Source organism: Peromyscus leucopus, chromosome 23 (genome assembly GCF_004664715.2).
Source record: "Peromyscus leucopus breed LL Stock chromosome 23, UCI_PerLeu_2.1, whole genome shotgun sequence".
NCBI classification, from domain to species: Eukaryota; Metazoa; Chordata; class Mammalia; order Rodentia; family Cricetidae; genus Peromyscus; species Peromyscus leucopus.
Genome location: NC_051082.1, coordinates 36,795,644 through 36,858,365, shown reverse-complemented (window position 1 = coordinate 36,858,365; position 62,722 = coordinate 36,795,644). Strand labels below are relative to the sequence as shown.

At 51.5% G+C, this 62,722-nt stretch overlaps 6 protein-coding genes across 11 annotated transcripts; 2 read left to right on the top strand and 4 right to left on the bottom strand.

Annotated features, from left to right (window-relative positions):
• Positions 1-5,361: 5,361 nt before the first annotated feature.
• Positions 5,362-22,035, top strand: Timm44 (translocase of inner mitochondrial membrane 44). Its single transcript, XM_028860709.2, has 13 exons — positions 5,362-5,467; positions 7,051-7,146; positions 11,048-11,218; positions 12,494-12,574; positions 12,985-13,134; positions 13,222-13,361; positions 13,631-13,716; positions 14,309-14,401; positions 14,491-14,615; positions 15,863-15,913; positions 18,953-19,042; positions 21,108-21,218; positions 21,515-22,035. Exons 1-13 carry the CDS (start codon positions 5,423-5,425, stop codon positions 21,632-21,634), a joined length of 1,359 nt encoding a protein of 452 aa, XP_028716542.1. The 5' UTR covers positions 5,362-5,422; the 3' UTR covers positions 21,635-22,035.
• Positions 22,036-22,573: 538 nt separating this feature from the next.
• Ctxn1 (cortexin 1) lies at positions 22,574-24,103 on the top strand. The gene is made up of 2 exons (XM_028860711.2): positions 22,574-22,756; positions 23,159-24,103. Exon 2 carries the CDS (start codon positions 23,179-23,181, stop codon positions 23,425-23,427), a length of 249 nt encoding a protein of 82 aa, XP_028716544.1. The 5' UTR covers positions 22,574-22,756; positions 23,159-23,178; the 3' UTR covers positions 23,428-24,103.
• Positions 24,104-25,546: 1,443 nt separating this feature from the next.
• Snapc2 (small nuclear RNA activating complex polypeptide 2) lies at positions 25,547-28,782 on the bottom strand. The gene is given in 6 exon segments (XM_028860717.2): positions 25,547-26,272; positions 26,371-26,512; positions 26,514-26,732; positions 27,129-27,197; positions 27,349-27,459; positions 28,513-28,782. Coding segments are annotated over 6 exon segments (1,047 nt in total). The 5' UTR covers positions 28,696-28,782; the 3' UTR covers positions 25,547-25,949.
• A 388-nt stretch (positions 28,783-29,170) lies between these two features.
• Positions 29,171-33,404, bottom strand: Tgfbr3l (transforming growth factor beta receptor 3 like). 4 transcript variants are annotated; one of them, XM_028860714.2, is made up of 7 exons: positions 33,054-33,404; positions 32,035-32,171; positions 31,642-31,956; positions 31,025-31,139; positions 30,781-30,939; positions 30,503-30,574; positions 29,796-29,927 (listed from the first exon to the last, which is right to left on the bottom strand). In XM_028860714.2, the coding sequence occupies exons 1-6, from the start codon at positions 33,274-33,276 to the stop codon at positions 30,510-30,512; spliced, it is 1,014 nt and encodes a 337-aa protein (XP_028716547.1). In that variant the 5' UTR covers positions 33,277-33,404; the 3' UTR covers positions 29,796-29,927; positions 30,503-30,509. The 4 variants fall into 4 exon arrangements, with proteins under 4 accessions (XP_037054320.1, XP_028716547.1, XP_037054322.1 ...); XM_037198427.1 differs by having other exon boundaries at positions 29,836-30,003; XM_037198425.1 differs by having other exon boundaries at positions 29,171-29,927; positions 30,503-30,939.
• A 62-nt stretch (positions 33,405-33,466) lies between these two features.
• Positions 33,467-42,697, bottom strand: Map2k7 (mitogen-activated protein kinase kinase 7). The gene is given in 13 exon segments (XM_028860713.1): positions 33,467-35,703; positions 35,810-35,855; positions 36,367-36,509; positions 36,595-36,675; positions 36,764-36,943; positions 37,039-37,146; positions 37,329-37,448; positions 37,542-37,655; positions 37,771-37,837; positions 37,944-38,085; positions 40,825-40,872; positions 42,572-42,661; positions 42,664-42,697. Coding segments are annotated over 13 exon segments (1,308 nt in total). The 3' UTR covers positions 33,467-35,568.
• A 1,910-nt stretch (positions 42,698-44,607) lies between these two features.
• Positions 44,608-56,408, bottom strand: Lrrc8e (leucine rich repeat containing 8 VRAC subunit E). 3 transcript variants are annotated; one of them, XM_037198423.1, is made up of 3 exons: positions 56,326-56,402; positions 50,739-50,881; positions 44,608-47,969 (listed from the first exon to the last, which is right to left on the bottom strand). In XM_037198423.1, exons 2-3 carry the CDS (start codon positions 50,874-50,876, stop codon positions 45,720-45,722), a joined length of 2,388 nt encoding a protein of 795 aa, XP_037054318.1. In that variant the 5' UTR covers positions 50,877-50,881; positions 56,326-56,402; the 3' UTR covers positions 44,608-45,719. The 3 variants fall into 3 exon arrangements, with proteins under 3 accessions (XP_037054318.1, XP_028716549.1, XP_037054319.1); XM_028860716.2 differs by having other exon boundaries at positions 50,739-50,877; positions 56,326-56,401; XM_037198424.1 differs by lacking the exon at positions 50,739-50,881 and having other exon boundaries at positions 56,326-56,408.
• Positions 56,409-62,722: the final 6,314 nt, after the last annotated feature.

The following is a 62,722-nucleotide window of genomic DNA, read 5'->3' as shown; positions in this document are numbered from 1 at the left end:
CCTGGTCTACAAAGTAAGTTCCAAGCCATCCAGGGCTAACTGCTACATCATAAGACTTTGTTTCTAAAACAAAAATGATGAGGAAAAAGGTATGCCACCCACCTACTCCTCTCTGTTTCCTCAGCTGTATCATCATCCTCTAAAGGGTCCGTATTTACCTTCCATCTTCCCAAGCTTTGCTGTTCTGATTAAAGGTTCAATCAGTGGCTCCTCAAATAAATCCCAAAGCACCTGACTTGTAGTATTTGCTCTTTCCTGTAGTGTAAATATGTCCACCTTGGCTGGTGTCACTATTAACAGGTCATCATCATCAAAGCTGGCATTGGTAAGAGATAAACAGTACACAATATAGTACTTTGAGCATGCAGATACAATACATGCAGCCTTGGCTATGTAGCAAGTTCAAGGCCAGTCTGAGCTGCATGAGACCTTGCATTAGAGAGAAGGGGATGAATAGAGGGGGTGTGGGTAGAAGAAGACAATACAATAGACTGATGTAAGTGCATCTTGCATTGTTAGGCATCCTTATCAATGGAATGTATCTGGGGAGAGGTGTTTAAGAAGCTTTTGCTGGGCTGGAGAGATGGCTCAGCAGTTAAGGGCACTGGCTGCTCTTCCAGAGGTCCTGAGTTCAATTCCCAGCAACCACATGGTAGCTCACAACCATCTCTAATGGGATCTAATGCCCTCTTCTGGCATGTGGGCATATAGGCACAGAGCACTCATGCATTTAAAAAAAAAAAAAAAAAAAAAAAAAGAGGAGCTTTTGCTGCTGTTCCAGAAGACCTCAATTCAGTTCCCAATTCCCACATCGGGGCTCACAACTACCTGTAATCCCAGTTTCCCAGGATCCAATGCTCTCTCTGACTTCTGTGGACACCTGCATTCATGTTGGAGAGAGTCACATTAAAAACAAAAGTATACTTGAACAAACATAGATGCTGTGAACCAGTGTCATTGTACTTGGCCTCTGAATGCAAAGCCAAGAAGCTTGTGTGTCAGGGCTGGAGAGATGGCTCAGCAGTTAAGAACACTGGCTGCTCTTCCAGAGGACACTGGTTCAGTTCCCAGCAACCACTTGGTAGCTCACAACCATCTGTAATGAGATCTGGTGCCCTCTTTTGGCAGGTGGGCATATATACACCAAAAAATTATCCATTTCTTTGGGCTGGAGAGATGGCTTCCTGGTCCAGAGAATCTTGGTTCAATTCCCAGCACCCACACGGGAGCTAACAACTGCCTGTAACTCCAGTTCCAGAGGATCTGGACTCCTCAGGCTCATGAACATGCTGCAGGCAAAACACCCATCTATATAATAATACAATATTCAAAAAAAGAAGCTTGTGTGGCAGGTTGCACCCAGGTAATAATAACTTGAATGATGATGCAAGAAGATTGACTTGAGCTTGAGGCCTGTCTGGAGTTAATTCATAGTAAGGTCCTATCTCATAAACAAAATCAATGCAATCAAGAAAAGAGGAAAACATGATATATGAAGTTCTATGTGCCTTGGTGGGAATGGGGAATGGAATCTCATTTGTGGTCTGTTGTGGTATTTTGTAACCCAAGACTATGTAAGCAACCTTAACGTCAAAATAATAGTAACATGTAGTAAGAGAATGAAGTGATGCTTTGAGGCTCTTTGTTAATTTTGAGTTAATGTAATCTATTTGATCCTGTAACTTTTTATTAAATATCAGCTGTGTTTAAAAGCTGCCTTCAGAATACTGGAACATTTGCCTCTTGACTCAAGAGTCAGCGCAAGCTGGATCCAGCCCACTTACGTGAAATGAAATCTCAACACACTGACATCTGGCATCTGTTTCACTACCCAATCCAAACCCTGCTGGCCCATCTCCCCAGGCACTTCTTTTTGTTTTTGAGACAGGGTTTCTCTGTATAGTCCTGACTGTCCTGGAACTCAGTCTGTAGACCAGGCTGGCCTCAAACTCACAGACCACCACCCTAGCCTTGAACTATCTGAAAAGAAATACCTTTAACTCCAGATCCTCCTGTTCCAGCCTTTTAAGTGCTGAGATAGTAGATGTACACCACCATGCCCATCCCTCTTCTTCCAATTTGAATTCCCCATTCACACAATCTTCGTGGTTGCCTTTGTCCAACTCAACAGTTTCAACCATAACTGAGATGCTGCATTTTTGAGCAGGGAATGGAGGTGCATGTCTGTAGTCTGTGCACTGGGGTGGATGAGTCAGGAGAATGGTGAGTTTGAAGTCAGATGGACTACATAGATCCAGGTTTCTCAGCCACTTCCCAATGTCCAAAAAGAAAAAGCTGTTTTTCTAGCCCAGACTTCAGCAAACTTGTATCCCTGTGCTTTTCTAGTCTGACACTAGAATAAAGCTATATGCTAACTGGTGTTTTGCCAACTTGACACAAGCCAGTGTCATCTGGGAAGAGGGAATCTCAGTTGAGAAAATGCCTCTGTCAAACTTGCCTACAGAGAAGTCAGTAAGTCATTTCTTGGTGACTGATGTGGGAGAGCCCAATACACTGTGGGTGGTGCCACACTTGGGTGGGTGGCTTTAGGTTGTACAAGGAAGAAAGCTGAACAAGCCTTGAGGAGTGAACCAGTGAGCAATGTTCTGTCATAGTCTTTCATTCAATTCCTACCTCCAGGTTCCTGCCTTGAGTTGCTGTTTTGGCTTCCTCATCATGTAGTGTGACCTAAGAACTGTAAACCCAAGTTGCTTTTGGCCAGCATTTTATCATAACAATAGAAAGCAAACTAAGACAAAGTATTTCACACATAACACCAGAGGAGAAGCCTTTCCCCTTACTTTCTCCTGGAAGTGGGATTCCTCAGAGACAAGTCTGTCACAAAGGCAGGGAATGCGTGTCTCTAGTGTCAACCTGCCCCTTTTGTTTGCTTTTCTTTTCTTTTCTTTTTTTTTTCTTAAAAAGATTTATTTATTTACTATGTATACAGTGATGTGTCTGCATGGCCAGAAGAGGGCACCAGATCTCATCACAGATGGTTGTGAGCCACCATGTGGTTGCTGGGAATTGAACTCAGAACCTTGGGAAGAACAGTCAGTGCTCTTAACCTCTGAGCCATCTCTCCAGCCCTTGTTTGCTTTTCAATAAAAGTAAATTCACTAATTTAATAGAGCTGGCAAGATGGCTTGGTGGGAAAAGATGCTGCCCATCAAGCCTGACGATATGAGTTAGATCCTGGGATGCACATGTTGGAAGAGACCCAACTCTCAGAAGCTGCCCTCTAACCTACACCACACACACACACACACACACACACACACACACACACACACACACATACATGCACGCACGTGCACGCGGAGACAGAGACAGAGAATGGATAGATAGATAAATGTAAGAAAAATGAGAAAAATATCAGGAGCTGGAGAGATAGCTTGGCTGCTCTTCCAGAGAACCCAAGGTGAATTCCAGCACCCACATTGAGGTTCACAATGGTCTGTAACTTCAACTGCAGGAGATCATTGTCCTTTTCTTGCCTCTACAGGCATTGTATGCATATGGTGCATATACATACAAGCAGGCAAAACACCTATACACATTAAATAAAAGCCTTTTTGTTTGTTTTGTCTTAAGAATTCAATCTTTGCTAATTCACATTTAGGATTACTACACAGCTGGGTGTGGTGGTGCAAGCCAGTAATTCCAGCATTTGCCAGACTAAAGTATAAGGACTGTAAGTTTGAGAATTATGTGCCTGGGCTACATAAGAGCCTATCTGTGGGGAGGGGAAGGTATAGGTGCTTCTGTGAGGCAGGTTAACCAATGAAACTGAATTATCATATCCTACAAAGCACTGCATTTGTCTGTATGTATTATGGCACTAAGAATGGAACCCAAGGCCTCACCTCTCCAGCCAGTCCCTGTGTGATCCAGGAAAGCACTCTACTGCTGTGCTGTGTCCTCAACATGTTTTTTTGTTTGTTTGTTTGTTTGTTTTGTTTTCAGATATGTCTCTTAGCTTCTTTAAGAAGAATAATCAGATACATAAGACTGCTGCTGTCCCAAATGTTTAAAGCTTAGCATCTTAGGGACCGACCACCTTCTGGGGATATCATCTCATAGTAAGATAGCCACTGGTCCTGTCCCCAGTTTTCTGCAGTGAAGGCTGCCTTCTTCAAAGGATGAAGTCCCATAAGACCATGCTTTATTGCAGCCACATAGCTCATGTCTACAACCACAGCTAGCACGGCCACTTTACAGAATCTTTGCTTGATGGCAGTATTCTCAAAATCCAAAATAGCATGGCAGTATCAAAATAGCAAAAACCAGAGCTACTTTAGAGCAAGATGTGCCCATTTACATTGAACTGATGGAAGACTAGACCCCAGTCAGCCAGGTCTCAATTTTTCTTTCCTTTTCTGTGCCAGAACTAACAAGTGTCTTTCTACATCATTTATAAAGAAGAGGTTTGAAGTTCTTTCTCTTAGAGCAACTTGCTTGCTGACATGTCTGGGCACTGTCAGTGGTTAGTCATTGTCAAGTACAGCCAGAATTGTAGTTCACCCACCTACAAGCCTGCCTCTAACATTGTTGCTGTCTCAGAGTTGGAGATGTCACTCATTTGGTTGGCTGCTTGCCTAGTATGCACGAATCACACCTTTAATCAGTAACACTTGGGAGGTGGAGGCAGGAGGATGGGAAGTTCAAGGTCATTTTCAACTACTTATTGAGTTGGAGGCCAGCTTACCTGAGTCTCTCAAAACACAAAAAATAAGACTAGCCATTGAACTGGTTCTTGGGCAATCCGTGCTCAGACGGATCCTCCCCTGAAGGTTTTGCCCTTTCTTAGCTTTTTTTTTTTTTGTTTGTTTGTTTTGTTTTGTTTTTTAATGAATGTCTTTGTGTATGAGTCTTTTGCTTACTGTGCTACAAAAAACAACCAACCAACCCATCATTGAGATGTCTCTTGGACTATCCCAACTCTGTACGGAATCTTTGCCGTTTTGTAGAATCCTTAATTTTATGTATTTAGGTAGGTGTTTTGCCGGCATATGTCTACCTGCCACATGTCTGCCTGGTGCCCTTGGAGCCCCAGGAACTGGGGTTACAGGTGGTTGTGAGCCACCAAGTGGGTGCTGAGAATTGAACCCAAACCCTCTGCCCTTTCGTAGTCGTACCCGACCACAGATGGTCTCACAAAAGTGCCTTCCTCCCTGAGTCTCTACCAGAGGATTACCTATCCTAACTCGGCCCCCTCGCAGGCTGGATCACAGAGTTCGTGGGCAGGAGCACGTCCCTTTTCAGGCCCCACCTCATCTCAGAAGACCAATCAACAGCTTCTTCCTTCTATATCCCCACCCCTCTCCACGCCCGATTTTCCCAGGCTGGTGCTTCTTTAGGCCGTCGCAGCTGATGACGCTATCGAGGCGCGACGCAGGAAGGTCACACGGGCTCTTCCAACATGGCGGCGGCAGCTCTGCGGGGCGGCTGGTGCCGCTGTCCGCGGGTGAGCAGACGCGTGGGGCTATAGGGCAGAATTAGGGGTTTAGACACTCAGCTTTCGAGACCTCCTTCTCTTCAGTCCCTGATCTCTCGTGGCTTCCCCTGTGGGTTCCACGGCTGGGTTGGGCTTGGGTCATTGGGTCAGCCGATGCTTGGGCAGGGAGCAGGGAACGAGGCCTGAGGGCGGGAACCGATTCCCCACCCCTTCCCCGGCAACAAGCGGCAATGCGCTGACCTGCCCGGGAACTTGTCACCTCTCACTCTTCGGTGGAGCTGATCCCACGTGCACGAGGAGTCCCTGGTGGTTGGGGAGGTGGTTCCCCGTGAAGAAAACATAGCCAGATGAAAGTTGTTTTCTTTAAAGTGATGGTCACAGTTCGCGTTTGAATGTCCAATTCTCTGCGGAGAGTGTTTCCAAACGCTCAGCGTGGAAGTGCGGGAGATAATTCATGCCCTGGATAAGACTCTTGGCTTAGGTCAATGGCCTTTCATACACACTCACAATTTAGTTTTTTTATACTGTTGTTGCTTGACTCTGTTTCATTATGGTAAGGAATCTGAAACTCAGAAACGTTAAGCAACCTGCTCATAGCCCCATAGCTAGTCTAAAGCCCAGATCAGTATGATTCTATCGCTGACTGTTAAGAGGAAGGAAAATGTAAAACAAGTTATTTACACTCCCAAGAGCTCTACCTTCAGTAACTATAGGCATACTGGCACTTGTACACGTTTGGACCTTGAGAGCTTATTTGGAGGATCTACCTGGAGAGCACAGCAATGCGTATATGCTTGAGCAAGGAAAGGTCATCTGCTTTGACTAAGTGTGCAGCTTCAGGAAGAACACACATGGAGCTGTAAGTGAGGAAGGGAGAGAAAAAAAAAAGAGACTAGCTAGCTACATCATATGAATGAACCCTGACAGATAGTGGGGGTGACAAATGATGGAGCCTGATCTCCTTCACTTCTGCACCTGTATAAGTTTGAGGTGTCACTAGTGATTACACAGCTAGGAAGAAATGGAGAAGAGGAATACATAAAATGAAAAGTGGTTCTGGTAGGTCATTTAGTTTCAGTGCAGCCATGCTGGACTCAGCTGCACACAGCTACAAGTTCATCATTTGGTAGAAGAAAGGGACTTTCTCATGATGTTACCTCGTTCTTTGCCCAGGTGGACTCTGCATTTAGAACCTTTGACCAGGACATTATAAGTTTATTCCATGGTTTTCCCTGGACCAAGAATTTATTGGTTTGTCTCTGAAAGTTCATGTCTGTAAGTTTTTGGAGATCAGCAAAAGTGAAGTGAACTTAACTAAAGATTGGGCTGTACGCTACATTTTATACTACTCTCGTTGTTTCCTGCTACCTATCTATCTATGTTCTCCCAAGTTTCAGAGGTGGGAATAGGTCCTGGAGATGCAGTTGCAACATATTCTCTTTCTGCCTAATTCCAATGGTTTCTCAGATTTTACAATGGTTGCATATTAGCTAACAGCAGGCATGAAGTCAAGGTCAGCAAATGACTCACAAATGACCTTCAGAGTCACCCATTTTTTCTGAATGAATTTTTCTCTTTTCTTAACCAATTAGAGGTGCCTAGGCAGCGGAGTACAATTTCTCTCCAGCCACAATCTACCCCATGGTTCAAGCTACCAGATAAGCCGGCCACGAGGAGAGCTGACACTGGTGAGTGACTCAGGATGCCAACAAGCAGACTCAACAGAGGTCTGGAACAAGAAAATCATGCCAACACAGTCACTTCAGGAAGAGTTCTGTGTTCTGGGCCTTCAGAGGTACAAAGAGCAGTAGACCTTGTTTCTAGATGTCCTCAGATATGCTTGGTCAGCCTCCTATTTTATTTTCCCAGCAACAAGGCACTCTTACTTCATAGAGTAATACATCCAGTTAGCTCTGATGGCTAGAAAAAGCATCCTGTATGAACTTACCTTCTCCCTCTCTATGTGTGGGTTCCTCACCAAGCTTGGTTATTTTAAGTATTGGAAAAGAGTCACTCCATCATTCCTTGGGTCTCATTGTGTCCTGGTCACTACTTCTCTTAGTGTGTCATGACTGAGGCAGGTAGCCTCAAATGTGCTTGCTGGCAAGAGCCTCTCCTCAGCTTCTTCCTGATCCTGTCCTGCAGCTCTTCTAGGTGTGGGACAGGTCCCAGTAACTCCTGCCCACTACTGCTCTCTCTTAGGGTCGACAAGAGCCAGGGAGGCAGTCGGCCTTCGACCCTGGGGCAAGCCTAACATGCATCAACCACACATGGCCACTCCTGTTGACATTCTCTTCACTGTTCCTTAAACTTTCGTTTTAAAGATAGGAGTCATGTAGCTCAGGCTATCTTCTGTGTAACTGAGAATCACCTTGAACTCCTTGATCCTCTTGCTTCCCTCTCCTAAGTGCTGCAATTACAGGTCTGCACCACAGTGGCCTTGTTTTGGTATCTTACTTTTGACAGACTTTATCTTTTAGAGCAGTTTTAGCTTTACAGAAAATGAAATGAGCTGGGAACGTGGCTCAGTTGCTAGAATGCTTTCCTAACATGAACAGCCCTGGGTTCTGTCCCCAGCACAGCACACACTAGACATAGAGGTGCACAGTTGTCATCCCAGCACTCTGGAGGTGGAAGGACCGGGAGTTCATGGTCATCCTTAGCTACTTAGCAAGTTAGAGACCAATCTAGGCTACATGAGACCCTATAAATAATAAATAGATTGGACCAGGCTTCATGGTGCATGCTTTTAATCCTAGCACTCAGGAGGCAGAGGCAGTCAGATCTCTGTAAGTTACTCTCCACCCCCACAACAAACAAGCAAAATTAACTAATAAAAATTTAACAAAAAGTACAGAGGCTTCTCTCTAGCCTCTTTCTCCCCTTTCCTGCTTACAGGTCCTTGTTAGTCATGTTTCCCATTGTGGGTGACATTGTTACAATCGATGAACCAGAGTGAATATATTGTTAAAATCTGAAATCTGGTTACATCAGGCTCATTTCTATGTTATGCATTTCTGTGAGGTTATAACAAGTAGATAAGGATTTGTCTCTCATTGTAGAGAGACTACAGAACAGTTTTACTAACTAGGCATGGTGGTGTACATCTGTAATCCCTAGCCCTTGAGAGGTGGAGGCAGGAACATCAGAAGTTCAGCTACATAACAAGTTCAAGACCAGCTCCCAGACCCTATCTCAGAACAGTCCCTCTGCATAAACAGTAAGAACAGGGCCTGGTGAGATGACTCAGTGGATAAAAGTACTTGCTATACACGCCTCAGGACTTGAGTTCGGTCCCTGTAACCCACTCACAAGTTTCTTCTGATTTCCTCCACGCAGAAGCCATGGTCTTTGTCATCAAACAGCGTCACTGCCCCAAGGATGCTCTGGGCTGCACTTGTTCGTTCTTCGATCCCTTAGACCCTCTGATAGCCATTAGCACTGTGCTGTCTCCATAGTTTTGCCCTTTTCAGAATGTCATTCTGGTGACTCACAAGGTTTGTGGCCTCTTCATACAGCTGTGTATCAGTCGGTTAGTTGTATGTAACAATATTACCTCCAACCAGGGGATGCACTTACAGCCCAGGAAATACAGAAGAAACTGTGTTCACTGGCTCGCTTAGACTAATGCTTAGCAGGACTCCCTCCCTGACCAGGGAACGGCACCATCCACTGTGGGCTGAGCCATCCTACCTTAATTATCAATCAAGGCACCCCCCTCCCCCAACAGGCCAATCTGATCCAGACAGCCCCTTAGTTGAGATTCCTTTTTCTGATTACAATGACAAGTAACTGGTAGCGTCTGACACAGTGTCAGTAGTGGCTACACTGTAATTTTAGGGACTAATTAAAGGAAAACAAATTTCTATGTGTTCAGTTTTTTGTTTTGTTTTGTTTTGTTTTCCTGAGACAAGGTCTTACTTACTATGTAACCTTGGGTAGCCTGGAACTGGAACTTGTGATGTAGACCAAGCTGGCCTCAAACTCAGGATCCAAGCCAGCTTTAACCTCAAAATCTTCCTACATCAGCCTCTGTTGTTGTGTTAAATTTATTTATTTATTTTACATTGGAGAATAGTATGTTCCGTGGCATGCATGTAGAGGTCAGAGAACAACTTAGAGGTCTCAGAGATAGAACTTAGGCATCAATCTTTTTTTTTTTTTTTTTTTGGTTTTTCGAGACAGGGTTTCTCTGTGTAGCTTTGTGCCTTTACTGGAACTCACTTGGTAGCCCAGGCCGGCCTCGAACTCACAGAGATCCGCTTGGCTCTACCTCCCGAGTGCTGAGATTAAAGGCGTGCACCACCACCGCCTGGCAAGATTTATTTTTTTATTATGTATATAGAAGAGGGCGCCAGATCTCATTATAGATGGTTGTGAGCCATTACATGGGTGCTGGGAATTGAACTCAGGACCTCTGGAAGAGCAGTCAGTGCTCTTAACCTCTGAGCCATCTCTCCAGCCCGGCATCAGTCTTTGGAGTGCTAGGATTACAGGATGTGCAACTACACCTGGTGGCTCGGAAGCTTTGTTTTTAACTATACAACTGTATAAGCCCATTTTCGTGCAAGTGTGTAACAACTGACTTTTAGCATGTTCCTCCCCACAATACCCTTCCTTTTCTTTTTTCTTTTCTTTTCTTTTTTTTTTTTTAAGGATTTTTTTATTATGTATGCAGTATTCTGCTTGCGTGTATGCCTGCAGGCCAGAAGAGGGCACCAGATCTCATTACAGATGGTTTTGAACCACCATGTAGTTGCTGGGAATTGAACTCAGGACCTCTGAAAGAGCAGCCAGTGCTCTTAACCACTGAGCCATCTCCTCAGCCTAGCCTTCCTTTTCTTGAGCCTCCCACTAGTTCCTTTTGTTCCCCAGCTTTGATTGTACTTCCGTATCATCTGTATACATACAACTTGATGTATCTATAAAATCTCACACCGACAACTGAGCAAGTGCACAAGTATTTGTCTGAGTGTAACTTAAATTCACTTAATATGATTATCTCCAATTTTCCAGAAGACCACATAACTTTATTTATTTATTTATCTATTTATTTATTGTTGGTTTTTTGAGACAGGGTTTCTCTGTGTAACTCTGGGTGTCCTGAAACTTACTTTGTAGACCAGACTGGCCTTGAACTCAGAGATCCGCCTTCCTCTGCCTCCCACTGCTGAGATTAAAGGCATGTGCCACCACACCCAACTATGACTTTATTCTTTATGGCTCAAAACAAAACAAAACAAACCTCCATCCTCTTTGTGCATATTCCTATTGTTGGACACCTAGTTTGGTTCCTTATCTTACATACTGTGGCTAGTGTGGTAATGGACATTGGTATATGAGTGTTTATTTTTGACTTGTTGATAACATCAATAGATATGAACCTGTGGACATGTAGGGCTTACTGTGGTGGCTTATCATGGGTATTTCTGTAACTCAAATTTTGTTTAAATAAAGAAACATCTATTCACTGCTAAATACCGCTGTTACAGAAGGGAGGAAATTGGGGACCCAGTGGTAACAGATGTTACCTTGTGTACCTTTCCAGCTTCTAAACTTTCCCTCTTTTCAATTTTACATTCTTTCTAGACCAAATCCTATTCTTCTGGGAACAGAAAAGGTTTTTTGTCAGGCTTGGTAGATAACATCAAGCAAGAATTAGCCAAAAACAAAGAGATGAAAGAAAGTATAAAAAAGTTCCGAGACGAGGCAAAGAAGTTAGAAGAGTCAGATGCCCTCCAGGAAGCCAGAAGAAAATACGTGAGTACCTCAGTCCTGTCTTTATTCCCTGGACCAGGGCGCCTGGGAAGGTGGTGATGTCACAGCACTGATTCAGAGGTAGTAGGACAGGGACAGTCTGCCTAGGCTTCCTGGCCTTGCAGAGTGGCACAGTGTGGCACTGTGATTAGCCAGTGCAGGAATGGACATAGAGTTTGCCAAGCCTGTGCGTTAGCATGTAAGAGATACTGGATCATCTGTGGCACTGTAGATAGATAGCACAGCGTGGTCATAAGAGTTATCACTTTGGGGAGATATCCAATGCATGCCAGATTGACTTGTGCATCTTGTGACTCATGACAGCTTGGGCTATAATGGTAATAAGAAGTGGGTCACAGTGCTGGTGTGATTTACTGTTTGCGCTGTCTCTTCTTGTGTGTGTGGTACGTGTTCATGTTGTAGGTGTGCACATTTGTACATGTGAAGGCCAGAGGACAGTGGCAGGTGTCTTTCTTGACTGGTAGCTACCTTATCTTTTGACATAGGGTCTTTCACTAAGCCTGTAGCTCATTGATTTGGCTAGGCTAGCTGGCCAACATTGAGCATTAGGGATCCACCTGTCTCTGATGCCTTCACCATCCCTCCTTCTCCAACCCTGGACTAATGAGCACACGCCTGTCTCAGCTTTTTGATTTTTACATATGTTCGGAGATGAAAGGTTTTCATGCTTGTTTAGCAGGCACTATATGCACTGGGCTACCTCTTAGCCTGATGACTCCCTGATGTCTCTTGAACAGCCATCAAGTGCTGGCCAGTGGGCCTGGTCTTAGCATTTTTGTGCCATGCCCATGGCCTGGGTCCCTCTGCATTCTGTTCTGTTGATCCCCACCAGTCCCCAGCAAGGCCTTTTCCTTCTGTGTATTCCCAAGCTATTTATTTGGATGACACTCCTTGTGTGGCTTCAGCCTGGTGGAAGGTGGCCTTGTCCCATCAGTAAAGGATGAGTTATCTGGGAACAGAGCATTCCAGGGACCCAAGATTGAGCCATGGAAGTCAAATGGCATCGCTGAGTAGTGGTTGGCAGGAACATCTCTTGCCAGTCAGAGAAAGACCCAGGGCTTGGGGATTCCGTGCTCTGGAGGTGGCTGCCAAGGGGGTTGAGGCTGCTGTGCAATAAGAGCCCTCAGGATGGGCGGGCATGGGGTTGGAGCCCTTCACAGAGTTTCAGCAGCCAGGAAGATGATCCTGGAGACCTTTGGTTGGATGGCCAAGTTCACTGTTGGATCCAAATAAACAGAGGCAATTCTTTGACCCTAGAAAACCATCGAGTCAGAAACTGTGCGTACGAGTGAAGCGATAAAGAAGAAGCTTGGGGAGTTGACAGGGACAGTGAAGGAGGTAAGGCCCGAGGCTGACCTGACAGCTGGGGTAACGGAGGGGCTTCAAGAGCTTGGGGCCCTGAATGCCACTGGCACTCACAAGATGTAAGTGTTTAAGTTAGCCTGGGACGAGAATAGAAGGTAAAGTGGGGGTTTCTGTTCTTCAGGGCTGAAAATAGAAGGGAGGGACACTGCAACCCAGGTGGGGAGGGGGGTACAGGCCCCTCCTAGAACGTCAGCATTCCGTACTGGCTTAGGCATCCTCTTCTCACTTTGGCTAGTTGTTTCCTTAGAATCCCTTGGCTGGGAAGTCCCATTCCATTCCTACTCCAGGGAGAATCCTGATGTGCAGGGGTGAAGTGCAGTATTACTCTCGAGACTGTGTTATAGTCCTGTGCGACATCCTCCCCTCTGTCTCTGTCTCAGTAGAGTCTTGACGAGGTCAGTAAGAGTGACCTTGGCCGGAAGATCAAGGAGGGGGTAGAAGAGGCTGCCAGGACAGCCAAGCAGTCAGCAGAGTCCGTGTCCAAGGGCGGGGAGAAGCTGGGCAAGACAGCAGCCTTCAAAGCCATCTCGCAGGTGAGTGAGCCTGGCCCAGGCCAGGCATGGGCAGGGACCCCCTAGGCTGGTGGCCCTCAGTGACCATGGGCCTGCTCTCCCCTGCAGGGTGTAGAGTCCGTGAAGAAAGAGATTGATGAGAGCGTGCTAGGACAGACGGGGCCCTACCGCCGGCCTGAGCGGCTCCGGAAAAGGACAGAGTTTGCTGGAGCAAAGTTGAAAGAAAACAAAGTGTTCGAGGCTAATGAGTAGGTCCCAGACAGTGGTCCTGGCCACCTGGGGTCTGTTTCCAGGGTCCTCTGGGATGTGCCTGTCTATCTAAGTCTGTTTCTCTTCTCGGGGTTCCTGACTCCCTCCAGAGAACTGGGGAATGAGGGAGGGGCGGGGCAGGAGGAAGGAATGGTGGAGTGGAAGCCTCTGGGTGTGAAGCCATCCTCTGCTGCCCATCCAGTGGTCTCAGGACCGTGCAGGGCCTGGGGCTCTGCAGTTGACTCTGGCTACCTGCCTTCTCCCCCAGGGAAGCGCTAGGAGTTGTGCTACACAAGGACTCCAAGTGGTACCAGCAGTGGAAGGACTTCAAAGACAACAATGTGGTGTTCAACCGTGAGTGTGGCTGGCCGGCCTGCTGGGGACTGGGCAGCACCGGGGTCGCAGATGCTGGCCAGGCACTACACAGAGCTCCACTTTACAGAAGAAGGGATGGGATCACCTAAGGCTGCACACCTCCTTAGGGCCCCCAGCCCATCTAGCTGTAGATTCTGTCACTAAGACACTAGGTGATCACCCCTCCGAGAATAGTTAGGGTGTCAGGAGCCCTGGGATTGACAGAGGTGGTGGGACTGGTCTTCACTTTTCAGCCAGGCACAAGATTTCTCCAGCAGCTGAGCAGGAGAGCCACTGGCTACATACCTTGGTTCCTTCTCCTGTGAGGACTACTAGAGGCCTGTTTCCATTGTAGTGGAGGCAACAGCCAGCAGGGGTGGCATCCCAGATTTTGCACAGCCCCTTTGGGGCTGTAGCTGAGTGTCTGCATTTTTGCAGGTAGGTGGATAGCTAATCCACATGCTAAGATGAGGAAGGTTGAGGCCCACAGTTGGCTTGCCTAGATCCGACCCATGTCAAGAAGGGGAGTCTTGCAGGGAGTTCCCAGGAGCTGGAGTCAGGGCCTCCTCTAAGTCCTGTGCGTCCTCCGTAGGCTTCTTTGAGATGAAGATGAAGTATGATGAGAGTGACAATGTTCTCATCCGGGCATCCCGGGCCTTAACCGACAAAGTCACCGACGTGCTGGGTGAGTGTGGCTTCAGGTCCTTCCTGTCTGCCGTGGCTGCAGCCAGGGGTGGAAGGTAGGCCCTAACCCGAGGGCTCATCTCCCTGCAGGTGGCCTTTTCTCCAAGACAGAAATGTCAGAGGTGCTCACGGAGATCCTGAGAGTAGACCCAACCTTTGACAAGGACCGCTTTCTTCGACAGTGTGAGAGTGACATCATCCCCAACATCCTAGAGGTGCGAGCCATGCTGCAGCCGAGCTGGGGCCCTGGCCCGCTGGACACTTCTCCCCATTGGGGTGGCACCCTAGGACTGAGTCTCGATTACCTCAGGGGAACCAAATTGCTCAGGCTGTTTTCTGAGCAGATACTTGCTCCTGGGCCGCTTAGCTGACTGCTGCTGCACCCTAGGTTATGTCTCTTACCTTTCCCCACCTACAGAGGCCTGTGCCCCACCTATGGCAGGCCTCTCAAAAGTGGGCACTAGCCCTCAATCTGTACTCTGTCCTGGCTCCAGTGATGGTCACTGTGGGGCAGGATAGCTCCAGAATGGGTTTCTCTCTGTCTTTGTGGTCTGACAGTCATATCTCTTGTCCCTGAAGCTCTGCACTATGCCTTCTGATACAGTTTTCCTGGAGCCATCTGGGGACAGCCCAAGGGCCCTGGCTTTTTGGGCATCAGGGAGAAGCAGACAGCCACAGCATTTGTGTTCAGACCCGTGGTGCCCTGGCCAGACCAGAGCTGAGGTCTGTAGCCACTGTCTCTGGCAGTCCTGACATTCATACTCAGTTGTTCTTGCCTCTTTGGTTTGTAAGCTAGGAGGTCATGTCTTGGCTGTCTTTACCTCTCGGAAGCACCCAGAATGTGGCAGGATCTGGGGCAGCCCTACAGGAAAGAAAGCCCACCAACCCCAGGCCTACTCTTCCCACTCACCTCCATGTGCTTCATCCTGTCCTCTCTGCAGCTTCTCAGCTCCTTCTCACTCGGGCAGCACTGGGAGGAGGTGGGAAGGGAGCGAGCGAGTGAGCGCCAGGGAGCGAACGAGCACCAAGAACAGCAGGTGTTAGTTACCCAGGCAGCCTCTCGGGGATGTGCCCCAGCTGATTGTTGCTTTCTCTCGGGTACCTCCCTCCCGCTTCCCTCTGCAGCCTGCCTCATTCCTAGCTGCCCAGAGCCTGGTCCTCGGGGAGGTAGAGTTGGAAGACCGCTCCTCCACTGTGCAGGCTCCCCTGCTGTCCCTGCATTTCCTTGTCCTGCACCCAGAAGACCAGAGCTGTGAACATTAATGCAGGGACTTGCCCCCTCCACCCGGGACATCCACAGCGGCCTGCCACCTGACCCAGCCTCCCTCTCTTCCCCAGGCCTAAGCGAATGGGCAGGAGTCCAGGGGTCTCCAGGAAAGGCTGCTGCCAAAGACTGTTGTCAAGCATCTGCTGCAAAAGCCCACTCACCTTCTCATGCTTGTTTTCCCTTTTCCCTATTTAGGCCATGATTTCTGGGGAGCTTGACATTCTCAAAGACTGGTGCTACGAAGCTGTGAGTACTGCTTTTATCATTTTAGTCAAATGGCAAAGCAAAAAAAAAAAAAGTCAGAAGGGCTGGGGATGCCTCAGGCCAGACATTTTCCCAGCATGTGTGTTGTCTTGGGTTCCATCCCCAGCCCTGCAAAGATAAATAAATAAGTAGCATGGAAGTCTGCTTGGGGGACTCTGACCTGTGTCCAGTGGGAGAGAGGGCCTCGTGTCTGATACACTTGGTTCCCACAGAGCCCAGCGGCCCATCCAGCTCTCCTCTCTTCTGTGTGTGATGCACAGGTACCCAGAGGTCAGGCACGGAGTCTTCAGCTGGAAGTTAGAAATGTCAGAAATGATCCCTTCTCTGTTTGGTGCCTGATGCAAAGCCTGATCCACAGCTGCCAGTCTCCTTGCTCCCCTTTCTCTACCTGAACCTTCTGACTCCTCATCATAAACTAATTGTAGTGATAGTCTGTTTTTTATGTGGTTGGTACTGAGGCCTCATGAGTGCATGAAGCAAGGTTCTACTATTGAACTATATTTTCAGCTTTGTAAATTGATGGGGGGAGTGTCATGTGGCATATGTATCTGTATTTGGTGTGTGGGTGTGTATGCATGTTTACATGGTGTGTGTGTGTGTGTGTGTGTGTGTGTGTGTGTCTGTGTATGTGTATGTGTATGTGCATGTGCGTGGACGCAGGCACATGCATCTGGAGGCTTAAAGACTGATGAAGGTTGATGATAATCATTCACCACCTTGTGTGGAGCCAGAGTCTTCCCTGAGTGCAGAGCTTGCTGTTTCAGCTGGCCTGGCTAGGCAGCTTGTCCAGGGGTTCCCTGTTTCCACCCATTGGGCTCTGGACTTAGAAAGCCTCCACCCCGTCCATGTGTTATGTGGGTTCTGGGATCCAGACTCCACTCCTCAGGCTTGCACAGAAAGTGCGTTACCAGCGGAGCCGTCCCCCAGCACGCATAAACTAGTTTTGATTAAAGAGAATTGCAAAAATGATTTATGCCATGGATTGATATGAGATTTCCAGTGTGGCCTGTTGTCTCTTTTCTGTCCTTGTTCAAGTGGCTATGACTAGGACCCCATGTAAGATGGCCTGGAATGTGCAGGTTGGGGGCCTCAAGTTCAGAAGGAGGATAGAAGAGGTCACTTGAATGTTCGAAGTTACCCTGGCACTCCTGAGCCCCACACAAAGGTGCCCCTCGTGGTGAATGTGGGAGTTAACTGTGAATACTGAAGTATAATGTGTCCCAGCAGGTCCTCCCTCTAATAAGATAATGTAACACAGACCAAAACAGAAGTATGGTTAGACTTCCCGCCCGAGGACGGACACCATGTCCTGAGGATGCCCCAGCTGCTTCCCGGAGTCAGGGCTCAGAATCCCAGGGTCACTGTCAGAGCAGGCTGTGGGGAGGCCAGCATCTTTCCCAGGAGCACATGCCGTCTGCTCACTCCTGGCAGCCTCCCTGTCCCCATGGAACTCCTGCTTTCGTCTGGTCTGGTCAGGCCACCTCACCTCACCCTGCTGGCTTCTGGCTGTCTCTCCAGGCAGGGTTGTGGGGTTTTTGCTTTGTTTTGTTTCCTCCAGCTTCTTTGTGTGAAGCAATCTAGGGCCCTTTTTTTGGCTCATCCAATTCTGCACCCAGCTCACAAACAGCTTGGGAAAAGCAGAGATTTGTCAGGTTTTCTTTTGAAATACTCCCCTGCACGGTGACTAAGCCATCGGGCATTTGGGAGAGGAGCTGCCGTCAGTCGGAGTCGTCCTCCCTCCTTGTCCCCCTCCTCCTTTGGAACCACAAAGTTGTGGCTGATCCTCTGCCCGAGAATGGCCTGGTGCCCCCAGAACACAGCTGGAATTCTAGTTGCTTCCGATGAGGTGTTTTTAAAATGTTGTCTTAAAGAAGTCCATGGTTCTGCAGGGGCATAGCTCTGTTTTATAGTGCTGGCCTAACATGCCGGAAGCCCTGGGTTTGACACTCCACACTGCATACACTGGGTGGTGGAGACATATGCTTACCATCCCACATCTGAAAAGATGTTCAGAGTCATCTTTCGCTACATGGAATTCAAGGCTATCTTGGGCTATATGAAACTCGTCTCTATAGCAACAGACAGCGGAAACCCACCAGGTGGGGTTGGCACTGTTGTGTGTGTGTGTGTGTGTGTGTGTGTGTGTGTGTGTGTGTGTGATGTACATGTATGCTTGTGCCGTGATGCATTTGTAGAGGTCCTAGAACAATCTCGAGCATTGACCCTCGTCCTCTGTCGTGTGTGGGACAGGGTCTCTTGTTCACCACTGTGTGTACACCAGGCTAGCTGTCCCAAGAGCTTCTAGAGATTTCTCCTGTCCCTACCTCTTGTCTCACTGCAGGAGTGCTGGGATTACAGACGAGTGCTGCTGTGCCCAGCTTTACATGGGTTACGGAGATTTGAACTCACACTTGTGCAGCAAGTGCTTAAGCTACTGAGCCACTTGCCCAGCCCAGCACTGCCGTTTCCCCTGCCCCCTTTAAGTAGATGCCTACAAAGCCTTTTCTATCCTCGCTACCTCCAAGCTCAGTGAAACTGCTCTCTAGCATGTGGCCAAATGTCCCTGAGGCTCTTGGGACAGTGGAGAGTGGCACCTCGGATGTTCTATGAGAGAGGGCACTCAAGCAGAAAGTTCCAGAGCAGCCCACAGATTGGGACCAATCCTAGAAAAGACATCTGATTCCAGGCCAGGATTCTAGGGGAGGTGAATCTGGGAGCAGTAGCGATTGGCCAAGAGTCCGTCCACCTGCTTACCCTGGGAGTGTCCTTTGGATGATGCTGTGGAATTACCTACTACACTGATTAATACTGCTCCCACTTTGGAATATGGCTCTTTCCATAATGAGAAGCAAGTGTTCAGTTCTGGCCAGCGAAGAGAGGCATCTTTCTGGGCTTGGACTTGTTTGTTCTCTTGGCTTCTGCTCCTCCAACTTGTGGGGCCTGTGAACATGGCACGACCTCTGGGTGTGTTCCAGCCTCCATCGGGGACTGACCACATGGGCCCGTTGCCTCTCGTTGCAGACCTACAGCCAGCTGGCCCACCCTATCCAGCAAGCCAAGGCTCTGGGCTTCCAGTTCCACTCCCGAATCCTGGACATCAGCAACGTGGACGTAAGTCACCCAAGGAAAGGGGTGGTCAGCGTGAAGCCCCAGCTGACATAACCAATTAAACGAGGCCAGGCCTGCTGGTTCCCACTACTCAAGGCAGTGAAGCTCTTGAGTTCAAGGTCTGCTTGGGCTACAGAGTGAGTTCCAGGCTAATCTGGATAATAATGACACTATTTCAAAAGAAAAAGTAAAAAGAGGCCTAGGATATAGCTCAGTGGTAAAGTTCTGACCTAGTATATGTAAGACCCTGGGGTTGAATTCCTAGTACAACAACAAACAAAAATGTATGGCCTGCCTCATGAAGCTTTTCATGTTTCTGTGGTTGGAGTACAAGTGCTCCCCAGCTAAATGATGTGTCTTAAATTAGTTGGTGTTTGGTTGGTTTGCAGGGGTGGGATGAGGGGACTGGGGACTGAATCAAGGGCCTTGATTCAGTAGATTCCTATAGTAGGAAGTGCTCTGTCGATGAGCTATACTTGGGCCCTTTCTCTGTGTCTGTCTGTCTGTCTGTCTGTCTGTCTCTGTCTCTGTCTCTCTCTAGACAGGGTAGCACTCTGTAGCACTAGCTGGCCAGGAACTTATTATATAGACCAGGCTGACCTCAAACTCACACTCATTGCTTCTGCCTCCTAAGTGCTTGGATTAAAGGCCTGGGCCACCATGCTAGAGGTTTTGTTTGTTTATTTTCTTTTGTTTTTAACTTCTTGATGGTGCAAAAGTGATTATTGCATAGTAGTGAATTTGGTTGAAACCATACTTCAGATTTTACTCAAAATTCTGTCAGGTCTGAGAAGATGGCTCCATGGGTAAGAGCACTTGCTGTAAAGGCAAGAGATGTTGAATTTAAAAAGCCAGGCTTGGCTATTCATGCTTATAACCCCAGACATTTATGTGGAAACAAGCAGGCTCTGGGAGATTGCTGGCCGGCCAGCCTGGCTAAGATGTTAAGTGTAAGGTTCAGTAAGAGACCCCATCTCAAAAAGAAGGTGGAAAGCAGTAGAGGAAGATCCTGTTGCCCTCCTCTGATCTTTATTTGTGTGCACGTATTAGCACACATACTACTCACATACAAATGACAAATAAAAAGGAAAATTTTGTGCAGTAAGCCAGACATGGTGGCACACACCATAATTCCAGCACTCTGGAAGTTGAAGCGGGAGGATCCCAAAAGTTCAAGGACAATCTGGGTTAAATAATTAAACCGTATTTCAAAAAAAAAAAAAAAAAATCCCATATAACAGCTTTATTATAAAATAGGTTTGTTGGTTGGATGTGATAGTCCTAGCATTTGAAGGCCGAGGCAGTGGAATTCAGGGCCATTTATAACAATTTGTGACCAAGTTCAAGACCAGCCTGGGTTACTCAAGTCATGTCAAAATCAAAATGGGCTTTGTATTAGATAATTTTGCTCATGTGAAGACCAACTTCCTTGCTAGGATGCATATTACATCTAGTATTTTAGTGAGTTTTCGATATTTTCTGTTTGGGGGGGAATTGTAGACAGGACTTCTCTGTGTAGCTCTGGCTGTCCTAGAACTCACTCTGTAGACCAGGCTGGCCTTGAACTCACAGAGATCCTCCTGCCTCTGCCTCTCCAGTGCTGGGATTAAAGGCGTGCCCACCACCAAGCCTAGTCAGTGATATTTTCAAGTGGGTTTGTCAGGACACCCTCACCCTACATCCAGGAGCACCTGTGCTGTTGGGCCCTGGTGAGCGTGGCCAAGGCCTCAGGGCCCTTGAGCCCCACTGCAGTGGCGTTCCTGCCTCTGCAGCATGGCCTAACGGGCAGCTGAGCTTCAGTCACAGACTTCTTCCCTGGTGGGAGCTGCAGGCAAAGCAGTGCCAACTTCTTGCCCTCCCCCACCCCCAGTCTGGGAACAGGGAAGTTCCACAGTGAAGGCCTGGTCTTGTCTATGAGAAGGAACCCAAAGTGGCGGAGGGGTACCGTGCTTTTATCAGGACAAGGTGTCAGCCCTCTTTCCTACAGGGTGCAGCTTCGGGGCTTTTCATCTCCAGGGTAGTAGGAGGGTACGCTGTTCTGAGGCCCGTGCTTCTCTGTTGCCTGCAGCTGGCCATGGGCAAGATGATGGAGCAGGGCCCTGTGCTGATCGTCACCTTTCAGGCTCAGTTGGTGATGGTGATCAAGAACCCCAAAGACGAGGTGGTTGAGGGTGACCCGGTGAGTGGGGATTGAGGGAATGGAGGTTTGGGACAGCTCCTCACACAGAAAGCCCTGTGCATCCCTGCCCAGCTCAGACCCCAGCTTGGAGTCAGGAGGGTTCTGGAATTTAAGAGAAACAGCTAGGAGCTGGGACCTTTGTGAAGTCAGAGGATCTGCCATCTTATCTGAGCAGTGACCAGAGCCAGCAGCCCCAGGCACCCCTCCCTGCCCCCTCCCAGAGTGTCCTTGCCTCCCTCAGAAGCCTCCCCTGTACACCCACCAAGCCTGGCCCTCACTCTGCCGGGTCTCCACAGGACAAGGTGCTACGCATGATGTACGTGTGGGCACTCTGCAGAGACCAGGAAGAGCTCAACCCTTACGCTGCCTGGCGCCTCCTGGACATCTCAGCTTCCAGCACAGAACAGATACTCTGAGGGCGGGCGGGCGGCAGCCGAGTCTAGGCAGCTGAGGAGCTAGAGCATCGTGGGACAGAGTCTCCCTGAGGCAGCTTGGCACAAGACGATGTATGGCCCCTGCCGCAAGTTCTTCAGGGCAGCTGTGAAACCAGCTGGACAACAAACGGGATGGAGGTGCCTCGCAGGGTTGGGATGTTCCCCAGAATGCTACAGGGGGGCTGCTAGTGTCAAGAGGCCCCAGCCCAGGAACCTGTGGGCGGTGGGGTGAGGCCTGGCCTGCTGTTCTAAGTAGTCCGCTGGCATTGCCTGCCAGGCCACTCACTTTAGGTCCTTTTTTTTTTTCTTTTTAATCAATGCTCTTACTTCCTGTACATAAGCCTAAGATCTGGACATAATAAAACACCAAAGCGCAGAAGAGCCATTTGAACAGTCTGAAGTGTCCGTCTCTGCTGGGAAGGCTGGGACCGAGGGCTTGTCATAGAGAGACCTTCAAGGTCAGGGGAGGATTGTAGCCAGCTAGGGTGCCGCCGCCTTCTCAGTCCAGGACCCTGCCCTCTTCTGGGGAGAATAACCACCCTAGCTATCTGGGGTCTCTGTTGAATTGGGGGTTCCCTGAGACTGAGCAGCTTAAACACTAATGGCCGGTGCCTGGGGGCATCAGGATCCTCCTAAAACAGAGATTGGGTTGAGGGGTCAGCCAGGAAGAATAGATACAGACACGGAGGTCAGGGTGAGGCTTCCGTGGTGGGGGTTAGCAACTACCCACGCCTGGTGAGGTCCTGGGTGCTCTGGGAGTTGGAGCTGGGGCTGTCTGTGCAGGCACGAGTGGTGGGTAGGTCCAGTCTCCCGGTAGGCAGGCCGGGGCGGGGTCACAAGCCCAGGCACTGCTCCCAGCACAGCTTCCACCCTCGCGGCCCCGCCCCCGTCGCCATGGGAACAGCCGCGGCGGCCCGGCTGGCGCGCGTCTCTCCTTCCTCCTTCGGTCTCCACCGCTCCAGGGGCGGGTGGGGTGGGCTGAGCCGGGGCTGCCACAGCCTCCGCCACTACCGCCGCCACCCCGGGAAGACCAGAGCCGAGCAGCGCACGAGTCCCGGGAGAGAGAGGGGCTGCGGGGCGGCCGGTCCCGGTCTAGGACCAAGGGTGAGGGGGGCGCGCTGTGGCTGGGGAGGCGGCGACGGGTGGGGGAGGGGGTCTTGGGCCGCGGAGAACAAAGGAAGCGGGATGGGGACCAGTTTAAACCGTGCAGCTCGGGCCCCTGGCCCAGCGCGTTCGCACCTGTTGTGCGCGGGCTGGGCGGATCTGAGTAGCCCTGTCCTGGCTCTCAGGGACCCCACCTGCGAGCACTGCTAGAGTTGGGTACCCTCGTGGCTGTGGCGGCGGAGCACACAGGCTGGGCATGGGCGTAGCCCGGAGACGGCAGCACGGACAGGGACGATGTTGAGGATACTGCAAAGGGGCGACTCCAGAAGGGGTGGATGGAGGTGCAGGGAGGGCGTAGCCTCATCCCGGCGGACCCCGGGGTGGGCACCCCTCTCTCCGCAGGGCGCGCGGCGATGTGAGCTATGAGCACGGCGTGGACACTGTCACCGGAGCCGCTGCCGCCATCGACGGGGCCCCCGGTGGGCGCGGGCCTGGACGTCGAGCAACGCACGGTGTTCGCCTTCGTGCTCTGCCTGCTCGTGGTGTTGGTCCTGTTGATGGTGCGCTGTGTGCGCATACTGCTAGACCCCTATAGCCGCATGCCCGCCTCGTCCTGGACCGACCACAAGGAGGCGCTCGAACGAGGGCAGTTCGACTACGCGTTGGTGTGAGGGGGCACCCGGTCCCGGGCCGGTCCTCCGATCCGAGAGGGCCGGCCCGGTGGAGGAATGCCCAAGCCTGGACTGCACTCAGTATTGTACCCCAGATGCCCTAGCCCGAAGTTGAAGGCGCTCAGAGAAATCCAGTCCTTACCCCCTTAGCCGTCCATCTCCCTTCCTGGCCGGGCCAGAACCCCACCTGGTGCCTTTATCTGCCCTGTCCCCGTCTCCCTGCGCACTCATCCTCACTGCTGTACCTAAACTGTTTCCCTAGTGGGCGAATCATCCCGCACCACCCTCCACCTTCCCCAGCTACCAGGCATGAGTGTTGTTACATCCTTTCCTGGGAGTGCGGACTCCTCTATCCCCTTCTTTCCCCTACTGTGGTCATCGCCAATTTCAAGGCGCTCCTTGAGTTCTGGCCCTGGCAGGCAGGCTCTCTTCAGTTCACTATGGACGCTGCCTACCTACAATGCATGGTACAGCCTGCCCCAGAGACAGACCCCGAAACCCCCTTCCCAGCCCCAGCCCCAGCCCAGCCCAGGTTAGAGTGCCTTTCCTCTGCCCCCAACTCCATGGCCCCACAACCTTCCCTTGCCTTTTCTCTCCTCCCTGCTTCTGAACGATGGAGATGATAATAAAAGATATTATTGAGCGCTTACTGCATGCCAAGCAGAGTGCTGAGTTAGCCAGTCCTGTTCTTAGCCCGTTTGCTTCTGGGGATTTGTGAGAAAGAGCCAAGCCCCTGTTAGGATCCCCATTCTCCAGGCCGGGGGACTGAAGTCCAAGCTGCTAGAACGACTTGTCACAAGCCATTGATCTGAAATTAGAAGCCAGATCTGCTGTTTTAACTGCTGCCTAGTCCTGCAAATACCCAATTTCATGCACATCCTTTCAGTAGCTTGGGGGGGGGCGGCTAACAGTCATCTCCACCCCCCTAGCTCATGGCATAGTTGAGACACCCCCACACATACACTCTTTCCCCCTTGACCCAGGGAGTCACTGGGGACTATGGGGAGCTGGGATGGGGTACCTCCAGCTATCCTGGAGGTGGTTTTCCAAAAACCAGACTGCAGCCCCCAAACTGCTGAGCCCGATCCCTCCTGGCCCCACCATCCAATGTGCCTCAGAACCTGTGGGTTTGGCTTTGTGGGCCTGTGACCGTGCAGTGGGCTGGCTAGGCTCCAGTCTGCCTGGGAGATGTGTTATGAGCCTCAGGGAGCCGTGTGCAATGTGTGTGGGGAGAATCAAGCCTTTCTATAAAAGGAAAGCCAGGCGAAGGCACAGCTCAGGGAACAGAAATTTTACTCACTCTCAGACAACTCGTTAGGCTGGGGGGAGGGTGCTATCATGGCAGGGCACCTAGTTCCCCAAAAAGAGGCCTAGCTCCCCAGGCATGTCCTGTACTTTATACTCACAGGGCAGTTGGAGCTTATGGTGGGAAGCCCAACAGCGAAAGGCAAGTGTGGGGTCTTGGGGGTTCAACTACGACTCCAGCCACTTCCCCCCAGCTCTAACCCACACCATCCTAAAGGCCCTCCAGTTCTGCCTCCCTCCTCCCTTCATTCCTAAGGGTGGTTGAGGCTCCAAGGCCACTTGAAGGGACTTTCCCCGTCTTCCTCACCTCTCTGCTAGTCCCCCAGAGGAATCCACCTCTTACCTCCCTGGAACCAGGGCTTTGCTCCATCTGGCTGCCACACTGCCAGCTTCAGACATCTGTAGATCTATCATCGCTTTGCTCTGAAACTTTGTCCCTACTGTCCCTTTCGACAAAGAGCCACCTCCACACAGTCACCAAGGAGCTCTTTACGCCACACTAAGGTCACTCTAGATGACAGCTTTTTTAAATTATTGTATGTTTGTGTGCATGATGTGGATGTACAGGCTATAGCATGTGCGTTCAGACAACTTTCAGGAATTGTGTTCTTCACCTTTACGTGAGGAATAATGAAGGAATTAATCTCAGACTGCCAGGCTGCATACCAAGCATTTCACCCTTGGAGCGATCTCCCCATCCCAGTCACCAGCGTTGCTAAGACAGCGCCCTCTTCCCTGGCGTCTTGCTCCAGCTCCCAGACCGTGTCCTTTCAGAGCCCCTACTCCCATTTTTATCACGAGGAACAGAGCACAGTTAGCTGCTTCGATTACTTTATTGAAATTTACAGGACACCCCGGAAAAGAGTGGAGAGCACTGTACAGTGGTCAGTTGAGCTAGGAGAATCTACTGCAAGCGCAGATTCAGGAGGGCATATACATGAAACATGATGCTGTTAGGGTACCCACAGCAGAGAACAAGGCACAACTGGACTAGGGAAGCCAGCCCTGTCTGTCTGTCCAGGAATCCTGCCTGCGTGCAGCGTTCTCTATCTCCATTCATGACAACTGCACTTCCCTTTCTGAGGCAGCATCTGAAGACTTAGCCTGTGGCTGGACACCATGTCAGGGACTTCCACAATCATCCTCCTGGCCACCCAGTAAGTGGTGGTGGACTGAAGTTCCAGGCAGAAGTCAGCTTCTCTGGTCTTCTGTATTCCTCACCTCGCAGGGGTGGGCACCTGGCCCAATAGCTCCAGGGGTACCAGGAATGGGTTCAACGGGCAGATCCCAACTTCTTGCCAGACCGGCCTCTGTCCTGTGGGCTCAGAAGCGTGAGGACTGGCTTGGCCAGGCTCCTCTGGCCCCCTGCAGCCAGCCCCTCCTTCTTCATCCCCAGGCCTGGGGCTCCCACTAGGGAGGGAGGCCTGGGGGGCCATCAGGTGAGCATACGTTTTGGTCATATGTTCCACCAGGGCTGTGCAAGGCAGGCGGGACAGTTCCTCTGGAAGTGACATGAGCAGGTCAAGGACCACAGCTGACTCTGACAGGAGGAAAGGGAAGAACGAGAGGACAAGGTTTGACTCTGCACCCCAATTCCCCTCCCCGACTACAACCCCTCTCCTCCCCAGCTCCTCTTACCAGCTGCTGAGAGCTCAGGGCCATGGCCATTTCTAGAGGAGAAGGACAGATACTTGTAGATCTTCTCAAAGTCCACAACGAAGTCTGTCTCTGTGGAGGGGCCGGCCAGGGATTTGGATGGGGCATCAGACACAGTAAGCACAGAGGCCAGAGGTCTCAGGGTTGTGATCAGAAGCCTTAGGGGCAGGCACAGAGGCCCCGGGAGCGGGCTCAGCAGTCACAGGCCCAGAAGCTTCAAGGACAGGATTCTTCTGCTCTCCTTGGGTCCTCAAGAACAGCAGTGGCTTTGCACAGGCCCTTGTGGGCTTTGCTGGCTGGGAGTGCAGGAGGCTGACGGGTTCTGCAGCAGCAATGGTGAGCACCTGACAGAGAAGGAAGGGGGACGGCTTTCATCTTCCATTGCCCCGCTGGGCCTAGAATAAGACCTCCACCTCCACCCACTCACCACATCCTCCTTGCCATTCTGAAGGTGGCCCACACAAGAGATGCCCTTAGACACCATGGCTCGAGTGTCGACGCCTCACTGGAGTCACTGGTTTGGCACAGGAAAGGGCCAGGATCCAGAGCTACATTTTTCTTTACTTTTTGGGTAGGGGCAGGAGAGGCCTGGAACTCACTGGCCAGTCTCTTCTCCTTCAGATTTGGAGGTTATATACAACACCGTTGCCTGACTAAAACCAGGGGCTTTCTACCACTGGGCCATACCCACTCATGTCCTGTAATAAGTACCCTTGACGTGCCAAGGGTCAGCGGTGTACCTGGGAGAAAGCTGCAGTCAGGGCTTCCTCCAGTGGGCCTGTTAGTTTCTCAGCAAGATCCATCCAGACCTGGGTGAAGCCAGGAGGTACATGGTTAGTCTCGGGCACAGACCTCAGCAGTCTCCCAAGCTTTGCCCTTCCTTGGATTCCTCTGACCAGGTTATCCTTCCTCCTTCAGGAGCCGGCCTAGGGCAGCCCTCACCTCACCCTCCCGCCTCACCTCCACAGGGGCTGGGAGCTGTGCTTCTTGACGCCTTGGACCTCCTGGGTGCACCTTCCGAATGGCCTCACGAACCACTCGACCTTTGAGCTGCTGGATAAATCGGCAGATCTGGGAAGGAGGACAAGCCTTCTATGAGCTCAGAAACACAGACAAGACCAAAGTCTACTGTCTTGCTTGTTTCAGGGACCGCTACTGCTCCCTATCCCGGCGCCCAGTGTTGCACATTCCCGAAACTGCTGGGACTCAAGCCAAGGACCCAGTGTGTGACCAGCTCCCTAATGAAAATGTAAATGCCAGGCCTGTTCTTGCTCCTTCCGGGGGCTATAGCTTGCTCTTATAATGAGAACTAACCTATTCACTTCCACTCCACCCCATCTCCTGCATCTCACTTCATACTAACTTTGGTTCTACGTCCATCTTTTTTGTTTGTTTGATTTATATAGCACTGGCAGTTCTCTCTAAAGAGCGCTGGCTGTCCTGGAACTATGTAGACTGGGCTAGCCTTGAACTCTGAGGTCTACCAGTGCTGGGACTCTGAGTGTTGGGATTAAGGGTATATATGCCTCCCCTACCAACTCCACCCCGCCTCACTTCCACTCACCTCCACTCTGCTCAATCAGCCCTTTGATTCCTCCGGCCCACACTCCTCTCCACAGTCTTACCCACAGACTCCATCCCACTGCTCTCGCCCCACTCCCAAGTGTACCCACTCACGTACTACCTCTTTATGCCCCACTATCTGTTTGTTTGTTTTTGTTTCTCAAGACAGGGTTTCTCTGAGTAGCCTTGGCTGTCCTGGAACTAGCTCTGTAGACCAGGCTCGAACTCGGAGATCCGCGTGCCGGGATTAAAGGCGTGCGCCACCACCGCCCAGCAGCTCCTTTATGTCTCACTTACAGGCAGACCCACAATCTCGTAGCGCGCCATCTCGGCCCCGCCCCTAAGCTCCCGGGTCCCCGCTTCACCAAGGCCTTACCCTAAGCTTCACTGTCGCCCCGCCCTAAACAGTCAGGCCCCTTAGGTACACCTTGATCCGCTCCAAAGCTCCACCATAACCCCGCCCTAAGCTCCACCTTGGCCCACGCCACAGCGCTCCACCCACTCGGCCCGCTCTGCTCGGGCTCGGCAAGGCCCCGGCCCCGGCCCCGCCCCGGGCGCCACCTCGGCTTCACTGCGGCCCTGCAGCTCCTTGGCCAGCTCCGCGGCGTCTGGCTCCGGCTGTCCCCGCCGAGCCTGAAGAAGTCTCAGTAGATTCCGCATCTCGCGGGGGCTCCAAGCCGTGGGGCCGGTAGCCTCACCCACGTAGCGGGCCGGGACCGTCCGCCGTCGCTGCGGCGGCTTCATGCCGGAGTCTTACGGTCTCTTCCCTAGCGGGCGGGACTACGGCGGCTCTGAAGGTCTGAAAAAGCTCTGCGCGGACGATTTAGCAGAAGGGGGCGTGGCTCTGGAGGAGTTGCTGAGTCTGAGGCTGGCGGAGGATCCCCGAGTTTTATCTGCGTTTTATGTCATTCATGAGCTGGAGCCAAAACTTTAGACCCTATATTCCTTAGCCAACTCATGAAACCCGTACCGTGTGCTTTCCTTTTCGCAGAGAAGTGGGCAGCTGCCCTATTGTCATTTGTGAGACAGGGCCTCTCTATGCAGCCCTGGTGGCCTGGATCTCGATATGTAGACCAGGCTGCCCTCAAACTCACGGAGATCCTCCCGAATGGTGGATTTAAAGGCATACACCTCTACACCTGGCTCACTTGCTGTTCTTGTAGACGACACGATGCCCTCTTCTGATCTTCCCAAGCACCAGGCATGCTATGGAGCACATACATACATGCAGGCAACACACACACATAAATCTAAACAAACAAACCAACCCTGGCTTGCCAGAAGTGGTGGCTACTAGTCCCAGCATTTGGAGACTGAGACAGAAAGACCATTGAGTTCAAGGTTAGCCTGGGCTACATAGTGAAAGCCTAGCTTGAGAGAAAAACAGGTTTGGATTATGGGGGTAGACAGCCCTGGAGACTTTGGCGAAGGTGGTTTAGTATTGCTGAGCCTCAGTTTCCTCGCTGGTAAACTAAACCTGGAAGTTCTATTATTGCTTCAGTGCGGGGGTGGGGTGGGAGGTGGGGTAGGAGGGATTCAAGAGACCTGAAAGAAGGCGGAGTCTGGGGATGGGTGAGCTGCGGTGTTGGAGTGGAGGAAGAAAGCAGGACTTAATTTAAACTTAAGCTGGCCAGGCTGGGTGTGATTTTCTGTTCCAGGCAAATGGCCCCTGACTCTCCCTGGGTATACGTGTTCATGGGGGTTGGAGTCGCGCCCCTCCAATCTGTCTTTCCTAGCCATGAATCTTCCAAGTTCTGGTTCCCAGGCACAACACGGAGCTCCCTTTCCTGCCCTCTCCGCCACCCTGTGCTTGGGAGCTCATTAACTCCACTAGAAGTTAGCAGGCAGGTAAGAAATTTATTTTGAACCAGGGGAGTACCGACGAGGTGGGGGAGGGGAGATGTGCACGAGTCCTCCCAAAGGGTTCTGAATCCATGGCTGGATGCATCACAGGACCTCACTGGGTTGTGCCATCTCTAGAGAGGAAGTGGCAGAGGATCACCAGGTCACATTTTCCCAGCAGGTATTGGCTTCCTCCATCAATCTATGCACCTGTGTGAGACTAGGAACTGTGTCTAAATCCCTAACATTTACCTGGTGCCTGTTCAAATCTTAAGAACCCCATTTCTTCACTGGTGGTGACCCCATCCCCCAATTCTATTTCCAGCTTCACCTTTGACAAGTCACTTAACCTCATAAAAGTGCCTCATTTTTTGCCGGGCGGTGATGGCGCACGCCTTTAATCCCAGCACTCGGGAGGCAGAGCAGGCGGATCTCTGTGAGTTCGAGGCCAGCCTGGTCTCCAAATCGAGTTCCAGGAAAGGCGCAAAGCTACACAGAGAAACCCTGTCTCGAAAAACCAAAAAAAAAAAAAAAAAAAAAGAACAAAAAAAAAAAAAGTGCCTCATTTTTTAAAATCTCTGGTGGACATTATAAAAGTAGACGCCTGAAGGTTGTTCAAAAAATTAATAAACATACAAGCTACTTGGAGCCCAATGGGTAAACTCAGTGAAGGATCCTTACCACCACCTCCTTCGCACCCTGTACTTACCTGCCTACTAGGGCCTCTGGATCTGGGGGCCGCTGGGGGGCGCTCTAGGAGGCTGGCCGGGGGCTGGAGGTGCTGAAAGAAGAAGCTGGCTGGAATAGGGGTTGCCTGTGCACTGCGCCAGGGTAAGCGCGCCACCTGGTGGACGCTGCTGCAGTGTACTAGCCCAGAGGGCCAGATCCAAGAAAGTTCAGCATGATGGGGCACATGGGGAGGGGGGGGGGTGACGTGGGGGAGGTATGGAAATAGGTGTTGGGTTCTGGCGGGACAGAAGTCGGTACCTGAGTGCGCGCAGACGAGACCGAGCCCAGCGGCCAGCGCAGCACCCAGCACGAATGCGGCCAACACCAACGCCACCACTGGTGCGGGCTCCAGGGCTGCAGCGGCTGGAGAGGGCGGCTCTGGACGCACGGCCCTGCCGGGGAGGCTCTTAGACGGCCCTATGGGGATGTGTGCGAGGGTGAGACCAGGCCCTGGACCTAGGTGTATTTTCCACCCGAGTTCCAGGGCCGCTTGTGAGCTTACTAGGGGGTGGACGAGGTACTGTGACCACGATGGGCTGCGTCAGAGTGTGCAGGTGGGGGCTGTCGGTACCAAGGCTCTCACCGCTGCCCGCGCATGCCTCATCTTGAGGCAGACACTGGGTTGGGAGGGAAGAAACCAGACATCAGGTCCCCCAGAGCTCCTAAAATGGACTTAAACTTGCAGCTTTCCACTAGAGCTAAGAGGTCACAGGACTCCTGGGCCTAACCCCTAAACAGAGAAGTGGTTTCAGCCCAAGAATACCCAATATGCCAGCCTCCAGGTCCCAAGTGAGACACCCAAATCAATTTGGACGTGTCACAGTTTTCTGCATCCAGTCTTCCAGCCCTAAAAGAACTTTAGATTCCCACCCAAGGATCCCAGAGTCTAATGCTCTGCATTTCCTGTCTCCTGGAGCAACCTTGTGCAGGTAGATCCATGAGGGGTAGCTCTGTACCCAGTACCCATCCTAAGAGGAACCCAGACCATAAAGCACTCTGCTTCCCAGGCCCCTAAACCTGGCAGAGTTATTTATTCCCTCGGCTGCCAGAGACGCTTGTGGCTAACTACAGAGAATCTTCCGCGGGTGCTCAGATTACTGCTTCTGCAAGCGCGCGCACCTGCGATGGCGATCGCGGGGTAAGAGGCGTCGGTGTCTGGTGGAGAGCTCGGTGGCGGTGGCTGCGACGGCAGCGGCTTATCTGGCAGTGCAGGAACTGCACTGAGGCGTTGAATACCGGGCGCAGGCGGAAGCTGAAGCGTGTGGGGCGAGCAGCATCCGGGTGTGGAGGTGGTGAGAAGTTGACAGAGGCGTCAGCAGGGCAGCCCCCACGTAGAAGCACCAGAGCAGGCCCCAGGGCCGGGCGTGAGGAAGGCGTTACTGAGCAGCGGTGCAGGGCCAGGTCCCATCTCGGTGAAGGACGGGCCAGGGCTGCCTGAGGAACCAAGGCGCCATCAAGGTCGATCGGTCCCCACTTATTCCCACCCACCCCCGGTGTTTCAGGCGCCCGCACCTGCACAAACACATGGCTGTCGGCCGGAACCTCCAGTGGCCCAGTGCGGCGAGGGAATGAATCCTCTGTGTCTGATAAATCCAGACTGAAAAGGGGTCTGCGCAGCCAGGGGCCAGGCGCCCCAGGGAATGGGGGTGCTGGAACGGAGCACAGAGTAAGGAGGACGCATTCCTTCTAGGGGAAGGCCTCCACCTCCAGCCCTTGCCTCTCTTGGAAAAGGGACACCTTACAGAGGGTCTTTTTACCCTTGCTCAGCTGTGTGCCAAACTCTCTCCAAGTTAATACTATGTACGCCCTAATGACATCACTGCCTGGTAGTCAAAACCTGCACAAAGCCGTGCTCCCTTTTCTGACCTCTTTTGCCGCCTGCAGACTAGGGAAAGGGATTTGGGGATACACCCGGTTGACCAGTGTTGGTGGAGTTTCAGCTGGGCAAGATCAAGACAGGTCTGCCCCATCTAGGTTGCTCTAAGTCTTAGAGCAAGAGTCTTAGTCTTAAAGTCCAAGAGACCCATCACGATCTACTGGCCACTAAGGGGAGGTAGGGTACTGACTGACATCTGTTGTGGTCAGGAGGGCGCCCTCCCTAGAAGGCAGAGCCGTGGTCCAGACAGGCAACTGGAATGGAAATTTCTGTTCAACAGAGATCCAAGGCCCCAAATAAAGGACAGTGCCAACAGGTGATGGTGGATGATCTCTTATTTTGTGCTCAGCCAGGCTTGCACTTATGTGCACTCACTAAAACATCTGTACAGGCAATGGCTCCTGCCAAGTGGCAGTTTAGCTGGGCGTTTTCTCCAGAACGATTTGATCTGCACACCTGGTCCCATTCCCACAGCCCTTGCCCTCACTAGGTTGTTGAGAACTTTGAGGAAACTGGCAGAGGGGCTAGCTTGGGGGAAAGGCAAGGGCATGGCAACCCGGCACCCCCAACACATCCAGGTGCAAAACTAAGTTGAGAAGGAAGAGTAGGGAAGTGGAACATGGTGCCCCCGCCCCCTGTGCCAGCCTCTACATACCAAGTGGTTCATTGAGCACAGTGGCAGTCCCAGGGAGCAGGGCCAGGAGCAGGAGTGTAGTGCCCACCATGGTGGCCTGTCCAGGTTGGAATGCTCCAGGCCAGCAGCAGGCACCTGGTTGGGCTGTACTCAGCCCTGTAGGTGTGGGTAGGCAGCCCTGGCCTTGGCGAGTCTGCCACCCTGGGAAACAGGGAGCGGGGGTGGAGGACGCAGGGGCTGACATCAGAGCCCATGCTCAAGGCCTGCATGGATAAGGGCTTTCTTGATGTGCTGAAATTTCTAGAGGAAGAGGGTCCCTCACAAAGCAGCTTGATACCCTAAGTCACTCCAAACACCTCCCGCCCAGCTCTCCCACCCTCCTCCCAGCCCCTTCCCTCATCTCTATAAACTCTACCAGGCTTAGGACAACACACTCAGAAGAAAAGGAAGGGTTTTATTCTCAAGCGTCTAAGGACTTACAAACAAGGGTAGTTTGTTTTAAAAAGGGAGGGGGCAACACTGGCGGCCTGAGGAGGAGTCCACAGGCCGGAGGGTAGGACCAGGCCACTCCAGGTCCCTACCTGCCCGACACCCACTCTGCCTGGGCCAGAGGGATGGCTGGTGACAGAGGGAAGGACTTGGGATATGTGGGGAAGTGAGAGACTCCCCCAGGCTCCCACTTAACACTGGAGGGGGTTGGACACAGACAGACAGACAGACAGACAGAGACACACACACAGAAAATAAAGTTAAATAAAAATAAAACCATGCGGCCCAGTCTTGGGCCTGTGCTGGCCCGGGGACCAGCCAAGAGACCTAACTACCCATGAAGGCTGCCCATGCTGGTGGCTAGCCTCAGAATGGTAAGGTGGGGGCCAGGCTTGTTATTCCACCCCTACTTCACTCCACCTCCCCAACATGAGGGGTAAGGAGAGAGGGTGCCCTGCCCCAGGCAGAGAAGATGACTTCGACTTCTATTGCGATTGAAACATGCGGCATTGTGTAATATGATGATGAATGACGTCAATAGGATAGTTAAGAGCCACAGTGTCGCCTAAGCCTACAGTTGCATCAGCTACATCCAGCAAGGTTTCTCAGCTTTGGTGCTGGGTTTTGTTTGTGGTTTTAAAGTATTTTTTGTTTTGTTCTGTTATATTGTTCTCTTGACCACTTGATTTGCATGCATCACCAACAAAAAGGAAACATACCCCGCTCTGTCCTGGCCATTGCAGGACAGCGGGACAGACACCTGGCCCAGTCCAGGCCACAAGCTGGGCTGGAGCTAGCCAGCCCTGGGTGAGCTAAGGGACGCACGCTCAGGGGCACAACGGGAGTAAGTCACTTCGCACACCAGTACCCTGACCTCCCTTGCACTCAAGCCTGTCCATCTTGTCCCCGACACACATGCTCAGACCTCCACATCGACTCCCTTAACTCTCAATCCCTGCCTTCTTCGGAAGCCCTCCGTGCCCCTCGGCCTCACTCCCGTCGCCGACTCCCTCCAGTGCCCTCCCTGCTCCCTGCTCCTCTCCACCGCACCCCTCACACACTTTTCCTAAAGGCCATCTGTGTAGCTGAGGCCCCCGGTCCCCCTGTCCCCCCTGAGCTCTTCTACTCAACCCCACGCTGTAACCGGTCCCCAGTCCCATGTGAGGATCCCCTAATTGAGCCTGGTCTCTCTAGGCCAGAGCTGACAAAGAGCAGCAAGCAGTCCAAGCCCCCAATGCCGGAGGGCAATGGAGAGCAGGGGGCCCACCACAAGCAGCTAAACATTACTTTGGTAAAAGTTTCTGAAGGTACCAACACACCCTATGAGGACAAGCCCCCCCCACACCCCACCAAGTACAATAAAATACAATAAACTCCAAAAAGGACCCCCTGAGATCAAAGAGAGACAGACAGACAGACACAGAGACAGCAACCCATTTGGCTGCAGTCACAATGCCCACAAAGCTGTCCTGGGACAAGGACTTGAGGAGGCCTGGGTGGACCTGGGGCTTCCACCGAGGGGTAGGAGTGGCTGGGCCCAGGCTTAGGCTAGGAGAGAGGCAGAGGCTGGGAGGGAGACAGGAAACCAGAGAGGGACAGAGGTAGAGAGGGAGGGAAGAGAGGAGAGATGGAGAAGAGCAAGCATGTGTGAGAGAAGGTGGAGGGACAGACAACTGGAGTTTGGGGGAAAGGGACAGGAGCTTTCTCTCTGCCCTTGGGGCCACCCCAGCACAGAGGTTATGATTGAATAAATAGCGAGTCTGCTCATGGCCTGCTGTCTTCCGTTCACAGTGTCTGTCGGGGTGGGGTGGGGTTCGCATAGCTGGCTGACCCCAGAGTGGGAAAAATAAGGGGCCAGCATGCCCGTCTGTCCACAGCTGGTGGGTAGGGAGTCAGAGGTGGATGGGTACCCCCTACTTTCTGTCCTCAGCCCTTGGCAGCTGTCCAGGTCCCAGGTCCCCTGATGGGCAGCTGGATTGGCCAGGTGGGAAAGGGGGGCCTGTGGCCATGCCCCTGGGCCCCTGTGGGGCTGGCCGCTGCCATGAGGCTACCTGAAGAAGGGCAGGTGGTGCTGGCTCAGGACTCCACTAGTCCTTGGAGACTCGGTCTTTGCCATGACGTCCTTGAACCAGGACGCCACATCCACCTCGAGTGTCTCATAGTGCTTGATGAAGCTGTGTTCCTGTAGGCCCAAGAGTTAGCTTAGGATGCGGAGTCAGCCCTCCTGGTCCTTCAACCGAGGCCGGCAGGACTTCACATGTGGTGGGAATCGGGGGCTGGGTACTCACAAGTAGCTTATTATACTTTGGTCTCTTCCTGTGATCTTTAGTAAGGCTGGACGGAGAGCGGGGAGAGAAGAGAAACGAGAGTCAAGGAGGTGGACCTGGCTGTGCCTGGATGCGCATCTGTGCTCAGGCCCTCCCCAGTGAAAAAGGGGTCTTCCAGATCAGCCAGAAGCAGCTGCTCCCAGCCAGGCTCACATCACCAGGCTGGGGATCCACAAAGTCTCCTGGCCCAGGGTAGCATGGTGAAGACCCAGCTGGGGGGTTGGAACCAGAATGTGAGGTTCACACAAGAGAAAGTTAAGACTCAAGTGTGGCCTTCCTGTATAAGCTCCACGGCAAAGCCCCAGGTCACCACCAGACACCCCCACAGGAACAGCTGTCCCCTTAGGGCAGGTCCAAACCCAGAAAGTGATTCCAAAGGCTCCAGCATTAGCTCCTATCTACAGCCTCTAGCCACGGGCCTACCTGGAGCTGTGCCCACCTCATCCCTTCCTAGCCCTCCCCAGCACATCCCAGAGTAGAGGACCAGGAGAAAGGACAGGCAGAGTGGGGGTGCTCACCAGTCTTTGACGAATGACTGGAAGTCCCCTGAGAAGCCCATGTGGCCAGGCAGGAGTGGGGGCTCTTCCTGCAGGACTTTGGTGAGGACCTCAAAGTCCGTCTTGCAGTTCTTGTAGGGAAACTGTCCCGTCGCCAGCTCCACCTGGGAGGGTGACAGGCATTGCTGGAGCAGCAGGTGAAGGATCCCTGCTCTCCCACCAAGCCTCAGAACAGAAGCCCCAACACACCAATGATATGCCCAGGCTCCACACATCGGCTCGGATGTCGTAGTCAGGCTTGGTGGGGTCTGGAGGGTCAATGCGCTCAGGCTGCAGGGAGGGAGAGGAAGAGGATATACCCTGAGGGCAGGGCCGGCCCACCCAGCCCCCGAGTCGGGTCCGGCAGGGCCCCACTCACAGCCATGTAGGCAGCACAGCCAGCACTCCGGGTTTTGGCCTTAGAGTCGACAAGACGGCCACTGATGCCGAAGTCACAGAGCTTGATCTGCCCCCGCTCGTCCAGCAGGATGTTGGAGGGCTTGACATCACGATGGATGACACCATGCTTCTCCTTCAGATAGTACAGCGCTTTCACGATCTGCAGGACAGGCAGGTTCAAGGACCCGTCACGGGAGGCCAGAATCCAGGGCGCCCACCCGCCGAGCCCACACAAGGCCAGGTTTAGCCGCTCACCGCCACAGTCATCTTGCCCAAGATCCGCTCCGGAATGGGGCCCTGCATCCGTTTCTTCAGCTTCTCTGCACACGTGCCCATGAGCTCCATGGCAATGAAGACGTCTGTCTGCAGAGGGAGGGCAGCACGCAGGGCGTGGGGCAGCCATGCTTTCCTCCCCACCCTAACCACACTCTGGTACCTGGGGACGTGTAGGACCGACCCTATGGGGCAGAAGGCTGCCCTGAGACGTCTGGGCATGTAGGACCCTACAGGGGCAGAAGTCCTGGCCCCTCATGCAGGGTGCTCACATTGGTGATGAAGGTGCCAAAGCACTGAACAATGTAGGGGCAGTCGTGGCTCTTGAGTACCACGTCCAGGTCCATCAGGATGCGCTTGTTCTCCTCCTTGTTCCCCGAGCGCCGCATTTGCTGCAAGGAGGGACAGCCAGGAGGGGAGCTTCAAGTGCTGGGCAGGCTGCAAGGGCACAGGACACATCCTGGAACTGGGGTGTGGAGGCTCACCTTGACAGCAATGATGTGGCCTGTCTTCCGGAAGCGCATCTTCCACACCTGACCACAGGTACCGCTGCCCATCTCTCCCAGGTTCTCCAAGTCATTGATCTCTGCCTGATATCGCTGGGTGGAGAGCAAGGCAGCTGGAGGGTCCCCAGAGCCTCTGCTCCTGTCACCCGCCACCTCTAGCCTGCTGGGTCCTGTCACAGCCCCCAGGGTGCCTGCAGGGAGGTAGTACCTGGCCCCCGATGGTCAGGTACCCTGTCTGCTTCATGATCTCCTGCAGCTTCTGGTCAATCTCGATGCTGAAGGACAAAACAGGAGCTGACCACAAGGGTCCCACTGACATCACCCACCTCCCTAGGACCAGCACAAAGAGGGTCCTGGGCTAGCCCTGCTCCACCAGCTTACCTCTCCATACTGCGGGGTGTGAACAAGGTTGATGGGAGCCCCAGCATGTGGCGGGGCCGGGTGGGGGGTGTAGGGTGCTGTGGGGAGCTCTCCGAGGACGGTGAGCGGCTGCCCCCATCGTTGGCCAGTGGGAGCTGCAGGGCTGGCGGGTTAAAAACCAGGGGCACGAAAGGAGTTAGCATCTAGCTGGTGACAAAAGGTTTGGAGTTCTCATCTCCTCTCTCGGACCCCTTCGGCCATGCTGGCACAGCCCCCCGCTCTGCTGGCTGGGGCCTCCTTCCCACCCCCTGAGGCATCTTCAGGGTACTGTCTCTGCCCCTCCGATCTGAAAGGAGACTGGATGGGTTGGTGGGAGAGGGGTGGCCCCAGAGGCTGAGGGGTTGTCCTCAAGTGCATACTGCAGAGAAATGGTGTGGGTGTGTGTGTGTGTGTGTGTGTGTGTGTGTGTGTGTGTGTAGGGGTCTGCCAGGAACTTCCCCCACCAGTGCTAGGAAGCAGGCCCAGGGCCACGGTGCTCACATGGGAACCACATGAGGACAGAAAGCCCACCAGGACTGGCTGGGAACCTGGTCTGGCCACTACTGCACTGTGGACGAACAAGGGCCAACAGCTATGGGACTCTGGTTTCAGGCTGTCTTGCCCCAGACTCCACTCCTAGGTCAGGGAGGGCCACCTTCTGGCCAGTTGGTTCATCTGTGCATCCCCCAGCCAGGCCTGCAGAGCTGGGACCAAGGGAGCAGGAACAGAACCCCAGGCTGAGCCTGGGCTCTTGGGAAGAGGGGGATGGGGATCTAGGTGGCAAAGCTCTTCCAGGAGCTGGCTGGGCTGGGCAGGGGGGAAGATGCTGGGCCAAGGAGGGGAGTTTGGTACTTCCCAATGGCCTGCATGCGGATGGCTCGGGCATGCTACAGGCAGGCGGCGGCGGGCAGGCAGCAGGCACCCCAGGATGGGCGGGCAGTGTTAAGATGGGGACAGGAGAAAGACAGAAACAGAGCCAAGACTTGGGACCCAGAGGTGTTGCAGAGGCAGCCAGAGAGGATATGGTTTCTTAGAGAGCTAGGGGGTCTCTGGCCTAGTGAAAGGGGCCGTGAGCTCCCTTTGGCTTCTGGAAGAATCTGCCTTCCATGAACCTCTCAACTGTCGGGGCCCTAGTTCCCTGGAAGGATTACTAGCTCAGCTCAGGGCATCAGCTCAGGGCATCAGCAGTGAGCATCCTTCAAACATCACTTCCCAGGTGGCCTGAAGCCTGCCACTTTCTTTCTTTTTTCTTTGGTTTTTCGAGACAGGGTTTTTTCTCTGTGTAACAGCTCTGGCTATCCTGGAACTCCCTCTGCAGACCAGGCAGGCTCTGCCTCTCCAATGCTGTATTAAAAGCCTGCTACTTTCTAACACACTTCTCTATACCCTTAACTTTACTACTTCTTTTTCCCACATTCCACCTAATGGCTTTTGGTGACTTGGGCCTAGTGATTAATTGGCAGAGACCAATGGGCTTTAACTGCTGATATCCAGGTCCTTTTCTGGCCCTGGTGGTTGGGACCCCAGCTGCATCCAGACTCTCTAGGAACTGTCCACAGCTCACCTCCACGGGTACCTGTGATCCTTCTTTATCTGGTACCTCAGCTCTCTGGGGTGAGGACCATACCTCTACCCTCTCCACACCCTACCAGCCCCTTTACCCACACAGACCGAGAGCCCTCTTGGGTTGCCTCAGACCCATGGAAAAGGCCGCTGGTCCCACTCTCTGAGGCATGGATTTGATGGGGACTAGAGTGGAAAGGGGAGAGAAACATACCCAGGCCCAAGAACAGAGGCTAGAGGGGTTTTAGAGCCACATGGCAGGCCTGGAGAGTACAGTGAGGGTAAGACAGCGAGGGAGGAAGAAGTGAGGATGAATGAGAAAGTAAGACAGATCATGGGGACTCGTGCCCACTATTCGGGCGACCAGCCCAACAAGCATATGCTCATGTGCATGTACACATGTACACACATGTACACCAAAATCATGGAATATACATAAGCACGTGCACACGCACACACATGCACACACACACACACACACACACACACACACACACACACACACACACTGGGAATAGGGCCAGCCCTCCATCCTTCTACACACACATCCATGTATACACACAAGCTGGGAACACACTACCACCAACAGTCAGCTTTCTTCATCTCTGCCAACACGGGTGCTCTTTCTCTTACACACAAGACACTGCACACCTAGGAACTAGCACAGCTGAACTGCCTAGCATAGGGGCCTTATGTGTGCATGCTGGTGGGGGGGAGGGGCGTCTTGCTTCCCTCAACTTTTTGGGACACTTTGTTCAAGTCCAGTATCCTCCATAGGCTTTCCTTGAGCGACCCTGTGCGGAGTCCCTTGGCTTACTAGACTATTCTACAGGATGGGGAACGTGCTTAGTTTCGACCGATGGACCCCTTATTGCCACCTCAGCCCCACAAGACAGGAGCCTGGTCTGTTTTATTTACTGCTACATTCCTGGTCCGAAGAGCAGACACAGTACACAGTGATGCCACTCACTCACTCCACAGCTGAGACAGACTGAACAGGAACGGCGCGCCTGCCTCTACCCGCCCTGTGTGCCCACCCAGCAGACCCCCACTTGTCAGGGGCCATTCATCCTCTGGGGGTCCCAAACTAAGCCAAAGAGGACATGAGAAGGCTAGAGGACACAGAGAAAGTGCAGTCAGGCTCACCCTGCCATAGTGACGGGCGAGAACGTGAGAATGAAGAGACAGAACACACACACACACACAGAGCATGGGGTAGGGATGGATGGCATTCTGCAGCAGGGGCAGCGGTTAGGTCAATGTGCAGATACGCAAGCAGCAATGATAAAAAGGCTGGTACCTGCTCGCTGGGACGGGGCAGGAGCAGGGCTTAGAGTGATCACAATAACTGGATGGGGAAAGGAAGAAAAAAAAAACACCACGATAAATCACAACAGAAATAACTGATTTGTCCAACAGAAAAGAAATCAAATCATAATGAAGAGGAGGGAGGCGCAAGGCACCAAACTGCAGAAATGGGTAGGAACTGACAGAGATGGGAGGGTGGGAGGAAGGCATGGAGCTGACAGACAGACACCTGCGCGGGGCTCCTTGGGGCCTGCCAGCCACCAGCCTTACCAGGTCTCACTCTGCTCTAGGGACAGACACCTCTTAGGGCACCTAGGGCCCCATGCCCAACCCTGACTCATCCACACTGGGGCTGGGAAAGATGGCTCTGCACAGTCCGGCAGGGGCCTCCAAGGCTTGGCCGAGCATCTGGTCCCAGACAGAACCCAATGAAAAGAATCCCCACCTCTGGGTATCTCCAGGCCCTGGAAGAAACTCCCCAGGAAGGAAAACTGGCAGACTCAGACCAGAAGAGGGAAGGATGGAGGGAACCCTGAAGAGGGGTTCAGGGGTGGGGGGGGGATCAGGCTGTGAAGGTTAGGCCAGGTGACCAGGGAGTGGACAGAATTCTCAGCTACGGAAGACTACCTTTCCCCTCTTACCAGGGTGACCCACAGACAACTATAGTAATATACTCCAAAGATTATATCACACAGAGTATGAAGAAGGCATTCTGCTAGATAAAGAGGGAGACAGAAGGGTTGGCAAGGCACTGATCACAGGGTTGGTGAGGGAGAAAAGTCAAATTTCTTCCGGCAGAGAGGACTTGGGGACGGGGTATGTGGGCTACAACAAGGACGCTAATTGTGGTCATAATGGTGACAAGTCAGGTCTGTGTATAGGAAGAAAGGGGAACAGCTGTTGGCACAGGACATGTCAGGGAGGCAGGCCCAGAGATGGGAGAGCCAGAAAGGAGGTGTGTGTCTGCTGGGTAGGACGAGATACATTCACACTGGCCACAGGTGTCTGAGCCAGGAGACAAAAGCTGCCAGGCTGTGAGGTGGCTATGTGTCTCCAGAGGGCCAGGCACACTGAGACAGCAACACTGACACTAGCTGGTCACAGAGGTATGAGGTGGCCCTGTACGAAGGAGGCAGTCAGCTGAGCCCAATAACAAGGCCCTGCCAGGCTTAGGAGAAGGGGGCATCTGATATGACCGGAGAAATCAGATGGAAGACTCCTCTACTCAAAAAGGGATGAGGTGTAAAGGAGGGCTAAGTAACCTAAGTGGGCGGATGGGTATGCATGTGTGTGGACTTTCTGCTAGGGGAGGGGACCTCTTGACAGCCACAGGAACGGCAGGAGTGGAAGCGCTGGGTCAAAGGAGAGAGCCGTGTTTGCAGGGCTGAAAGACTTGGCTGTGGTCTCAGCAGCTTCGGGTCTGCCAGCCTGCAGCCTGCCTGGTGCAGGTGACAAGGCACTGGGGTCGCACCACAGGGCGAGGGGACCCAGCCGCTAAGCTCCCATGTCCCAGTGATGTGACCCCTCGGACCGCGGTACGCGCGGGGAGGAAGTCGTCCTGGAGACTGCCCACCCGACTCCCAGGTCACCGTGACCCTCTCTCTGCAAAGCTGACAGCGGTAGGGAGTAGAGGGGAGGAGAGCGGGCGCCCCGGAAGCGGGGGCGGGACCTGCCTGGTGGGCGGGGCCTCCCACCGCGCGCCCCCGCCCCCGCCCCCTCCCCCACGCCGCCGTGCTTACTGGGCCTGGGCCGCTGGGGGGGGCTGATATCCAGGCTGAGGTCGATCCGCCTCCGGGCCTCGCGGTTCTCCTGCTTCAGCTTGGCTTCCAGCGGGACAGCTTTTGCTCCAGGGAGGACGCCGCCATCTTCCCCGCCGCCGCCGCTGCCGCCGCTCGCCGCCAGGCCGCCCGTCAGTCCCGGGCAGACAAACACCGCACTGCGCCTGCGCCTCAATGACCCCGCCGAGCCGCCGTCCTGCCCTGCCCAGCCCAACCCAGCGCGTGCCTGCCTTGCCCCGAGTGGTTAGCGCCGCGCGTGCGCACTGTGCCCCGGCCGGGCGCTGACGCCACCTAGAGCTCCGGGCTGGCAGTGTGCATTGTCATCGCCCACCGCCACCTCGCGCAGTGCGCGTGCGTGAACTTCCCAGCTCTTCTGGAGAGAGGCGCAGTTCAAAAACCACGATTTTTTTCTTTCTTTCTTTTTTTTTTTTTTTTTTTTTTTTTTTTTTTAATAAAGCGGAAGGCGGGCAAGACGGCACGCGTACGTGCAGACGGGGAGACCGGCCGCGCGCGCGGCTTTTCCTGCGCACGCTCGCGCCTGTTCCCGGATTCTCCTTCGCACCGTGCCTAGGTTAACTTCCTGTGAGCTCTTCCCAGCCCTGGCCCTCCCTGGCATCCGCGTCTTCACAGAACAACCTTCCTCATCTTGACCAGTTCCTCATTAGGACCTGTTATGCTTGATGGTGGCCTGCCCTCCCTCTGTCACCATAATTAGGCACCCGTGGGAATCCCTTTCCTTTTCAGCCAGTATAGAGTAGATTAAGGCCTGATAGGAGGAGAGGGAATCCAGAGTCTGCGATTCCTGAGCTCGGTGTCAGAATCAAGGGTAAGGTGCCCAATCCCCATCTCTTCGCTCTGAGAATCCGGGCTCAGCTCCTGGACCAAGGTATCTGAAGACAGGCCCTGGGATTAAAGAGTTAAGTCGTTTAAAGGGTGCTAGGATAACACCCCAACAGTAAATCTGGGTCGCTAATAAGGAGCAGCTTGTATTGTACAGGGACATTCAGCAAGTGACCAAGCCCAGGAAGTCAGGCTGTGCCATAAGTCTGAAAGCAACAGTTGGACACTTTGGATGGGCCTTTAAAAGTTTACTGGACCTCCTCTGATGGTGATCTACGGGTGGAGCAGACACAAGCTTGGAGTGTAAAGGATAAAAGATGAGGAGAGGAAATTGGGATTCTTTGTTCTGGTTTGGATTTTCGAGACATGGGTTCGCTGTGTAATCCTGGCCTTCCTGGAACTCCCTCTGTAGACCAGGCTAGCCTCAAACTCGAGATTTGCCTGCTCTGCCTCGAGAGTGCTGGGATTAAAGGCGTGCACTACCACTACCACCCAGCTCCCCACCCACTTCGCTGTGTGGGGGGATTGGATTCTTTGGGGGGAAAAGGGAAACTAGACAGAAAACTCCACTTAATTTCTCTTGATTAGATGAGGTCTCTACCTCACTTTTTTTTTTTTTTTTTTTTTTAAGTACCTTGGATGTCTTTCCTTCCAGGACAGACAGCCTGACTTAATAGATAGGTGTTATCATTTGGTCCTGGATATAGAAAGCTTAGACAACCATGCTGTACAAAGAGGTCACAATTACAGTTCTCATTTATTAAGCACCCACTGGGATATGCATCTCTGCACAGGAAGCATTCAAAAAGAAAGTCCCTGCATGTACTAAGGAAAAAGGTAGCCAGTCTTAAACCCATGAATAGTACATTCATTGGCTGGTTATATGTCAACTTGACACAAGCTACAGTCATCAGAGAGGAAGGCGCCTCAACTGAGAAAAATGTCTCTATAATATCCAGCTATAAGGCACTTCATTAGAGATTGATGGGGGAGGGCCCAGCCCACTGTGGCTGGTTCCCTCCCTTGGCTGGTGGTCCTGGGTTCTATAAGAAATCAGGCGGAGCAAGTCAGTAAGCAGCGCCCCTCCACGGCCTCTGTTTGAGTTTCTGTCCTGACTTCCTTCAATGATGAACAGTGCTGTGGAAGTGTAAGCTGAATAAACCCTTTCCTCACATCTTGCTTCTTGGTCATGGTGTTTTGACACAGCAATGGAAACCCTGACTAAGACAGTAGTAGTCTAATGGGGATCTGGGACTGCCTAACTTTTTTACAGAGTTTTTCATGAATGTTAAATAAGCCTTTTCCTTAGGAAGTGTAGTGCTTAGCTTCTTGGGATTCTCCAAGGCTCCAGAAAAGGAGCCCTGTATGTGGACATTCCGGTTTCCATTCTTAGTTGTTTTGGAAACAAGTTCTGCTATGTCTCCCAAGCTGGCTTCAACCTTTCAGTCCTCCTCCCTCCCCTTCCAGAGTATTATATAGGCATGCTCCACCACTCCTGGTTTATGAAATGCTTGGGATGGAACCCCGAGCTTCCTGCATGCTAAGCAAGCACTCTCCCAGCTGAGTTACAGTCCCTGCCCAGTCTTTATGTCAACAGCTCCATTATTCAGTCTCAGGACCACCTGAATCAGAATTACTTGGCATACTTATTTAGTAGCAGGTTCTTGGCCCCCACCCAAAAATCGTGAGTCAGTATTTCAGGGGTGGGGTGTGGGATGTTTTATTTTCTTCCTGGCTCCTCGGCTGATTTTATTACATAGCTAAATGTGAGAATCATTGTTCTAAGTACCCATCTTTGTGGCAAAGGACTTATAAAATAAGGACTTGGCATTACAGTTGGGATAAGGAAGTTTGGAACTGACCCCTGTGTCCTCTCCTTAGGAGAGAACCCTAGATGTATGCTGATTTGTCATTGGGGAGGGTTGGAAATCCCACTGGGATGTGCTCCCCCACTCCTGTATAAGACACTCATTAAGCTGGAATGTTCAGAGGAGGACAAGCCAGCCAGCCAAAGACACAGGTGTGGTTTTGGTCCAAGAATCTAAGACTGAGTTAATCCTTCCCTGTGGGTTACACCCCGAATCCACCAGCTCCTATTTCTCCCCCAGACAAACCAGTCCCAGGATCTTGTCTGAACTGCACAAAACTGACATGTCTGGCTCTCCTTCCTCTCCTGCTGGGCCTATTAGACATCTCCCCTGTAGACAAAGCTGGGGCAGAAGCAGCATCTGAAGGCCTCGGTGTCAGCCTGCCCCTCCCCCACCAGGCTTCATTCCTCCTCCATCTTCTCCCGCACCTCTGCAGGCAGACCCTTGTAAAGGGTGTCCTCGACCAGCAGCCCTGACTTCTTCAGCCCCTTGCAGTCACCGAGTTCTTCTGGCAGAGCCTCCAACCGGTTACCCTTGAGCTCCAGACGGCTGAGGGTCCGGAGGGCGGCCACACGAGGGGAAAGCTGAGTTAGGTGGTTGTAGCCCAAGAGCAGTGTCCGCAGCTTCTGGCAGAAGAACAGTTCATCAGGCAGGCTCTCTAGTGCATTGTAGGAGAGAGCTAGATGCTGGAGGCTCTGGAGGAGGCCCAACTCAGGTGGCAGGGAACGAAGCCCATTGTGGGACACGTCCAGCAGGCGGAGGCCGAAGCATTGGCCAAGCTGCGGGGGAAGAGTCTCGAGCTTGTTGTGACTGAGGTAGAGCTGCTCCAGGCCACGGAGCTTCCTCACGTGCTCCGGAACATAGGCTATCTGGTTGTGCCACAGCCTGAGAGTGACCAGCTTCCGACAGTGCTGGAAGCTGAGGATTTCCTCAATGGACCTAAGGTGGTTGTCCTTGAGGTCAAGTTCCTGCAGAGCCCCCAGGCTAAAGATTGCATGGGGGATACGTTCCAGCCCACAGGCCACCAGCTCCAGCTCCCGTAACACCGCCAGCTTCTTGAGGCTGTTGAGGGCAAGCAGGCGAGCTCCATCATTGTGCAGGCTGAGTCGCTGAAGGTGTCCAGCCACGTCAGTCACGCTGGCTGGCACCTTCCCTGCGTTGCTACGCAGAGACAGTACTTTGAGCTGCTTAAGCTCCCGGAGGCTCTCAAGGGTGGCAGCCCGAGCCATCTCTGGGGGAAAGAGTCCTTCCAGGTGCAGTTCCTCCAAGCCTCGAAGCCCAAACACCCAGAGGGGCACCTCTCGGAGCTCTTCAAATTTGACATAGATCACCTTCAGGCGATCCCGCAGGAAGATCTGTGAAGAGAAGGGCAGCCTGGCTGGCGAGTGAAGCAAGCTGAGCTCCTGAAGGTTCACAAGCTGGGAAAGCCCCGGGGGAAAGGAGATGTCACAGATGGCTTCAAGTCTGAGTGCTTCCAGCTCACTGAGCTCGAAGACGGTGTCAGGCAGTCCAGGGAGCATGCAGAGGGCCAGCTCCAGCCGGCCGCGCGTGTTGCGCTGCAGCTTCTGCTTCAACTTCTCAGGTGTCCACTCGTGGTTGAGGTTGAGCTGCTTCAGGCGGCTTTCGCTGACTTCAGAGAGGAAGACGGCAAACCGCTTAGAATAGAGGGAGTCATACTGGTCGATGAGGTGGAGCATGAAGGCAAAGTCGTTCTTGACATCTGGGATGTCATTCATGCCTGTCTCCTCACGCACAGAACGGAAGGAGTATTCTTTGAGGGGCCTGTGGAAGAGCCAGTAGAGCGTATACAGGCAGGTGATGCCATACACACACACGAAGGAGATGTAGCAGAAGGCCAGCTTCGAGAAGAGGTGGGCCTTGGTGTGGTTGCAGCAGAAACTGGCGTATCCTGTGACCTCTGAGGTCTCCACCCTGCAGGCCACCAGAAAGCTTATCTTCTCCACATAGACCAGGTTGTAAACCAGGATGGCAAAAAACTTACACACTTTGAGCACTGTCTGCCGGATATACATAGAGTAGAGGATGTCACCCTCTTCTACATGCACACGAAACTTCTTGACCTTCTCAAACAGGGCCTTAGCTTGTTCGCCCTCCTTCTTGTCCAGCAGGGTGACCACTGGAGGCTCGGTCACCACCTTTTCAGGCTCGACTAGCACTTTCTCCTTCTCACCTTCACCTGCCTTTCCCGATCCTGCCCCTGTTGCGGTTACTGTGGTCACCATGGCCCGTCCAGCAGCTGGGCCCTTGTGGTTCTCTCCAGATACCTCAGACAAGGCCCGAGTGGTCCATGGGGAATCAAAACACTTGCCCAGGATGGAGATGAAGTGTTCAATCTTGGAGCTGGTGCCGGGGAATTTGAACCAAAAGCTGGTACAGACCATGAAGATGAGCGTATGAATGACCACCAGGTAGGGGAAGTACTTGGCATACCAGTGAAGGGCGGTCTCATAGCAGAGCTGGTTAATAAAGCTATACTGTTGGAGATCTAGGTTGTTTTTGAGGCCACTCAGCTCTCGGAGGCCCCCCATCTGCTCAGAGACCCCTTGAGGCAACAGCTGCTGGCAAGGAGCCTCTGATAAGTTCTCTCGAGGTTCATGGCTGGGCAGGCAGATGATCTTGTCCTGTGTCACCTGGGGATAGGCAATAAGTGAGAGACAATGAGGGAACTGGGGAACTGTACAGAAGAGAACCAGGCTGAGGAGGAGACCCTGATCCTAGACTGCTGTCAGCTGTTTAAATGTGGAAGAGCTGTTAAACGTCAGCATCTGTCTTCATCTGAAAAGAATATGGGTGTGTGTGGGGGGAGGGATGTGGCTAAGTTGGTAGAGTGCCTGCCTAGCACGCACCAGTTTTGATTCTCGCCAACGCATAAACTGGCCTCGGTGACACATACCTACAATCCTAGCACACAGGAGATGGGAGCAGGAGAATGAGGAGTTTAAGGTCATTCTTGGCTTCATAGTAAGTTCAAGGTCAGCCTAGGATATAAGACACTCTGTCTCAAAAGAAAAAAGAGTGTGAGGGTGTATGTGTGTTGAACTATAGTCCCACAAAAAGAAACTAAATCCTAACCCCTAGTCCCTGTGACCTCATTTGGAAGTAGGGTCTTTGCAGAGGTAATCATAGTGAGGCTATGATGAGTCCTATAGGACTCGATCCTTCCAGAAAGGAGACATTTAGGGTGGAAATACACCTCAGTTGGTAGAGTGTTTGCCTAGCATGATGAAGCCCTGGAGTCCCACCCCAACACTGTATAAACTGAGTGTTATGTGCACATATGTAATACGGTACTTGGGAAGTGGATGCAAGAGGATCAGGAGTTCATCTATCTTTTTTTTTTTAAGTTGTGAAGCCAGACATGGTGGTGCACACTTTTAATCCTAGCACTCAGAAGGCAGAAGCAGGCGAATCTCTGTGTTCGAGGCCAGCCTGGCCTAGACGGTGAGTTACAGAACAGCCAGAGCTACACAGAGACTCTGTCTCAAAAAAAACCAAATAAATAAATTTAAAAAAGATTTAAAGTTCTATCAATAACAAAATTCCATCTATATGAAAAGGAGGGCTGGAGAGATGGCTCAGCGGTTAAGAGCGCTACCTGCTCTTCCTGAGGTCCTGAGTTCAATTCCCAGCAACCACATGGTGGCTCACAACCATCTGTAATGAGATCTGGTGCCCTCTTCTGGCCTGCAGACAGAACACTGTATACATAGTAAATATTTAAAAAAAAGAAAAAGAAAGAAAGAAAGAAAAGGAAGTTGGGCTGGCTATACTAGTCTACAGTCTGAGTTATTGGGGAAACTGAGGCCTGGGCTACAGAGTGGGCACAACTTCAGAAGACACTGGTCAAAGAGAGGAGGTGGCCAGGATTCAGCTCTGGTCGAGTTCCAGCCCAGATCCCCCAGGGAGGGGCTGAGAGTTAGGATCTGCAGCAGGAACCTTGTGTAGCATTGGAAGCCTTGTTCTGTCCCCATTGCCACAAGAAAGAAAAGAGTGTGTCAGTGGGGGAAACACCCTAATATTACTGTAGACTTTAATAACTCTGCTTGTGGATGGAGACAGGGACAGTAAGGGTCAGGAGTGGTCTGTGTGTGAGCTTCGGCACTGGCTCCCTCTTGTTTGACTTTCCTTTCTTTTTTTTTTTTTTTTTCCAGAGCTGAGGACCGAACCCAGGGCCTTGCACTTGCTAGGCAAGCTCTACCACTGAGCTAAATCCCCAACCCCTTCTTTTATTTTATTACTGATTTTTTTTTAATTGAACCTAGATCCCAAGTCATGTTCTGTGCTAGGAATCCAGAAGTATACCACCACACCTGACCTTAATTTTAATTTTGAGAGATAGTCTTGCTAAGATGTCTAGGCTGACCTCAAATTTGTCATCCTCCTGTCCCGGCCTACAGAGGAACTAGGGTTATAGGCACTCAACAAGATGCCCAGGCTCTCTCTCCCTCTTCTTGGGTGACTTAAAGGCTTCCGGACTTCAAGTACAAGGCCTACCCCTTTAGAGATCACTCTTTACTTGAAGGGTGCAGTTGAGGACACTTTCCCATCTCATCATCATAGCAGGACCTTACCCATCTGTATGGTGCAGTTAAGACACCCCAATCATAAGCACTGCCATGGTAAAACCATGCTCCCTTATGGTCCTGCCCTTCACCTGGAGGGTGCAGCTCAGGACCCCAGTCAGGAGCACAGCCACAGTGAAGTCCAGCGCCTTCATGGCAGAAGGGGCTAGAGAGTGGTTAAGAACACTTGAACCCAGAAAAAAAAAATAAATAAAAAACAGCAGCCGGCAGTGGTGGTGACACATGCCTTTAATCCCAGCACTCAGGAGGCAGAGCCAGGTGATCTCTGTGAGTCTGAGGTCAGCCTGGTCTACAGAGCGAGTTCCAGGATAGCCAGGACTACACAGAGAAACCCTGTCTCAAAAAAACCAAAAACAACCCAAAAAGACGTCTCATCCATAACTCTAGTTCCAAGGATCCTAATACACACTCTTCTGACCTCCCCAGGTACCAAGCATACATGTGGCACACGCACATACATGCAGGTAAACACTCATACACATAAAAGAAAATACATTTTTTAAAAAAGACCCTCGTGAGGAGCATTGCCAAGGTGTGGCGCCACTCCTTCACATCCTTACCACTCTCTGGCCTCACCCCTCACCTGGAAAGAGCAACCCAAGACCCCAGTCATTAGCATGGCCACGAATATGGCCAAAGTGAAACCCAGACCCTTCAAACCCTTCCCCTGTCTGCTCTGACTCTGTCTAGAGAGCTCATGCCACAGCGCAGCCCTGCCTCTTCACGTCTCACCCCTTGTCAAGAAGGCACGTCCTCAAAGTCTGACCCTAAGGGCTGCCAGCCGTGGGGCTCTGCCCTTCCTGTCTCACTCCTCACCTGAAGGGTGCACCCGAAGACCCCGATCATGAGCATGGCCACAGTAAGGTACTCGGCCAGCACATCCCACCAGGGCTTCAGCACCTTGAATGCAGGCTGCTGTTCTGTGAACTGCTTGAACTCCGCCACTGGGATCATCCTGCCTAGAGGAGTCGGGAGACAAGAGGGGTTGAGACATCACGGTGAGAGCAGGGTATGCCTGTTAGGAAAGCCCAGAGAGAGCAGACAGGCCAGTGCTCCCAGTACACTCAGCTCTGCCAGAACTTTCGAGAATCTATGAACTTTATGGTTCTCCTCTTGGCCGGGGGCTTGCTGCTTCCTTCAGAACTCACTCCTCCCCAGGCTCGTAGCTTTTCCTGCTCCCCAGAGCCCCCACTTATCCTGCTCTGCCTGTCCTCTGAGAACTCATGAGAGTAAAAACACAGGGCAGCTGCTCCAGCCTCCTCCTGGAGCCACCGCCTCTGAAGGAGGAAGCCTGTGACATTCATTCTGTATGCTTTTCTCTCTATCTGCCCTCTCACCTCCACCCTACCACCAGAGTGTCCCCGGGCTTAAGACTTCCGGGGTGTGCCCCCTGACAGGGGTGCTCTGGGCACCACCTCCAATCCCCAACCGGAAAAGCAGGCTGGGGAAAAGCAAGCTGGAGCGTGGCTGTGCTCTAGTTAAGGGCCTGGAGGGTTAGGGAGTGGCCAGGCTGCAGGCTACTGAGCCCTGGAGGCATGTGCCAAGACACCTGAGTGTTCAGATAGGGACTAGAGCCCAGAATCTGAGGTAGAAAGAAGAAACCTGGGCCCCGAGAGGAGGAATGTGTTGGAATGTCTGAAGCATGAGGATTCCTAAACTGGAAAACTCTCAGGGTGACACCTATGGCTGGAGCCTGGCACAGGGCTGGGCTGCCAGGCTCCAGGGCTGCCAGCCCACTCTGTCTGTCCCTGGTTTCCTTTTCTACTAAGGTATCATTATTGCAAAGGCCAGGCCTAAGTCACACGGGGGTGTAGGATGCAAGCTAGGACATCACTCTTCCAGGAAGTCAGCTACTTGCTCAGGGCAGAGGCGAAGCGAAAAGTGAGGGTCTCTGGGCAGCCCACCCCCTGTCAGCACAGCATCCAAGCTTTTTGTGAGTGTGTGTGTGTGTGTGTGTGTGTGTGTACATGTGCCATGGTGTGGGTATGGAGGTCAGAGAAGAACTGCGAGAGTCAGTTCTCTCCTTCCATCATGTGGGTCTTTGGGTGGAACCCAGATCATCCCACTTGGTAACAAGTGCCTTCACCCTGAGCTATAAGGCCGGCCTCGTCTATCCTTTATCTTAAACAAGTTCCTGGGAAGCTAGGTATGGCAGCCGACACTGTAATCCTAGCACTCGGGAAGCTGTAACGTAAATGAGTTTGGGGCCAGCATTTACGTTACAGAGAGAGACCCTGCCTCAATGCAACAAAACAAGAGCAGGCAGGCGGACGGCTCAGTAGATAAAGTGCTGGTCATGCAGCCATGAGGACATGAGTTTGAACCCAGCACCCATGGAAAAGCCAGAGTGGTGCATGGCTCACTGGTCAGCTAGCCTAGTCCAGTTGGCCAGCCTCGGGTTCAACTCAAACTCTGTCTACAAAAAGATAGAGAGTGACGAAGGAAGACACATGACCGAAGGTGCCGCCACACACACACAAACACTCACACACACGCACACGCACACTCGGAGAGATGGGGGACAGAGAGAGAAAGAGAGAGGGAAACAAAATCAACAGCTTCCCAGGAGCCCTTTGTACCGATTACTCGTGGCTCTGGCCGAAAATGGGGTGTCTGTGCCACCAGGGAACTGTTCTGATGCGCCCACGCCTCCTTTTTCTGTCCGTCTCTCCCAGTGGTTTGTAGTGGGTGAAGTCAAGGCAGGGAGGTTCAGAGCCTATTCATTAGGCTGAGACAGGTCACAACCAGACCTCGTTACCACTCTGGGGTATTTATCTCTATAGTAGGAGGGTCTGTAGGAAAGGGGTCAGGCATTAAGTCTTCCTATACAAGAGAGACAAGACAGGGCCCCCAGTTCATCCCAAATCAGATACATGCAAGGAGCTGACCAGAGAACAAGATCCTTTATATGACAGTTGGTCCTGTATGCTCACCAAACACTCCCCTGTCCTAAGAAAAAAAGCTTTAAAGAAACAGTCTCAGGCTGGGGAGATGGCTTAGTTGATAAGAGCACTTGTCTGACAAGTACAGTTCTCTGGATTCGGTCTCTAGCACCACTAGGCATAATGGCACACTCCTGTAATCTCAGCACTTGGGGGTCTGAGGCAGGAGGATCAGAGTTCAAAGTTATCCTCAGCTACACAGGGCACTTAAGGCAGCCTGGCTACATGAAACCATGTTGCAAAAAGACTTTTTTTTTTTTTTTTGCCCCTTTAGCCTGGGGCTGTAGCTCAGTGTTGAGTGTTTGCAAGAGAGTCTCCAGTACTGAAGGGAAAAAAAAAAAAATCCCCATTTCCATTATTTGATAGAAATGATGACCCAGAGGGGAGAGAGAGAAGGCTCAGCAGTTAAGAGCACACACTGCTCTTGTAGAGGACCAGAGTTCAATTCCCAGCATCCACACTGGGTGGCTCACAACCACTTGTAACTCCAGCTCTAGAGTCTCCAGCCACCCAACATCCTATTCCGGCCTCTTTGAATACGTAATGCACAACAATCTCTGCCATACACACAACACAACACACAAATAAAAATAAAATCTGAAAAGAAAATGGACTCAGAGCACCTCACTGAGATCTAGGGGTGACATCTGAAGCAAGGACAGTAATGCCCACATTGGGTTCCTGTCACCAGGGCAGCCGTGGTGGATCCTTCTGAGGCTCTGCTCAAGGCATGCTGCACACGCAAAAGCAGGGACCAACTCCCTCTCCACCTTCCATGATCCATCTCACAAGGGTCCAAGTTCCCCAGCGCTGCCAACCCACTCTCACAAGTCACAGGCCAGACAACAGGAGCCCTCTGCTCAGCTCCCAGGAACAAGACATACACACAGTGGAGACAGACATACACACAATCAGAGGGAGACACAGGGATTATCATTGTCTGGCCCCGTGACTCAAACTCAACCTTCCAGAACCTGCCATTAAATTCCAGCAGGCAGATACAAGGCTGGCCCCTTTCCCTGTGTCTGAACAGAGCTGGTGGGAGGGTTAGAAGGAGCGACTCACAGAACTGAGGGGCGTGTAGAGAAAAACAGCAAGGGGGGCTGTATGAAAGAATACCTCTCACTGCTCTCACTGCTGCTTGGTTTTGTTTTTAAGAGTTTTTATTTTAGATTGTGTATGCATGTGTGTGCAGGTGTATGTGTGTGTGCAGGTGTTGTGTGTGTGCAGGTGTATGTGTGTGTGCAGGTGTATGTGTGTGTGCAGGTGTATGCGTGTGTGTGTGTGTGTGTGCCCAGTGGTTGACGTTAGGTGTCTTCTGCCGCTCTCCAACTTATTTATTAGTGTGTTGTGTGTGTGTGTGTGTGTGTGTGTGTGTGTGTGTGTGTGTGTGTAGATCAAGCAACAACTTTGTGGCATCAATTCTCCCCTGTCTTTATGTGGGCTCTGGATATCAAAGTCAGATGCTTAGGCTTGCTAAGCTACTTTACTGACCCTCATATTTTTTTTTTTTTTTTTGACAAGGTTTCTCACTGACATCGGAGGTTTGGCATTTTAGCTGGACTGGCTAGTCATGGAGCCCTGGAATCCACTGAAGTTACCATGTGTTCCACAGTGTCCTGCTTCTATGTGGGTACTGGAGATCCGAACTCAGGTCCTCGTGCCTTCACAGCAAGCACTTTACCCCTGAGCCACCCCAGCCCTCTCCCTTTCCTCACTTTTTCACTTTTTTTTTTTTTTTGAGACAAAGTCTTGCTGTGTAGCCCAGGCTAGCCTTGTGCTGGCTGTGTAACACAAGATGAACCCAAAATTTCAATTCCCCCTTCCTCAGAAGTGTGCCACCATGTCCAGCCTAATGCTGAATTTTATCTCAATTTTGGAAACATAAGTGTAGGGGCCTTTGTCTTGGAGGACGAACATACCTCCTAAAGATTTCACTGTTACAAGTATCATTTGAGACTGCCAGGCCCTCTCCTCTTGGAGGGCACCTGCTCTGTTCCATCCAATGAGAGCACCCCAGTGGCTCGGCCAGTAAAGAGCTTGCTGCACACGTTTGAGGACCAAAGGGATATTCCCAGCATCCATGTGGAGTGGACAGGGCAGGCTAGGTCCATAACCCCAGCACAGTGGGGGGAAATAGGTGGATCCCTGAGGAGCCAAAAACCAGGAACTTCAGGCTTAGTGAGAAATGTCTCAGAAAATAAAGTGGAGAAACCATTGAGGAGGACATCCCAAGTCATTCTTTGATCTCTACCCACACCCACACCCCAGAGGCCAGGCTTGGGAGGATCATGCAAACTCCTCCCTGCATCCAGGCCCTGCTTCTGCTGCCTAAGTGAAAAGTAGAGGATGCTCCCAAGCCCGGGCAGCCTCCCCAGCTGCACGCCATATGCTAAGGGGCCAGGAAGAACAGCAAAGAGTTCTTTAACCCAGGAGCACAAAGTCAGAACTAGGGATGTGGTTTAGTCGGTAGAGTGCTGGCTCAGGTCCTGGGTTCGATTCCCAGTGCCACATAAAGCCCGGAACGGTGGCACACATGCCTGTATCCTTTAGGACAGAGGCAGGAGGACAGCTGCCTAGAGAGCTTGTCAGAGTCAAGCCTGCATTTTACGACCTTGTCTCAAACCAACAAACAAGACAAACCCCAAACCCAAACAGCAGGGCTGCTGAGATGGCTCACTGGGTTCGGGCCCCTGCTGCCACGCCAGAAGACCTGAGTTTATCTCAGGGCTCCATCAGGCGGAAGGAGAGAACCAACTGTGACACTAGTCCTCTGATCTCCATGACAGTGCCATGGCATGTGTGCACACACACATACATACAAAATAAATAAAAAGTAAACAATGTAAACACATAAAAACCCCAGAAAGTTCAAAGTTCAATTCCTATTCTTTTTACAAGGGAGTTACTGAGGTAAAAAAAAAAAAAAAAAAAAAAAAAAAAAGTCACCCCTAGTGGCAAGTCTTGGGGGGGGGGGGCGGGGAGAAGCTATGGACTCCTAGGCTAGCAGTTTCCCAAGCCTGTTTTGCTGGGACTTGGAAGGGGTTTTGGAATCTTGAAGTGTAAGAACCTTAGGGAGCAGGTTGGTGAGATCGGGGTTCTGCACTTTTGAGGGCGCTCACTGAGACAAGCTTTCTGTCTTTCTCAGCTACCTTCACCACCCCTGCTGGGGCAGGCTGTGTAAATCAAGGCTCTCCAAGTCGTTGCCTGCCTGTTGGTCTCCCTTCCTTCGCTTGTCCCGGACTGCCTGGTTCCCAGGACAGGGGCTCCTGGGAGCCAGGCTGAGGGTTAGGGCACCCCTCTCCCATTGCCAGCCCCAGTTCCCAATGTGTGTGGGGGTTGCGCTCGCTCGGGCCACGGGGCCACCCACACCTGAGCGATCCTCCCCTGGGCCATTCCCTGGTTCCAGGTTGATCTCCACCCGTGGGACAAAAGCCCCCCGATCCCAGCTACTTACTCACCGCTCAGGGATGAAACTCTGGGGCCCAACTCGTAGATCCCAGGGAATGGATCGACTGGGACTCCCGCAGAGTTCCCAGGCGGGCCGGAGAGGGTGAGTCAGGGCGGGCCGGGCCGGGAGCCCGGGAGCCGCCCGGCCCCGCCCCGCCCCCGGGATGGCTCGGCCCCGCCTCGCTGAAGTCGCTCCCAGGTCGACCCCACTCCACGCCACGCGATCGCGAGCAAGGCGAGAGATTCCCTAGAGAGAGGGTCTCTAGAAGTCTGCAGTAGAAGTCTGCAGCCCCACTAACTCCTGGCCGTGGGGCAAACTGGTATCCTGCAGATGCGCCATCTGGGCAGGTGTCTTCTGGGAAGCATTTCCTTCAACTCCTAAGCATCCCCACCTGGTGCCCAAACTCAGTCGAGGCCGGGTACCACAGACTTCTGGCCAGGGACGACCAAGAGCAGAGGACTATCCCTATTCCAGTGCTGGCCTGCCGTCAGGAGTTGCTCCCAACCACAGGAAGCCAGCCCAGTGTGGGTGCTAGCCTGACTGTCTCTGCTCAGGCTTGTGGCCCACCCTGAAGGCTGAAGGGTTGGGGTAGGGACAAACTCTTGCCTCAGCCTGGGGTGTGCCTGATGGTAGACATGGGTGTGCAGGGCCGGAGGGGTCAGGGAGGAGGGCTAGGGGCTGGGACTACTTCCTCCCCCCCCATCTCTCCTCCTCAGACTACCCCAGATAGGTGAGGATGACCTTGAGTTTCTGATCCTCCTGCCTCCAGCATCTGAGTCTCCACCACCTGAGAGGATTAGAGGAGGGTTTGCAGGCTGAGGATTACAGGCCTGTGTCATCATAACACAGGTTTATGTAGTGCTGGGGATGGACTCTAGATGCTAGACACTCACCAGATGAGCTAAATCTTCAGCTTCTGAGAGCTGTTTAAAAAGCAAAACAGACAACCAAACCAAACAAAAAACTCCTCCTGCCTCATCACTACCACGACTACATAGGTCTCACTACCAGCTAAGGGAGGTTTGACTGTACTCTCGGTGTGAAAATGCCTTCTCAATGGGAAATCTCCCACTTAGACTAACAAGGAGAGTGAACATGCCCTCCACCCAACACACACACACACACACACACACACACACACACACACACACACACCCCTGCAGGAACATGCACACACAGAAAAAAAGAATTTGGGAGCTGGAGAGAGGGCACAGCAGTTAAGAGTGTGTACTGCTCTTGCAGGGGACGTCCTGGCACCCATGTCTGGTGACTCACACCACCTGTAATTCTGGGGGACTTGACACCTTTCTCTGGCCTCTGTGGGTGCCTGCATTCACGTGCACATGCCCACTCACAGACACTCGTGCACATATATACTTAAAAATGAAAGAAATCGGGAGGAGGAGGCAGGTCCACATTGCTGTGGGGTATCCACCACAGAAGATTACAGAAGCTGACAGGCAAGGCTAGTACATTTAGAGACTTTCCCAGAACTATGGACTTTGATGGACTAGGCATTTGTTTTCATTTTGGCTGGTGGTGTGGTCTATGTGTTGAGTTTTTTTGGCCTGAATGGTACATCCATCATGAAGTCAGTTGTGCTAGGTAGGGTCTGGGGACCAGTTATACACATAGAGTTCCAGGACAGCCAGGGCTACATAGTGAGACCCATATTTTCCCCAGAACAGAGACTGAAAACCAATTGAATCCTTTAAGCCCAGAGTACTTGTTCAGGAAGCCCAAGAACAAACCTTTCTGTGTTTCGAAGGCTTTCCTTCCCCCTTTCCCTCCTCCTCTCTTTCATTTCTTCCTGGCACTCAACATCAGACCTAAAGCCTTCCTTAAGCTGTGCAAGTGTGCTGCCACTGAGCTATGCCCTTCACTGTCCTGTTTTATTGACCTTTGTTTAAAACAGGATGTCACCATACTGTAGCCTAGGATGACCTCAAACTTGCCAAAAATTGTGTGTGTGTGTGTGTGTGTGTGTGTGTGTGTGTGTGTGTGTGTTTTGTTTTGTTTTTGAGACAGGATCTTTATTTCTATGTAACCCCTGCTGGTATTCTTCTGCCTTAGTCTCTCTGGTACTTGGATGGCAAGAATATGCTACTAAACTTGTCCCTTCCCCTTTTTTGAGACAGGATTTCACTATAGAGCTCTGGCTGGTCTGGAACTCTCCATGTGGACTAGGCTAGTCATGGTGCGGATGGAATCCAGGCGACAAGCACAAGCCAGCCTTGAATTCTCTGTGTAGCTAAGGATGAGCATGAACTCCTGGATCTTTTGCCCCCAACTCTCCAGGGCTGGAGTTACAGGTGTGTGTGACCTCCCACCCAGTACATTTGGTGTTGGGATTAAACCCAAAGTTCATGCCAGGCACGCACTCTACAGCTTAGCTACATCCCCTGCTCTGCTGTCTGATTTCTAGATAGACATTAGGCATACAAACAAGCCTGGAATGCTGGCGTAGCCTGTAGTCCCAGTACTAAAGAGACTCAGATAAGAAGAGCATAAATTTGAGGCCAGCCTGGGCAATGAACTGAGACTCTCAAAAAATACAAAACAATACTGAGGAGGCAGCTCAGCTGACAGAGTACCTGCCACTCAAGCATGAAGACCTGGGTTGGGATCCCGAGCACCCATGTCCAGGGGGGCCGACATAGGAGGCTCCCTGGAGCTTGCTGGCCAGATACCCACCCTACCTAAGTGGATGTGCTCCAGGTTCATGACAGAGTCTGATTAAAAAATAAATAAATAAATAATAAGGTGGAGGAGGCTGGAGAAATGGCTTAGAAGTTAAAAGCACATACTGTTCTTGCAGAGGCCCTGAGTTTAATTCTCACCGCCCACACTAGACAGCTCATGACTTCCTGTTACTTCAGCACCAGAGAATCATGATATCCTCTTCTGGCTTTGCAGGTACTGCACTCCACCCAAACACAAACACAAAATTAAAAAAAAACTAAGGGACTGGAGAGATAGCCCAGTGGTTAAGAGCACCGTCTACTCTTCCAAAGGATTAGTGTTCAATTCCTAGCACCCAAGTGGTGGCTCATGACTGTATGTAACTCCAGTCACAGGGGATCTGGTGCCCTCTTCTGGCCTCCATGGGCACTGCACACATGTGGTGCACACACATCAAACATCCAAACACATAAAGATAAAGATAAAGAGCAATCAGGGATGACACAATGTTAACCTCTGACACACACATGCACATGCACACATGTGAACCCACCCATAACATACACAACAAAACAAAACAGCAACAACAAAAACCTGAACACTTAGCTGGGCATCATGGCACCTGCCTCTATCCCAGCACTCAGGAGACTTAGTTGGGAGGATCTGTATGAGTTTGAGGCCAATCTGGTGAGATCCCATTTAAAAGAATTAAAATAAAAAGCAAACAAAAATCAGAACACTTACTAGGATTTTTTATTTAAATAATCCTATAAAAACACATGAGCCAAAAAGGAACAAGTTAGTATAAAATACGTTCTGCAGAGATAAGAAGTCAGGACAAAGCAGGAGCCAGTGAAAAAGGTTTTCTGAGTTCTTCATAGAGTTGGAAACATCTTAGAAAGATGCCTCTCCTTGTCTCTCTCAGAGATTCCCTGGGGCCCTGGTCCCCAGGGTGTGTGCATGTGTGTGTGCGTGTGTGCGTATGTGTGTGTGTGACTTGGCATCAAGGACCTTTCCCCTCTGAGCCATCTCGAAAGCCCTTCTTTTTATTACTTTTGTTTGTTTGGTTGGTTTTTGAGATAAGGTTTGTGATGATATTTTGTTTGTGCTTTCACAAATAAAGCTTTCCTGGAGATTAGAGTGCAGAGCTAGCCACTAGAGGCCAGGCAGTGGTGGCACGCACCTTTAATCTCAGCACTTGGGAGGAGGAAACAGGAAGTGGTATGGCTGGGCAGAGAGAGGAAGTGATAAGGCAGGGTGGAGACAGGAGCTTGGGCCTTTCTGGCTGAGGATTTGGTAGAGGTAAGAAGTCTCTCTAGTGGCTGGCTCCTTTACTGATCTTTTAGCATTTACCCTGATATCTGGCTCCAGGTTTTTACTATTAAGACCAATTAGAATTCATACTACATCTGGTGTCCAACTTTTGGGGCATGAAAAAGCCAGAGCTGCACAAGGCCGGAGTCACTACACCGCTGGCTGAGTTTCTGTTGCAGCCTATCTGCAGCAAACTCCATAGGCTTTTGGGCTCCAAAAACTGCAGGAGTTATCCATTTTCCCACGTTCCCCCATGCAGATGGCTGGCTCTTTGGCTTCTTTTCTCCCAGTGGGTTGTGGGCTCTCCTTTGACCCGCTCCTCAGGCTGTTACTACACTAGGTAACTGCATTGAAACCAGATTGGGCTTCTACTGTTCTACGCAGAAACAGTCAGCCTCACATTTGAATCAGCAGCAGCAGCAGATTTGGTGAGACAATTGGACATTCCTAAAGGGAAGAATTAGTTAAAAGGGAGAGTTCCCCCCCACACGCACATTAAAAAATGGGAAATAGCTGGGCAGTGGTGGCACACACCTTTAATCCCAGCACTCGGGACGCAGAGGCAGGTGGATCTCTGTGATTTCGAGGCCAGCCTAGTCTACAGAGAGAGACCCAGGACAGGCACCAAAACTACACAGAGAAACCCTGTCTTGAAAAAACAAGCAAAAAAAAGGGAATCATTATTATGATGGAGAGGGTTAGGTATCTGTATGATAATATGCTGGACGGTTTGAAAGTGGAGCAATTAAATAAGAGGATAATTAATTTAGATGGAATTTATGTAATGTCAATTATAAATATTATTTATTTGATAATTTTTGTTTTATCATTAAAAAGTTGGTTAATATGAGTGCCAAGATAAAAGTTTTGGAAAAACTTATTAAAGCAGATTATAGAGGAAAAAACAGAAAACAAAAAACAAAACAGATCATAGAGATATTCAAACCCAGTCAGAGGAATTTAAATGAGAACCAATCTTAGCATTGCATTATAAAGTTACAGCCTAAGAGGAACAGCCTAAGGTTTTCAAACAAGCAGCCTTAATTTTTTCTGGTAACCTTACAAGAACTGCCAAATGATAGATGTCCTCAAGGCTGTGTAAAAGCTGAATGGACTCCCGTGCAAATGTTAGATTTGAGGAGATTCAAGGAAGCAGTAGTCTCGTATGACATACATTCACCTTTTGTAAAGCAGTTGTTAAACTCATGGTAAATTCATAATAGAATTATCCCTCAAGACTGGAGAGATTTGGTTACAGCAGTCTTGGAGCCTGGTCCTCAATTACAATGGAGGACATAGTGGAAAGATGAGGCTAAGATCATTTAACAATGAAGTAGGGCTAGGGGTATGGAAATCTCCCAAGACCAACCTCTTGGAGAGGGAGATTATGCTAATTATGCTAATATAGAAAGGCAATCTCTATATGATGACCATACCCTGCCTTTATGCACTGTGGCAGCCTTGAATGCTTGGGACAGAATTGAAGAAGTAGGGAAGAAAATTGAGTCATTTACTAAAGTTATGCACGGCACAAAAGAAATCTTCACTGATTTCTTACCAAGATTTACTCCAGCAGTTAATAGAATGATACCAAATTCAGAAGCTACACAAATAATAATTAAAGCTCTGGTTTTTGAAAATGCTAATACGCAATGCAAAAGGGTAATCAGGCCATTAAAGGCAAGATCAGCACCCTTAGAAGAATGGATCCAAGATACAGTTGAATCTCATTACCATGGTGATGCTTGAATAAGAGAGGTGATTTCCAGAGCTTTAAAGAAAAATCAAAATGTCAAGTGTTTGAGTTGCGGTAAACAAGTCACCTAAAAAGGGATTTTAAACAAGGCATTCCTAGAAACAAGGTTTGTTGTTGTTGTTATTGTTTTTCTAAGAATAATCCAATCAGAACAACCCTTCCTTCTGGAGTACGCAGAAGGTATGCTAAAGGACTAATAAATGTAGATCAACAAGGGACAGTCAAGGTAACCTTTTGCCATCAGGAAATGCCTTGAGAGGTCTCTCTCAGGCCCCCATGTCAAATTTGGTTCAGTCATTTCTTGTCATTGTCGGGGAAACTCCTTCCTAGAACAATTAAAGAACCTAATGCTTATTGTAAAACAACAAACAAACAAACAAACATACTGCTCTGGATGATAGGACAGTTTTAGAAAATAAAACAAAAAATTTGGCAGAAACCATAAATCAAAATTGATAAAGATTAGATTTGAACAAGAGAGACCTCTTGATTGGAAGGGTTGATAGTTCATCAAATAGCATGACCATTCAATCTAAATTAAGTTATACAACTAACAAATGCTTCTCACTTGATCAGATATAACTTGCCAAAAGGGGAACCTCCCCAAAATTAAGGTTGGGGAAGTTTTGTTTTTTTTTTTTTTTTTTTTTTTGTC

What these genes read in the sequence shown, in the direction of transcription:
- Timm44 (XM_028860709.2), top strand. Translation starts at nt 5,423, where the DNA reads ATGGCGGCGGCAGCTCTGCGGGGCGGCTGGTGCCGCTGTCCGCGG. An exon ending in CACGAGGAGAGCTGACACTG is followed by an intron (nt 7,147 to 11,047) that starts GTGAGTGACTCA and finishes CATTCTTTCTAG; the next exon opens with ACCAAATCCTATTCTTCTGG. An exon ending in AAGACTGGTGCTACGAAGCT is followed by an intron (nt 15,914 to 18,952) that starts GTGAGTACTGCT and finishes CTCTCGTTGCAG; the next exon opens with ACCTACAGCCAGCTGGCCCA.
- Ctxn1 (XM_028860711.2), top strand. Translation starts at nt 23,179, where the DNA reads ATGAGCACGGCGTGGACACTGTCACCGGAGCCGCTGCCGCCATCGACG.
- Tgfbr3l (XM_037198425.1), bottom strand. Translation starts at nt 33,276, where the DNA reads ATGTCAGCCCCTGCGTCCTCCACCCCCGCTCCCTGTTTCCCAGGGTGG. An exon ending in ACAGCCATGTGTTTGTGCAG is followed by an intron (nt 31,957 to 32,034) that starts GTGCGGGCGCCT and finishes TTGGTTCCTCAG; the next exon opens with GCAGCCCTGGCCCGTCCTTC. An exon ending in AGTACCTCGTCCACCCCCTA is followed by an intron (nt 30,940 to 31,024) that starts GTAAGCTCACAA and finishes ACATCCCCATAG; the next exon opens with GGCCGTCTAAGAGCCTCCCC.
- Lrrc8e (XM_037198423.1), bottom strand. Translation starts at nt 50,876, where the DNA reads ATGATCCCAGTGGCGGAGTTCAAGCAGTTCACAGAACAGCAGCCTGCA. An exon ending in TCTTCGGGTGCACCCTTCAG is followed by an intron (nt 47,970 to 50,738) that starts GTGAGGAGTGAG and finishes GCCTATCCCCAG; the next exon opens with GTGACACAGGACAAGATCAT.